A 72,089-nucleotide genomic window follows, 5' to 3' on the forward strand; every position below is an offset into this window, starting at 1 on the left:
AGCAACCTTTTCAACTTTTTGCTTGTTTTGCATTCTTAGCATCTCAATTTGTTCATTTAAATTATCAAGAATGTTTAACAAATTGTTAAGTTCAGTTTGACATACCAATCCTATTGTCAACTTACTTTCCCTTGCCGTAACTAGGTATTGAGGCAATCTTCCATAATTTGATTTTCCTCTTGATATGTTCTTGCATAGTTCACAAATCTCTTGAAATGAAAATCGCTAAACATCTCCTTTTCTGACCAAGTTAAGAAGATCAATCCATTCATCCTTTATAGCATTTAGTAGGAGAGTTTTTAATATGTCTGATCCTAAAATATGCATTTTAGATCTATTGATATTATAAGTAAATATCTCCACTAGGTCTCCTAGATTTTCATCCTCTTTTTGATTCATCTTAAAGAATTAATTTCTAAGGTCATGATGTTTGTAATGATTATTATATTTTTCCAAAAATACTCTTTTCATATCATCCCATGTCCTTATATAACTTGTTCCTAAAGTCGTGAACCATCTAAGATATTTATCCTTCAATGTTGTTTGAAAAAAAATAAATTTTTGAATGTGTAACGAGTAGCCATAATATCTACAAAAGATTTCAAATTTAGAAAGAAGAGTTTCCGGGTCTTCTGATCTCATACCTTTGAAGTTAGGAAGTACAGATGGAGGGATGTTCTTCATTTGAACATTGACATCAATTTCTTGAATGGGAAATCCAAAAGGATCTTCCTCATTATCATCATCTCTATCCATTTCTTCATCCTCCTTTGTCATCTCTTCTACCCACAAAAATAAGAATTCACGATGTGGATGTGTGCCTCTTACTGCACCACGTGATATAGTGGGGGTGGTTGGTGATTGAAGGTTTTATATATATTTATAAAAATGATATGCAACTAAATGATTTATGCATCTACATGTTGTAATCATGCATCTAGAAAAACAACTAAAACATAAAGCTAGACTGAAAGCTAGTTCCTATGCACACTTCCACAACAACGACACCAAAATTTTGAGGCAAATTAATTACCTATCATTTAATTGTCAACCCGCGGTTTTCGTAAAACTTGCGAAGCATGCATGCACTGTATATGCTAGAAATTAACTTTCAATTTAGATCGATTTAACTATGAAACCAAATAACAACAAACCAAATTCACCTATTCTAATTCTACAATCAATTCAAAATAAATTATAGTACAGTGCGCGGAATTGAAATCTTAATCTACCACACTTGCAAGAATTGAAATTACATGAAATGAAATATACTCTAAGGGACCATGTGCGTATTATCGAATCAGGATCCTATATAATGAATAATCAAAACCACATGATATGAAACGAAATAAAAAACACTCATTCTTAACCTCTAGACATGAAAGCAAATAAAAACAGTCACTCTTAACCTCTCACACAGGAAAAGATATGAAACAAATAAATCTTAATCTATTAAATCAATAAATCTTAATCTATGAAAAACAATAAATCTCACACATTATAGGTGGCCAATCCAAAATTATGGGAGATGGAAAGTTGAGAGGCTCCCAAAGAAAACATTACCAGAAATAGGTGAACATCAATGATGAGCATAGTGCTAAATCTAAATTCCATTCACGAATAATCATAGCTCAGACACCTAAGTATCTCCAACTTCTAACATGCTTTTGAAAGGAGGGGCCTCTCCTCTTTATACAAAAACATAAGAAGCTAACTCATTATTGGAGGTCCATTATTCTCTCCCTAGATCCCTAGAAAATCTCATAGAGTTACAACTCAAATAGGTAATGAAGAAACACATATAGAGTTACAACTCAAATAGGTAATGATGAGACACATATCTTTCTTGACCTTTATCCAAATCTTCTTCCATATCTTGAAGGGAATTTGAATTTGGGAATTGGAGGCCAGATAAGGGTGCGTTGGAAAGTGGATGATATTTTGAAGACATTTTGGAGACTCTACAAGTGTGTCAACTCCACTTCCTTAACTATACATGGGGAGTTGAATCATATCATAGTAATTTGTTGGCACATGTGGGAGGAGGGTGTTACACATAACCTGATGAGATCAATAGTGAAATATAAAAAGTGGTTTGACCTGAAGGACTCCCTCCTCAGAAATTTGTAGACTCCAAAATTGTGGATTGGTGATCACCCTAATGATGGTTTACAATGACATGAATTCAATGTTGGGAGTATCGAAAAATCCCTTTTGTAATGTAGACCCACACACTCCCAACATTCCAATTGACATCAATTCCTGATATATCCCAGCCCTTGGCCATCAACTCCTCTAGCTCTACTATTAGTTGTTTTCAAGTAGCGGTGACCCCTACATTCTTCTGGAGGCAACCCGGAGGTTGCACTAGCAATCCTAGCAACATTATTGCATCTTCCTTGGAATCCATATTAGTTTATGCCTTTTTTTCTTATACCCTCCTTGTGGTATTTGTTATTCGTATTTTAATCATCTACCATTTTCCTTTTCATATATATCATCCTCTAGAATTGCTTGGCCAAACTAGTGATTGTTTCCATAGTGGTGGGTTTCAACATAATGATTTTGCTCAAACCAAAGGATCGATCCAATGCAAGAATATTTTAGCTTAACTTTTATCATCTGCTATATAGACTACATGAAGAACTAATGCATAGAATTCAACTTCATAGTCCTCGATTGATCTACCACTCTATTGCACTACATAGAAGGCCCATACTTGTTGGTGATTGTATGCCCTTAATAGTTACTTGGTTATAAAGGCTTCCTAAAACATCTCCCAAGTAACCTACAATGGGGTGATTTTCCTTGTAGTCACTTCGTTTACCACAATAATAACACTTCTCCCTTTAGTATACTGATCACTATGTGGTAATTTTCCCCTGAAGAGTATGCCTTAAATCTAAGTCTTCTCTTAACACGAATAACCCAAGCTTATGCTATTGAACACCCACTTTAATTTATGAACTCTGGTAATTTGGATTTTTTTACTTCTTTCATAATATCGAGGTTTGTATTCTATTTGTGGCATTGAAAGGAAAATTTAAGTCTTGCCCTTGTTTTTTATCCAACTTGCTTCATGAATTTTATCATTTCTTTGATCTTCACCTTGACTAGTGACCCATTACTTATAGATGTTTGTAATTTCTCCTAGGTAATGTAATATTTCTTGGTTAGTTGGGGTTCCAATCTATGTAGTGACTTGAGGTGGGGTTTCCACCCATGGGGTGACTTGCGTTCATATTCACACTTAAGTGCCATGATGTCCCTTATAAAGAGAAGAAATAGTCAATTCCTCTTTTTCAGATTCATCCATGAGAATTCAACATCATTTCAAATCTTACATTTATTAAGTACATCATGACATACAAAATTTTACAAATACACACCAAAAACACAATACCTCTCAAAGATACAATTTTTAAACAATTATTACTGTTCTATACTCCTAACATTATTAGTTTTAAATATTCTTAACATTAATCATATTTCTATAACTAAACTAAAATGTACTAATATATATATATATATATATATATATATATATATATATAAAATAATGAAAAAATAGATATCGATATAATACAACTCACTTATAACACACATTTAGAATAGAACAAAAGAAATTCCCATAATTTTTTTTTTTAAATACCAACTTAATAATCATTAAGCATCCTGTAAATAAATAAATATAACACATGTATAATTTTTTTACAAATAAATACAACACATTTATAGCTTTTTACAAGAGTGATTCACCACCTTACTATATCTATATATTTATCCTCTTAACCATTTAAAAAAATAAATTATATTTCACTATTAAAAAAAAAATCATCCTAAAAAGTATTTGGAAAAAAAAATAATTATTTCTTATTATAATAACAAAGATCATATACTTACACAATCTAAATTTGCATCCTATTTATTTTTTTTATTCACTTCGTGTTTATTTTTCTTAGATTAAAAACCAATTTTTCTTAGCTAAGTGACACTTTTAAACAATAACTTTTAATCTTCATTTTTTTAGAATAATCTCTCTTCTAAATTAAATTAAAAATAAAAAATTTTAGAATATTTAAATATTGGTGGATTGTTTTTGGCATCACTTATATATCCCTGTAACCTGATCTTTTTTTCATTAGAAGTGTGAAGGATTCATCAATCATATACAAGATATTCCAGTGTGAACTAATAAATAAAAATTCTTCGTTTCCACAAAAAAATTTGGAAAGCTTCCTAGTATCAATGTCTGTATTTGACAGATAAACACCCAAGAGAATTCATAGCTATGTATATATTCATCAAAATTAATTATTCTCTATTGTAACTTGAATTTACAACAACAAACATAGATGAACAAAGAAGTAAATCAACACAAAAGAAATTCAAGAGTATCTACTTAATGCTAGGTTCTATAATAATTATCTTAGCCACATTAGCATTAAAAAATAAAAAACTTCCATAGATTCTGGATATAATATACGAACTGACTTTGCTAAAAAAAATATTATATTTGAAAATCTATATATTATTTCAATTAAGTAGGAAATATTCTAATAGTTTTTAATAATTTTGAGTTCCACAGTGTTTGAATCTATCTCTGAAACTATATGTAACAACCCAAAATTAAAATATACAACTAAGTGCCAAAAATATTGCCATTAATAACTTCCACAAAGTATTCAGTTGATTTATCCTTGAATTTTCGAAAACCATGAGTAATGAATACTTACATGTAGAACAAAGATTTGTCTTACTGTCGATTATCAAGCCATGGTGCTACTTGAATCTCGTTGGCCACACCAAATGTTTGGAGAAATATCTTCACCCAATTGTAGGAATAGCTAGACATATTATTTCTACAACTAGCCACCCTCAAGCCCTCATTCAACTACTATTTCCGTGAAATCATTTGCCTCACAACACTCTCCTTCAAAATGTATGAATGGATCCTTCTCATCTCCCTTTTCACCCATTAAGTAGAACAAACTGTTTGAAAAATGGAAGGGGGTTGGAAAGGGATCTACATGTACACAATCCATGTGTCAACATGCCAAATTTTATTTCTTTGTCTTAAGTTTTAATCAACTAAACATGTTTCTTAAGTGAACTCTTTCTTCTTTTATTCCTCTTTGCTTCTATAAAAAAATTCCTTATACTTACTATTTTTTTAGTTTATTTTTATACATATTTATTCAAACCTTTAATGTTTGTTATGTTTTTTATTTCCTATTATTTGATTTATTTTATTATTAATATTATTATTTATTGATTTATTATTACAAGCCATTACACCCAAAAAATTGCAGATGAAGAATACCACCTAAATAAATTGCATGATCTTTGGTTGTACCCATGACCTAGTAAATGGGATGAATTTTCAACAACAAATACCAGTGAAATATCTAAGTGATCACTGGTTTTTATTAGCCAAGGTGGATTTTTTTCACCATCAAAATCAATTCACTCAAGGGTTTCACCATTAGCGCTCCAAGCCATAAGGGCTCTCCAAGTTGATATGACGTAAATGATTATGGATGCTGAAAGAGTGACCTCCAATTTCTCTTTGATCCTCAAAATATGATAGGTCTATACCATGGGTTATTAAAATACCCTCAGTCTCTATTTTATAAGAAAATAAATCTTTTTCTTAAGTAATCATTCAAAGAGGCACATTACGGTGCTCCCTTCCCTAATGCTTTCCCTAGGACAAAAAATTAGGATCGTGAAAAATATATTTTCCTTCCCATGTAGTTTCCTTTACTAGCAAGTGTTCCCACATGATAATATATGCTTTTAACAGTTTTCTCCTCAATCTGTTTCCTTCACTTCCAAAATATCCTTAGGGATAAAGACCAACTAAAGTTCCTCATCAAGTATGGGTAACATTGTTGATGTAATAACTTGTTACTTTTATGTCATCCTGAGGCATGATACATGGGAAGAATTATGAAACTTTCTCTCCTATAGCATCCCAAGCTTGTAAGATACTTCCTCAACTCTTATGATTACTCCATAGGGATCATAAAAGTGTTAATTCAACTTTTGTGTACCACTTTTCTTCATATAATATTGTCTATATGTTTTCATCCTAAAGAAAACCAAGTTTCATATAAACAAATTATGCTTAAACCTATGCTTGTCTGCATACATCTTCTATTGGTTCTAAGAGACTTGAAAGTTTTGCTTAAGGATATTTAGGATATATCAGATTTCCTTTATCTAATTTTTTTCTTTGGGGTTATCCTCTACTACTAAATCCATAAATAAACGAGCATCATAGCCATATAATGCTTAGAATTCTGTCATACCAAGTGGCATGTGGTAAGTGTTGTTGTATTAACTCGATCGTAGATGCAACCACTTAATCCAAGCCATTTGTTGAACTAAAACATAGTTACGTAGATACCCCTCAACCCTCGTATTCGCAATATTTTTATGTCCATTTGTTTGAGGGTGGTAACTGGTACGATAGTCACCTCGATGTCAGCATTTTTGAACAATTCTCGCAAAATTTTCGTTGGAAACCTATTTTCATTATCACTTAAAATGTAATTATGTAGTCAATGGTGTCTAAATTCCTCCCTAAAAAATAACTCTCCCACCTAAACTTCCTTATACTATGATGAAATCTCAAAGACATGTTTGAATTCATACAATTGATCTATGATGAATACAATCACATTCTTGCACCTTAAGCAGCTCTATGATGAAATCCATCCAAAAGAAAACTCCCTTTTCTTTTCGTAAAATAAAGGGCTGTAATAAACCTATATGATGAATATCCTATAACACTAGAAATAACTCAAAATTTGCAGTTGCTAATGAGAGAACACTAAAATCAAAAGAAAAAAATTTCTTCTACTAAATTTTGCGGAAGGGAAAACTAATAATAGAAACACATCCAATCATTCAATCACAAGGAACACAATTTTTACTGGGGAACTCAACAAGAGAAACCCCTCCTCTGCTTGTATTATATCAGAAGAGAAAAGTGATCTATTGCAATGACAACTTCAATCCTTAAAGCTCAATCTGCACTGCAATATTGATCTCCTCCCATGTCTTCTTAAGAAAATATTGAGCCCGCACTTGATCTTCCTACACTCTCTTAGCCTACACTCGTGTTCCTATACTTCCTTTACCTAAACTTTCATTCCTTGCACTCATTCTATTTGCACTCGCTTTCCAGTACTCACTCTACCTATGCTCACACTACCTGCACTCACTCTACCTGCACTCACTCTACCTACACTCACATTCCTGCACTCGCTCTATCTTCACTCACAGTCTTGTGCTCGCTCTACCTACATTCACTCCTATTTCCTTGTGAAATTCTAAAGAAATTAGTTCATCTGCTACATCCAAACTTTTTACACTCACTAGTATGCAGTATTAAATATAATTATTCCTTCTCTCTCCACTACACAAGGCAATTCAAATTACATGCATGACAAGGTATATTTTTAGTAATTTTAGTAGCTAGCTAAGAGATTAGTGAGTTAACAACAATTAAAACTACTCAATTGAATTCACACTGACTCTATTAATGAGGAGAGCTCATATAATTGAGTTTCACTAACTATAACTCCACTAGATTGCTAGATCTTAGCAATCAACTAATGCACAACTCTACTTGTTGACTAGAAACTCGAATTCATTGACTTACCTAAGTAACTTGGCCATGTCACTCTTGCTAAATACTCAAGACGTCCTATTAATGTGGAAATTTAAATTTCTCCATTTTACTAAGGCACAAATCAAATGAAGTTTTTTCCTACGAAAATTTATACTCCCTCTTAGCAAGAAAAGGGTTATGAGAAACCCCAATCCTCCTCCTATATAGGAATGTATTGTAGCAAAGCTAAAGCTACCTCACATTATTAATTTTGTTATTGCAACATATACAACTGAAAAGCATCCAAAATACTAAATCAACTGTGTCTCTCAACTATAACTATCTCCATAGTCTCTGACTGCTACTAGCCCGCAACTCTCACACTGGATTTGATCGCATCAATTGACATTGATCCTTATACTATTGAATATTAGGGGCCCCTATAGCAAGGGTAATGGTCCATGAGAAGAGTGCATTGCAATTATTATTTCTCTCCTATGGAACCTCCCCGGATATTTGCAAATCTAAGACTAAGGCTCTATGTCGCGCTACCTCACTCTTGGAGGTATAGCTACATTATGCTTTCCATGTAAAATCAAAACCACATGGACTTTGAATCCCTTTGAGATAATCCTCCTATATTTTTTCTATCTTTCTTCCACTTAGCCAATTGTTGTGCATTTGATGCTACTAGTTTTGGAACATTAGTTTATGTGTACTCCAATACTATGTTGTCATCCAACGTAGCTCCCATTATGTCTTTCCAAGATATGAAATTCGAGGTGACATGCAATGCATACTGAAGCCTCAATGAATAGAAAGAAATTTACCTTGCACGAAATAAAATATGTGCACCAAATATATGTTATTCGAAACTTCTCTAAGAGTTGATTAGAAAATTGGTTTCTATGTAGTTTCCAATAGATCTAACACCCTGTAGAAATAACTCAAAATTTTCAGCTGCTAATGAAATCACACTGAAATAAAAATACACAAATTCTTTCTACTAAATTCTACAAAATGGAAAAATGACAATACAAAAACATGCAATTATTAAATCATAAAGACCACAATTTTTACTAGGGAACCCACCTAGGAAAAACCCCTCCTATTTTTGTATTATATCGGATGTGAAAAATGATCTATTATAATGACAAATTCAATCCTTAAAGCTTAATTTGCACTGAAATATTGATCTTTTCCTAACTCTCATCTAGAAAATATTGAGCCTATACTTTCTCTATATGCACTCTCTCTTCCTTCACTCGCTTTTCCTCGTGCTACCAGCACTCACACTTCTTGCACTCATGTTTCTACACTCGTTCTACCTACACTCACTCTATTTGCACTCATGTTGCTTGCACTCTCTCTTCTTGCACTCGTTGTCTAGACTCACCTACTTGCACTCACTCTCCTTGAACTTGCTAGATTTACACTCACTCTAAATGCACTTGTGTTCTTGCACTCGCTCTACCTGCACTCGCTTACTTTCACTCATGTTCCCGCACTTTTCTTCCTGCACTGACTCCGAAATTAACTCATTTGCTACATAAAAACTCTATACACTCAATAGTATACAATAATAAATATAGTTATGCATTTTACCTCCACTAAACTAGACAATTTTTATTTTATGCATGACTAGGGTTATTTTTAGTACATTGACTAGTTAACTGAGAGATCATTGAGTTGACAACAATTTCAACTACTCAACTAAACTCACATTGAATATATTCATGAACAAAGGTCAAACAACTAAGTTTCAGTAACTATAACTCTACTAGATTTCTAGATCTTAATAATCAACTCATGCACAATTCTACTTCTTTCTGACCAACATGAATTGATTGACTTAACTAAGTGACTTGGACATTTCATTCCTACTAATTGAAACTCAAGTCATCCTGTTGATGTGGAAATTCAAGTTTTTCCATTTGACTAAGGAAAAACTAAAATGAAGCATTCACTTGCTACAGTTTAACAATAAAACGTTACAATGACAATTCATACACTACCTGAGATGTCACAAGACATCATCCTTGATGCCCTTCCATGAGAACTTCTCTCTAATATGCATGTTTGCTTTGAAGTATCCAAGGTCTCATGCCAAAGGTGTATTATGAGTAACCCTCATAATATTCTCCTTAAATGTGGACATAGGGATTGAATATATTCTACCCTTGTAGAAGATAATGGAATCCACCACTTTGTACATTTGATCTTGAATGTTACCATCAATCAACTCAGAAGTGGCCTTATCCTTAGAATATTCCACTAGTAGGTGTGATTTCCAATCATCTAAAGTATCCATAAGGGAAAATGTTGTTAGTTTCTTGGAAAGGGCATCAGAAACTATATTTTCCTTTTCCTTCATATTTTCAATATAAATATCATAAGATTACATCTTTCTCACCCATTTCTGATGTGTTTCATTTAGGAATTTTTGTTCTAGGAAGAATCAGAAATTGTTGTGGTCAATCGTAACCGCAAATCTAACAGCGACCAAATATTTCTTGAACTTTTCCAAATCACGTATAATGATGAGCATATCCTTATCATAAATGGAGTAGAGTGTCCTTATTTCTTTGAGTTTATGACTCTCAAATTCTATTCGATGTTTATGCTACACAAGGCAACTCCTATAACATCTCTCAAAGAATCACACTCAAGCACAAAGGAATTAGTGAAATTGAGAAATGATAATACTGTATTGGTGCTCATCAACTCCTTTAGCCTGTTGAATATCTACTAATCTCACTCTTTTCACCTATATGGCCCTTTCTTATAAATATTTGTTAAGAGTGCACCCAACTTCAAAAAGCACTTAACAAATTTCCTGCAATAGCTACATAATCCAAAGAGTCCGCACAAATCTATACGGGTCATAGGGAATGGACAATCGTGTATGGCTTGGATCTTCTATTAAAGTTTTACCCACCTATGCAGTGATCACATGACCTAAATATATAATATCTATAAGACCAAATTCACTTTTTTATTCTTTGGCATACAATGACTAATCACCCATAATACCTAATATATCATTTAAATGCCTCAAGTGATCCTCCAATTTATTGTTGTATATAAGGATATCATCAAAGAAGACCAATGGAAAATTTTCCAATCTCTTGTTGAAGATGTCATTCGTGCGGTACTAGAAATTGGCAAGTGCATTTGTCAACCAAGATATCATGACCAAGATTTTGTAGTTCTCAATATGACACCTTAAGGAACTCTTTCTAACATCATTCTCCTTGACCATGATATGGTGATATATTAATTGAATATCAATATTCTAAGAAAATATTTCTCTTTGCAACTGAATGAATAATTCATCAATCTTGGGAATGCGACCAATGCTTTTTATTTTTTTCTTATTCAAAGAATGATAGTCAATACATATCCTCATAGTGTCTTCCTTCTTCTTAACTAATATTATTGGAGAAGTAAATGAACATGAACTGGGTTTGATATGTCCCATCTCTAACAACTCATTGGTTCCCTTCTATATATAATTATTGCACTTATTCAAACGCTTGTATGGAGTAGTTATTGCATCCTTGGCCCATTTGTCTAACTCAATGGTGTGTTGGTAGCCTTTTAAAGGAGGTCTTCTTGGAGGGATCTCCCAAAAAACTCACTCATGTTTCCTTAACAATGATTAAATGTCTACATGACAAGGTTGGCTTCTAATGGGAGGCTTTTCTGTTGTAATAAATAAATCTACTACCCATGATGTATGACCATTCTTGAATATTATTTCCATTTACTTACATGTAATAGTCTTAGGGGAACTTAGAAATGCCATCTTACTATCTATTGCAGTGAATTCCACATCTATTTTTGGAAGTTCTTCAGTTGTTTCCCTATTGAATAAAGTCGTTGAAAATTAAATTCAACGTTAGCGTCTACCAGTTCAATGACATAGAGGCCATTATTAATAGTGCAATAACCCATCATGAACTCCAACTGAAAAAACCATATTTTTTCATATCATAACATACCCATAAACTACCACATCATCTAATCCCTTAAAGTATTCTTTGGGAATGTCTCTCCTAGACACCATAGTTGCTTCAATGAAGTCATGGGTTGCCCCACCATGAATCAAGACAATGACATGTTGTCATTGTATTAATCCAGTTGCCCTGAAAATGTGATATCTAGGGATGTCTAATAGAGTGGTTATAGTTAAACACTTATACTTCTCCACTTGTAGATGCTTATCATTTATACCACTATACTCATTATTTTAATCCTATCCTACCTCCTCTTATCCATTAGTATCTAAGATCACCTCTACCTAATGCCCCTTGGCCACCCACACTCACCTACCACTTGTTTCCCATGGCTCCTTATAGCCAAACAAAAGTTTCTTCCTTCTTAGTTGTTTTTGAGTCTCTTCACCCTACTTGTCTTTTCTAGTCCACTCCTTATGGAAGGACTTATTATGTTTGTTCTTATGAGGCATGAAAGATTTCGAAGAGAATTTATTATTTTGTACTATGTCCTCCATGTATTAGGTTTTTATGACAACATCCTATAGAAATTTTGTTTTGAATGCCTTAATTCAACAATGTCGAGGATTGGATAATTTTTCAACAAATAGCATAATAAGCCTATACTTTGACACTTATGTCACCATGACTGCAAGCCTCCAAGATTCTAAAATATAATCATATATTATATCTATCTATTTTAGCTATTCCAACTCTCTAAAATTGTATCTCTAGGTCCTTATCAAATTAGTCAATCAACCTCTGTTCGAAGTTTGTTAGACGTCATTTTGTCAAATCTACTCAAAAGGCATAGAAAATGGATCAATCAACATCTTTGACACCTTGAAATCATCCCTTTGCAAAGACTTAAGCATTTTATCTCCAAAAATTCCAATAATTCTTGGTTTATCAACTCAAAAACGTATTTTTGGACCCATTTCACCTTCTATTCTATACAACCTACCCTATTCCATGCTACATAACTAAGCATCTGCACTTACCAACGCAAGTTTCAATTGTTGCATGTGCGACGGTTTTAGAATTTTTGGAAAAATAAAAAATAATTATGAACATTCTCTTTACAAAAGATTCTAAGGTGGTGTTAACCATTTACTATTGATTAATATCTAGAATTCCTAACCTACATGTATTATCTCTTATCCCTAGAGCTTATCCTCCCTCATTTATGGATATAAGTCCTAGATTGGTTAATCCTAAACTACCTTATTTACCCTATAAATTCACTGCCTCCCATATAGTATGGGTTGGCTTTTGGAGACTCTTAGCTATGCCCTGATGCTATTTATTTTTACCTAAGCATCAATTACCATCCTTGAGTTGTGATTGAGGGCTTGTTTTGCTTATCCTCTCCTACATTTCATTAATACAAAAAGCATTGCTTTCCTATACTTTCGTTTATTTGATGTATATGCATTTCAATGCATTCTTGACTAATTTATTAGAGATATTATTTTATGCTATATGTATCTTGTAGTTATCATGCTTGTTATAATTGTTTTACAGGGTCCATTTATAGAGTATGGAGCTGAAATTAAATTTCACAAGTAGGGAGAAGAGGAGAACTTGCGTTGGAACCAATGTAAGTCCTTCCTCCATATTTTAATATCTCTAAGGAAAGAAAAAGTGTTTTATTTCTATTTTTTTTAGATCAAACCACCAGATCCATGGGATTCACTTCTGCTGACATAACATAATTTACTTTCAAACAAGGTGAAAGTATGAAGTAAGGCTTGAATGTATGAAAGTGACTAACCCATGGTACCATCATTCATAAGAATGTCCCTCCAAATCCGGTGTAAAAAATTTGATGGTCTCCATCTAACATAATGTTCAGTTGGAAATATGTGTTTAAGTTTTGAACCAATGCTTTAGAAATTCCTTTGTATGAACCATGAAAACAAAGAGTGGAAAAATTACCCAAACTTCTTGGAATATCGAAGGTTTGAGAAACCTAGTTGTAATCTATCAATAAGTTTATGCAAACTTTGTAAGAACTTGCTTGCATGAAATTCAAGGCAAGAACCTGGTACTCCCTAAAATAATTAGATAACCTTTCACCTTGTCCTTGTTGTCCTTGATTTCCTACTAATTTTTCTTCCAAGAACTAAGGTAAGAGGGTTTTAGGAGTCACTTTACTCACCATTGGAGGGATATTCTAAACTATGATATGGATATCGCTCCCTTCATATTGGTTTCCATTATTACCATTTGATGCCTCTTCAATCATTGTTTTTGGTCACATTGTTTTAATTCTGTTGATTATTTACTATAAGGTGGGTGATAAGTTGAACTAATTATTTCTACTCCTTTGCAAGGTCACTTAGAATATTGATAGTGCTTCCCTCGAGTTGTCCATTCCTATCACCCTTGACTTTATCCTCTTTTGATTCTTATTGAAGATTGTTAACACCATTATTATGTCTCTTGTAAGTGATTTAGTCCATTCCCTCCTATGACATGAAGATAACATGCACCCATAATTTTATGGGAAAAACCTCACTCTGATACCACTATAAAATCCCTTATTTTTAAGAAGGAAACTCAACTGATATGCCCAACAAAATATCAAAACATATAAATTTAACCAATATAACATAACAATTTATTAATACTACTATAAAGTACATATTTTCCAAACAAATAACTCAATCACTATTCCACGAGAAAAAATACAACATCAAGCAAATTCAGCCAATATATTTTAATCTATTTCATTAATTTGACTTTGAATTACATGCTTCAACAATTATTTGCATTATAAAAATAGAATTTCTGAAGCTTGTAACAACCATGGCTAGTGACAAAATTTGGAGGGAAAATAGGAAATGACGAATCACAAAAATGTCCCCTTACGACAATGTAAATTACTATAATGGAGCAATTTTCATGGCTGGTTTGACCTTCCATTTAAATTTTGTGATGCAACAAATGATGGTTTAAATTGCTCAGAAAAATATAGCAGTAATTGGGGTAACAACAATATAATATGAAAGTATTCACAATAAAATACCCTCAACTTGTTGATAATAACTAGTGCAACCTCCTCAATTCATCCTATAGCCTAACAATGAGTGAATCAACCTCCTTTATTCCAAGAAAATTACAAATGGAAAATATGACCTCTAGAAATTCCATGATATTTGGTTCTACCCAAGACCTCACGGTGAGATGAATTTTCAACAATAAATATTAGTGAAAGATCTAATTGATATTTCTTTCGCATCAACTAGGGTGGATTTGTTTCACCACCAAAACCAAATTCCTCGAGGGTTTTATCTATAGCACTCAAAATCCACAAACTATCTCCAAATATATATGAGGAAAATGATTATGCATGCTAAAAATTGAGCTCCAAACTCTTTTATGACCAAAATACTAACTCCAAACTCTCTTTTATCACTTGTATACCAACTCCAAACTCTCTTTTATCAAAATACCATAGGTCATTAAAATACCATAATATAACCTTGTTTATTTTTTCCTTATTCAGAAAAAGATGGTACAAAATCCTCGAAAGAGAGTATAAACGATTAACAACTTAACATGTATCTTCCTATAATGAAAATCTAAACATTTTTAATGCTATTTTGGCTGAGAATTGTGCAATTTAGGGAAATCGCTCATTACGGATCTTTTTAAGTGCTCTCTTTTAGCATTTTGGCTTTCTGTGCAATCTCATATTTATGTAATTTAATACCATATAACTGTTAAGTTTGATATCCTCTACAACGGTAGTGAGTAGTAGTTAGAGATTTTTTATGATATTTTGTTTGAAAATTGTGAATTTTAGAGAAATCATGCATTACAGATATTTTTAAGTGTTACCTTTTAGCATTTGGGTTTTCCATGCAGTCTTGATATTTATCTAACCAACCTAGATCCATCTCAACCCCAGATCTATCAAGTGTCAAGAGGGATCAAATCTATCAAGGTGAAAACCTTTTTTTTCAGTGAAAAAAATGAGGAAAGTTTTTCACCTCGAAAGATTTGATCCTTCTCATCACTTGATAGATAGGGGGTTAAGATGGACCTAGGCTTGTTTCAGAGGTGTGCAGTCATACAAAATTTGTAGAAAATCTAATTATTTTCATCATTTCAAATATGCTAAATATGTCTAATATTAATTCGGTCAATTTAATTTTAAGGTTTCTTAGTTAACTCATTTTGTTGAGATGAGAGATTCTATTAGTAATTTTAATGATGAAGAATGATGAAATAATTTTTTTGAGTGTAATGTGACAACGTAACAATGTTGAATAATAGAAAATATGAATAATAAGAATATATTCAATTACAAATAATCTTCATTGTGATCTATTTGAGACTAATTTCTTCTACTATACTTATTGTCACACCTATTAGTTTTTCCATTTTCTCTTATTCAACATATTAAAAGGGTAGTTGAAATCATAGACCATTCAAATATTTAACTCGAGTTATTATAGCAAAAATTATACCTTGTCTTTGTTGCTCTCCAATATTAGTAGTAGCTTTCTGCAAACTCAATCATTGTGTCTTATGGAGTGTTAAACCAAAAATAGTTTTCAATTTTAGTTATTTTCTATTACTATGTTTGAATGCAAAGTGATTAAAAATATTGAATGATAGAAAATGGGAATAATAAGAATGTAGCAAATTACAAATAGTATACAATTTCAAGAAGCAAACATTTCGGTTAAGCGAACATTTTATTTAGGATGAAAATTCAAGTATTGTATTTATGGTTGAATTAAATTGACACAGAAGCTAGTGCATGTCATGAATAATTTTTATGTGCTTACACTGAGAGAGTGTGTGTATGTGTTTTGGGGGTGAGAAGGAGAGGCAAGGGGAGATAAGGATATAGGTGGAGGAGGGGAACAAGGGAATAAGGGAGATGCAAAGACAAGGAGGGAGGAAGAGAGATGGATATGGAGAGATAAGTGTTAGAGAGAGCAAAGAGGAAGAGAGAGAGAGGGAGGAGAAAAGGGAAGGACAAAGAGAGAGATAATAGATATGGATAGAGAGTGTGTATGCTTGGGGGTGACATAGAGAGATAAAGGAGAGATAATGGGATATATATGTGTATATATATATATATATATATATATATATATATATATATATATATATATATATATATATATATATATATATAGATGGGGTAGAGATGTTCTTACACTAAAATCAATGTACAATATTATTCTAATTACTTTGAAATTAATGTACATCATACATCTAGTTGCATCAAATCAGAAATCAACATCTACAGTGAAATCAATGCATCTAGTGCAAACAATCAAATAGGATTAGAAATCAACATCTGTAATGAAATAAATGTATTTAGTGCAAACAATAAAATAGGAATAGAAATCAATATCTAAACTAAAACTAATGCTTCGAGTTCATGCAATTAAATAGGAATAGAAATCAACATCTACACTGAAATCAATGCATCTAATGTAAAGTATTAAATACTCTTAGAAATCGACATCTACACTGAAATCAAGGCATCTAGTTTAAGGTATTAAATAATATGAGAAATCGACATCTAAACTGAAATCAATGCATCTAGTGCAAGTGATCAAGTAGGATTAGAAATCAATATCTACACTGAGACCAATGCATCCAGTGCAAGCAATCAAATAGGATTAGAAATCAACATCTACACTGAAATAAATTCATCTAGTGAAAGTGGTCAAATTGGATTAGAAATAAACAACTATACTGAAATCAATACAACTATTTTAGTGAAAAACCAAAATATTCATGAATTTCTAGATCAAACTTCTATGTCTGAAATTGTATTTGTGTTTCTCTTTATTCTTCCCTCTATCTTCACCTTTCATTCTATGTGTATATCCCTCCCTCTCTCCTTCTCTCTCCCCCGTCTCTCTCTCTCTGCCTCTCCCTCCCTTTCTCTATCTTTTTCATCTTCCCTCTCTTCCCCTGCCATCTATATATGTACCTCCCTCCATATCTCCTTATTTTTCTCTATATCTCAATCCCCTAATATATATATATATATATATATATATATATATATCTTCCTCTCTCCCTCTCTTTGTCTCTCTTTTATTCCCTCTCGCCCCCTCATATATATCTATATCTCTCCTTCTTTATCTCTCTATATCATCCTGAAATTATACACACTCTCTCTCCATATCTATCTCTCTTTTCGTCCCTCTCTTCCCCTTCCATCTATATCTGTATCTACCATTGTCACTCTATCTCAACCCCCAAACATACACACACTCTCTTCAAGCAGATTTCTTTAAGCGCGGTTTCCGTGCTTTGGTTAGCTACTTGACTGATCTCTTCAACCATTTAGTTCGTGAAGGTTTTCCACGGACATGGGCACACCACATCATCCATCCAATCCACAAATCATGTTCCAACTTAAATCCCAATAACTACAGAACGATCATGGTGGGTGACACGTTCTCAAAGTTGTATGCTACTATTCTACATAGGAAGCTCTCTAGTGACCTTTAGTAGAGACAACTCAGACCTAGGGGACAAGTAGGTTTTTGACCCGACCATCAGTCCATTGAGCACATTTTCACCCTTCGTGCCGTGATTGACGAAGCACGACACCGCTCTTCGAAAGTCTACAATTGTTTTGTAGATTTCTAGAAGCTTTTGACTCTGTTCTGAGGGAGACCTTGCTCCAAATACTCAAAGATATTGGCATTTGTGCAACCCTATTGACCATTATTATGCACCTATATGAGTTTGTTCTTGGTCATCTTCACGCAACCCATGGGATGTCTGATTTCATCCGAAGCACTATTGGGGCTATACAGGGTTGTCTACTGTCCCCTACCCTGTTTGGGATCTATATTAATGAGTTGGAAGCATTTCTACATGAACATATCTAGGACACTAATGGATGCCTTCTTCACCAGGTTCTGATATCTATTCTACTCTTTGTTGATGACGTGGTCCTCCTCTCCTCATCCCTAGAAGGATTACAGAGGTAGCTGGATGCCTTAGCTCTGTTCTGTGACCATCGACAATTAACAATCAACCTGGGTAAAACCAATGTTATGATCTTCAATGGGGTGAAGAAAACCTTAGACCTTCACTTTCTATTCAAAAGGGAGAAGATTGAGATCATCAGCACGTATACTTACTTGAGGGTGCAATTTTTAGGTCGTCACTTCAGTTTGCGACCAGCGCTTCAGCGTCGAATCAAAAAAGGATATGGATCCTTAGCCCTTCGAGAGACAGTGGTTTCGACATCACTTCCAGGACATCTCGTCAAAGATGAGCCTCATGGACACCTTGATTCGTCCCACTGTTCTATATGGCTCAGAGATTTGGGGACCATCTTTAGTTCAGTCAAATTAGGCTTCAACTGAGAGAGTCCAGATTCTTCTTCTTTGTCACATCATTAGGTGCAAACTGACAGTTTTGCAGCACATCATCCTAGAAGAGTTTGGAGCTCAGCCCTTTCGGCTTGAGACGATCTTCAGATTAGTTTCATTCTTGCATTGTGTCCAGGGCTTAGTAGACTCAATAAAGAGTAGGGACCATTACCCTTACTTGGCATATTTCTCTTCTGAGACTATTTCCCATTCTACCCCCTCATGCCAAGCCAGATGTTGGTTTATATGAGTTCCAAACCTATTAGAGTCAGTGGAAATTCAGTTGGATTGTCTCCCTCCTTTCTGATATTCCTTAGATGCTCCCAGTCACCTTTTACCTACTAAACAAGAGCTAAACAAGATCATCAGGGAGGACATCTACAGGCAGTTTGTCTAGGTCACCTAGGTCAATTGTCCAGGAGGTTTTCGCCCAAAGATGGCCTTCTATGTTGAGCACTTCTTGGAGTTGACAGACAAGCTCATTGTTCGACCATGGTATACATTTCACTACTGGACGCATGCTCTTCACATTCCTCTAGGCCAGTTCAGAGTAGGTTCTCATAGACTTTGGGTAGAGATATACCACCAGGTGGATGGAATAGACAGACTCTGCCAGGTATGTCATTTACAGGAAGTGGAGACCGAGGTACACTTCATCTTTGGATTCCTTGTCTACTACGAGATTAGAGGAACGTTTCAATGCTTGTTCAGAGATTCTCCGACCCTCACCAACCATTTCAGGTACCCTGATCAAAGATGTTTGGCCCTATATATCCAGGAGGCTCTTAGGTTCCGAGCGCATATTCTTCAGCCTCCTATCAGACCAAACCCCACACAGAGGATCACGACATTTTTTAGGGTACTACCTTCAGGCAGGGGCACCAAGAGATCGATTAATACCAGTACATATCTAGACTCCAGATCAGTGAGGATCCATGGGACCTCACATTGCTGCACAAGATCTCATCAATAGTTCCATCTCAGATCCATTCCTAGGAGATAGACTAGGTCCTCGAGCATTCAACAGTGTGTGAACCCCGCCAGGACATGATTTAGTGGACAGTCTGCACTTGCCATCGACTCTTCATTGGCCCAACAGACATTATTGAGTTTCTTCAGTGTTATTCATTCAGCCTCAGATGTTAGGAGAGATGGGTTTGATCCTCAGGCCTATTAGGTCATGGATCTTCTTCACTAGAGCCAGATGTCGATTTACTTCATACATTGTATCTTTGATTTACTTCATGCATTGTATCTTTTATAGGAGACCGTTTGGTTCTCCCACTTTGTATATACATCAGTGTACTCAACAGTTCCTTTAACCTACTTTTTGGTCATTAGTCGGACATAAATATAGTTATCTTATCTTATCTTCCCCTCCCTCTTCCTCTCCCTCTCCCTCTCTTCCACTTCTCTCTCTTCCTACCCCCCTCTCTTCTTCCCTCTCTCCATGCTCCGTCTATATCTCTATCTCTCCTTGTCACTCCTTCTCACCATCAAAACATACACACTCTCTCTCCATACCTATCTATCTCTCTCTCTCTCCCTCTTCTTCTACCTCTCTCTCTTCCTCTTCTTTCTCTCTCCCTCTTCTTCTACCGCTCTCCTTCCTCTTCTCTCTCTCTCTCTCTCTCTCTCTCTTCTTCTCCCTCTCTCTCTTCCTCTTCTTTCTCTCTCTCTCTCTCTTCCCCTTGTATCCCTCTCTCTCACTCTCTCCTTCTCTCTATCTCTCTTCCCTCTTGTTTTCCTCTCTCCCTCACCATCTCTCCATCCCTCCCTTTTCAGTCCCTCTCCCTCTCTACCTTTCTCTCTCTATGTCTTTCTTGCCCTTCCAACATCATCTCTTGCTCTCGTCTCTCTCAAGTTGATTCACTCTTCCTCCTCCTCTCTCCCTCTCTCTCCCACCTCACTTTGTCTCTCCCCCCCATCACACACACTCTCTCTCTCCACCCTCCAATTTTGTCACTCTCTCCTGCCCTCTCACCTTCTCTCTCTCCCTTCTCCCCCCTCCATATATATGTCTCCCTATCTCTCTCTTCCCCTTATTTCCCTATCTCTATCCTCTCTTTTTATTTCTCTTCCCTCGTCTCCTCTCTCCCTCATTCCATCATTATATCTTCCTTGTCACTCCTTCTCACTCTCCACCTCTATCACTCAATGCCTTTGTTCTTCCCTCCCTCTCTGTCCCTCTCCAAATCCATATCTCTCTCTCTCCTCCTCTCCTCCCCTCTCTTCCCTCCTCTCTCTCTTCCTTCCTCTCTCTCTGTATCTCTCCCACCTCTATGTTTGTCTCCCCCACTCTATTCCCCCTTTCTCTCACTCTCTCTCTTAAATATGACCCCATTGTATTGTATTTAAGAAAGTATCTAAATTAGAAAGAACATAATTAGTTGTAAAATATTAAACCTATATTTTGGATCAATCATGACAATGAAAATACAATAATAAAAAACTTAAAAGAATCATGCACTATCTTTCCTCTATCATCATTAGTCAATTTTCTTTCTCTCTTCCTCTATCATCATTAGTCACTTTGCTTTCTCTCTTCCTCTATCATCATTAGTCACTTTGGGTTTTCTCTTCGCTTGGATCCTTGGTTAGGATGCATCTACCCTGGTCCTTTATAATATTATTTCTATCATATAAATTTCACACACACACACACATATATTCTCATTTTTTATTTATTAAAACCTTGATTTAATCTCTATAAGAATATTTTTTTAGTATTGAGGATGGAGAGTTTAGATATACCTCAGAAGTAATTATAGTCTTTTTCTTTTTTATTTAATTAAAAAAGTTATAAAATTGAATTAAAATAAAGTATTTGTAAAGTGTTTTGATTTTGAAATAAGTTATGGTTTTTGTGCATGTGGTATTGATAAGCCATGGTATTGTAACAAAATAATTAAAAGCCTAGATGCATAACATAATAACCAAAATCCTAAATAGCCCATGGTATTGATAAACCATGGTATTAGCCCATGGTATTATGATTTTCTTCCCTCCAGTCCCTCTCTTCCTCATCTCTCTAGCTTTAGAAGTTAATAATGTCTATTGTAAATATTTATGATAAAATATATTGTTATATTGTAAATATTAACTTTTTTTTCTGCTTGTTAATTAAATTTAAACATGGTTATGAAATCATTATTTTAATTTATATGGTAAAATCGATGTTAATTTACAACTATTATTTATATGTTATATATTTTAATGTGATATGTGTATTATATTTTTTTTATCTAAAAAATTGGTTATAATTTTATTAATAAATTTACAATAAAAAAAAGAATGATTGAATTTAAAAAATATCTCACATCTCACATAGCATGCCTATACATCAACCCTATACACATCTAACCTCTTCAATCTAATTTCTTACATCTAATGCCCACACACTCTATATTGAGTTGTAGAGGGCCTCTCGATGTAATTTAATCCTAAAGAATTGCTAAGCTTGAGGTACTCTACAATGATAGTGAGTAGTAAATAGAAATTTTCAGCCTAGCTGACCATTTGTCACTGTAATATTAGTTTAAATATTAAAATTAATAAAAATATTTTATTTCATTTTTAAAATATGATAAATTTATTTTGACATTTTACTTTTATATTTAAGAACAAATAATATATCTAATATAGAGATATAATTTATTTATTTATTTTTATCTCAAACTGAGCAACCACCCCCCAAGCAACTATTAGTAAGTCGTTGGGGTTTAGGCCCTTTACTCTCCCTAAAAGTAAGGGATTTGAACCTTGGATCTCACAGTTTTCTCAAGGCTCACACTTCCATCAACATTCGAGTTGTCCCTTACCAATTAAAGAGGTATAATATTAAGCAAATATCAAAACATAATTAATAATATATATATATATATATATATATATATATATATATATATATATATATATACTAATAAAAAAGTAATAGTTGTTTTTTATTATTTTTATATATCATTTTTATTTTTATTTTTGTTAGAAAATAGACAGATTTCATAAACTAATAAATTTGAGTTTTGTAATCTACACAATCAAATACTCTATTCATTTATACATTAAAATAATATATATTTTAAACAACAAAAATATATTCGGGCAGAAATATCCTAATTAATTAAAGTACACATAATACTAATATATTCTATAATGTTACAAAATACCAACATTTTATTTGAATTACTAAAAGAGGAAAGCAATATTCTACCATTTCTATTGAAGTGCAAGTGTACCACTATTTAGATGTCCAAATCAGGGAAGCATGTCGAGTTCCGGTTAGTGAATTATTTCTAACCATGACTAGTAACGGGAAATTCTCATCATTGCCATGCATAGTACATCATATTGGCGGGCATATATTTTTTTGTGCCAACTTCTTTTAGTGCTTCCTGTTAGATCAAATTCCAATGCAAACCAATAATATTGAGTTAGAATGCTCATGGAACCTTATATCGTCTAAAGGTTGACTATAATCATAGTGCCCTTAATTTCACAATCCTCGATGGTGAAATTTGTGGAAAATCCTGGTGGAGGTAAGGGTGGAAAGAAGTCTAACGACAGATTGGATGTGTCAAAGTCGTCACTGTCGATGCTCCAGAGGTCTTTAATGAGCTGATCAGACTGGTGGTCTCTAACGGCTGTTGGCTCCATTAGGGAACCAGAGTTCATTTCAGCCCCTTTTTTGTTTGAAACTGTCTCCTTCATGGTACCAATTAAACATATGTTTTTATCATTCACGACTCCATGCTCAAGCACATGCTTTTTGCGGATATGATTATTCCAATAATTCTTGATCTGATGACCAGTACGCCTTGGTAATCGTCCTGCTATTAGTGACCAGCTGCAAACACACAATAAAATTAGTGCTGATATTATCGGCCATGTTTATTACTTATAATTTAATGGTTGCAGCATGAAGTTTACATCGAAGCACTTCGACAGCGATGCAAAGAGAATCCAGTGACATAGATTCATATTCATGTACGATTTAGTGCACCGAGAATCCTGTTCCGTTTCTTTTGGAGGTTGTGGAGGATAAAGTGATAAACCTATCCGCTTTATTGCTGCTAGAGAACGACAGACTTACGTTTGCCTGATATATTCTCCTGACTAATTACCATGTCTTCTGATAGTATATGAGTAAGCTTGCACTTTTTATTAGTTGGGTATACGGATTCTCTGTGTTTACTAATTAGGCAACTAATAAGAAACTGTTTTATGCTAAATTGATCAATGGTTAACCCATTGAAACGAGTTTCTGACATGTTTCAAAAATAGACACACATCTTGCATTCCTATTTTTAGCATATAAAGTGGGGGTGGATTTATCTATTTTAAGATATAGAAAAATAAAATTAATATAAGTTTCGATGTCAAAGAGGAAAGTAAAAGTAGTTTTGTTTGGTTAGGTCTGAAATGTTTAAAAAATAATTAATAAAATGATACTAGAAAAGATATATATATATATATATATATATATATATATATATATATATATATATATATATATATATATTTCTAGTATCATTTTATTAATATTTTTTAAACATTTCAGACATAACCAAACAAAACTACTTTTACATACATATATATAAATTTTAATTTTAATAAATTTTTAAAATAGTTTTTCAAAAAAAATATAAATTGTTTATAATAATAATGATGGCTATTAATTTCCACTCAGATTAAAATGGTCTTACTCAAATTTGTTTAAAGTTTTATTCTTGTACTTAAAAGTATTAAAGCACTTATTCAAAGATCATTGTAGTTTTCTTAAACATTAAAAGAAACATTTCAAGTTAACCATAGTTTTATTTAGCTGAAAGTTTAATAAGGTTGGTGATATAAAATAAAATAAAAATTGAAATTTAGATTTAATGTGAGTAGAAAATGAATAGTTTAAGACAAAGTCTTTTTTTATTTTCAACTCTCTTTGTGCTGATAGACTCTTTGAACCAAGGGTCTTTGGGGAATTGAACAATGCCCAATTTCACTATGGAGCTAATTGAAATTTGTTATTATTTTAACAATGATTATTTTCTTATTTAAAAGATTTGGGTTGATTACCTCATAATAATCATAGTTGATTCTGTCTATCTAACTCTTAGTCACCCGCTAATTTCTCCTTCAATTTTGACGTAAAACTATTTTAAATAGTACCCCTACTGTGCAAATAAGATTGTCCTTTACCATCAAATGGTATAGCCACTATTAGGCATCCGTATGTAATTCCCACCTGAACTAAAGGTTGTGTTTTTCCCTAGAGTTCTAAGCAATTTTATAAACCTATTGTATTACATGTTCTTTAACCTCTTCTTATACATAAGTTACCTATTGATAACCATGCTTTCTGAGAAATACTTACTTAAATGAGAAGGATATGACACGGTGTATTACCTTTAATTTTGAAATTATATTTGATAAATCAAATTTGGATGTGTTCTATCTTCCTCCATGACTCTTTAGAGATTCTCTAGCTTCATACGCCTATTCCATTTACTGAGAGAATCTCAAAACAAGTTTTTTTTTATCCCATATTTAAAGGTTTGTTAACCTATGATTGTTTTCAAATTCATAATATATTTTCCCTCCTCAATCTATAACTCTAATTTAGCTTGTGATTGATGTCATTTCAAAAATACTTGTATGACTAGTATAGATGCATCTTAGCATGCCCCCAAAGGGGTCAAACTTTTCAGGTACAAGATACAAACGTCTTTTATTATGCAAAATTTGAAAAAAAAAAATTGCATCCCTCTCATCCCTTATAGCTGCCCATGAATATAATCTCTCTCTTTCTCTCTCTATATATATCTATATGAAAGCTATATAGAGTACACAACTCCAAAAATTCTTTGTTCCACTTCAAGGAAACATTACAAAAAAAAATTACCTTCAAAGGGACAAAAATGTAAACCATAAAAAGTTATTTTCTTCAGTTGGTATACGAGATATATATATATATATATATATATATATATATATATATATGACATTAACATATTTTATATAACATGTGAATTGAGACATTTTATCTATGGATTACATTGTCAATGTTATTTTTATTATTATTATTAACATGTTTTTAGGTATACATCAATATTATTTAATATGACTTATTAAAATAATTTATTGATGACTCATATTGAATTGTTTTATTATTATGAATATTTTGAAGTGTGACATACTAATTTTATATTAAGAATCTAATGAATTATACATATCCCTTTTATTATTCTTATTAGGAAGCAAATGATATTTTTTATTTTATTTTTTAACTTCCAATTACTTTTTCAAATATGCATTCAATATTTTATTCTATACAACATAAAAATATTTTGATGAAGTCGTGAAGTAATTAAGCTAAGTTAATATGTAGATAAGGCAAGTAAAGCAGAATTTACCACCGCTTTCTTTCTTTATATAGATATATAGAGAATATTTTCTTTTTATTTTAAGATGGAAACATGTCAACTCCACAATTATCAAATGACACATTTCAATAGAATGTTCCTCTCTCTCTCCAATAAACATTTGAAATGAACATTTAGGAAGTTCAAAAATAATAGGTATATAATGGAAGCATGTAATGGATAAGATACTTCAAAGTTTTTATTATTGTTAAGTTGTTGATAGATTAAAAATGCTTGAATTAATAATGGAAATTGAATAATATTGAAATAACAATATCATTATTTATCATAATAGTGCAACTATATTAGCAAATATATTAAGTGTAGTGTAACTTTTCTTGGTTTTAGAGGGTTTCCAAGGCATCTTTTTGTGCTAAATTTGTCATAGGAATTTGTTGGAATTAAAAGTTTGAATTGTGTACTCTACATAATCAAAGTTCCAAACACATTTTTCACGGGTTGAATCCATTTATGGATTCAAAAATATATTTTAAATAATAGAAAAAAACATTATCTAAAAAAAACTCCAAATATTATAATATTAAACAAGGCCAATATATGAAATTTTGAAAATTTTGTTCATTTCTTTTTGTTTGTAAGCAAACAAAAAACTTAATATTACCAAAAATTCTTTACATAGAGTAAAAGTTGTGGTAAGATGAAGAGAGTAGTCTTGAGATGAAGAGATGCCTACAAAGTGCTAAATCTATTCTGAAATGAAATTGAGAAGGAATGGCTACCCGTGGAAGGTAAATCAAATAGTCCCTCAAAGAAATAACAAGATCAATTAAGACAAAAATGAATATAGGCCATACAAAAATGGTATTCTATGGTTTGACTAGAAAAACTAAAACAAATGTGTAAACTAAAGGAAGAAAAAAAACATATGGTACTTAAAGAGAGGCATCGTCATGCTATTTTTTTTGTGTCTTGATCATTTTGAGGTTGGTTTTGCTTAGTTTTAGTTTTTTTCTCCCACTCTAACATGTCGAGTTATTAAAATGGATCATCTTATCCTTCTGGCAACCAAGGAGGACACCCTGATTCTACCATAGCCATAAGAACTTGCACCTTGTTCGGGGGATTCACCATTCTAGACTTAGGTGGTGCTTGTAGAAGGAGCTGGCTAACTATAATCTTTAGTTTCAAGCTTCTTCTTTCATTACTTTCATGCTTGTCAGAAGAGGAGCGACAAAGCACTCCACAAACATGATGAGGAGGAGAACCAAGCTAGTGCGAGGAGTCCATATCTATTGAATTTTCATTGGTACTAGGGGATTCTAAAGTCAAAGAGACGATAACAATTGAACTGGAGAGATTGTGCAATGTGAGATGAGTGTTTTAGAATTGGATGCCAACATCTACAATTTGATGTTTTGTTCCTCCTCTAGCTTCTTCCATGTTCTAGAGTTGGCATGCAAACAAGTTCCTTACTCCAGAGAGTCCATCACCCAAGTTCCCTTCCTCCTTTTCGTACACTGCAGTTACCAAATGATGGATGTGGGCTAGAATATCCTAGTCAAACAATTCCTCATCTTGCCCATGCAAGGGAGGGAGGAGGGTGCACTCTAACCCACTACCTCCACATTTGGCTCTTCCACATTCCCCTACCATTTCTAGATATTTTATGTGATGATGCTTGGAGTGATGGTGTCTCGAAGTGTTGACTGCATAAATGATATCCCTCTATTTGAAGTTTGTCACATGCAAGGAAAATGAAGGTGGGGAGGAAAGTGCAGAATAATAAGTACCAATGAAAGTACTTTAGCAAAGTAGACTTGAATGGAATGTTTCAGACATTCCCAATTAATGACATCAAATACCACGACATCAGAGACCTCCACCCAGACTCATCTTTGATTGCATGTATCATGTATGTCATGCTTTACCTCACAAATTGGAAAATATTTAAATAACTCTTATTAATTAATATTCTTGTAAATATTTTAAAAACTATTAAAGTTAAAATATCATGTTTATGTATACTTATAAATAAGTAATTTATTTTGAAAACATATGTTAAATAAATAAAATAATGAAAAAATTGGTATAACCAATATATAAAGAAGTAAAAATATTGTAATTTTTAATAAATATTTCAGATTACATCAACGTACAATTTGAGTGGGCTTAATGGTTAAGAGCATGAGCATGCGTTTCCTTCTAAAATGTCACAGGGTCAAAACTAGAGATGTAGAATATGTATGCCTTCATAGACTTAGGAGTCAAATCACTGCTAAAAAAAATGATTGTTCTATAAATTTTAATATCTAACTTAACTATAACCTTATAATAATAATAATAATAATAATAATAATAATAATAAAATAAATAACCCAACCAACTAAAAATAAGATTTCTCGGACTCCTCTCGGTTGTTCTAACTTTAACTAGATAGGGTGGGCTATCAACCTCAACGATTTATATTTATATAAATTTGTAAAGGGAAGCTGTCCAATAAATACTGTACGTTTGTTTGTTATGTCTTCATTTATCATGAATGGCACGTAGACCATAGGTATAATAATTAAGAAATCGAATTGGCATAGTACAACTGTTACTCTTCTCGTTGACCGACTTGTATTAAATAAATCACGATATAGGATTAAAATATGTCCGGTGATCCTTAATTATGGGTGGAGTCGAGCTGTTCTTATTTTAGAGAAAGCTGGTGATATATATATATATGATTGTTTTAGGTTTTTTTTATCAATAGAAATTTAGTCGTGCAATTTTCAATGATATCTTTATGTTAGTTAGAGCAACTCTCTTTGAAATTTGGTTTATTTGTTTATAAAGAAGTTGCTTTTAAGATTTGAAATTTGGTTAATTTGTTTATTGTGTTAGTGGTAGTTGTGTTAAGATTTGAAATTAGATTAATTTGCGTATTGTGTTGGGTGGTAGAAAGTCATTGCATTCGTAATCGGTATTGCTCAATAGAAAAATATATATATTATAAAAGAGATTATTTTTGATAGTCTGTATAATGATACCAAAGCAGCAGTTCATGTACAACTATACCAAAGCAGCAGTTCATGTACAACTATACCAAGTTACACTGTAAAGCTATAAAATAAGTTAAGTGTACAGTTACAGGATAGGTGATTATAAGCACTTTTTTTCCTTTTTAATGCATGTACCTTTTTCCATGAATGTTTGTTCACAAACTTCCATAACTTTACCATACAAAATCTTTGTTATCAGCGGAGTGTTTCATTTGTTATTTATTATTTTGTATCACTATTTTTCCTCAAGTATATTGTTATTAGCGGAGTGTTTCATTTATTATTTAGTATCACTATTTTTCCTCAATTATATTTTATTCATATTCTTTTACCCTGTAAATTCCTTGTTCTCAAAGTCTTTTATCTTGTATTATTATTTCCCCAAAATTATATTTCATTAGGGCTCCATTTAATACTTATTACTAACTAGTGTCGCAGAGTGAACGTCAATAAATGCCGAGTTCTTTTCATTGCACATGACAGGAAAAGATAGGCATATCTTTTTTGGTTGTGAATTCACATTCTGCCCATCAAGGAGCAGAGTTTAATTAGAGGAGGCAAATCCCATCGTAAATGATATTTCTTTCTCTCTGGTGTTGGCTGCAAAATCATTCGGCTGATGGACGTGAGATTAGTTTAATCCCACGTGTAGGGAAAAGCCACGTTGACCCAATTTTGTGCATGCACTGAGCTCTGTGTTATTTCAGCCAAAGATACAGGAGGCAGGAAAGAACACCTACGGTATGAGATAACCCCTGATTCGGCCGTTCTGAAAATCAGCAGAGTTACAACGTGAAAATATTGCTACTGCTCTATTCCCAAAAAAAGAGGTGATCACCCCGTGGAGGCTGCATCTTTATCCTCGATTAGGGTTCTGATTTTGCAGAGTTTGTCCGATTTGGTGGACGGCTTTGTGGTGGAGAAATGGACTTCTATTTTAAAATCGAATTTGGTGGGGATAGATTTTTCTATTTTTATTATATTTGACTGCATGTGATTGCATCCCAAGTTTTAAGTTATTTTTTTTCGCGACTGCAGGCTGTGTTGGTGCTGGTAAAGTTAGAGCGACTTCTTATGTTGGGGGCTAGTGAAACCCATTTCTGAATAAAGTCCACATTGAGTAAAAAAAATTGTGCAACGGATTTGAGGCTACTAAGGTAACGGACGATCCTTTTTCAAGGGACCATGGATAAGTCAAGAAGAAAGAGGTATTTTCTTTTGTAAATGTGAGGTACAATTTTTTCAATCCATAATTTAGTAGAGTTAGGAAAAAAGATAATAAACACCAAGTTCTAGTTAGAGAAGTTTAATCAAATAATTAATTTCAAATTATGGAATCCTAAGATATGAGAATTGTTGGTGCAATTAGTACTTAAGGCATTGAATGAAAAGAGGAAGAAACTTACTTGTCTAACACATAAGGAATTGGATGCCTTAGAGGTTAGATCTCTTAACACCAATTGATTTATATTTTGTGTTAGGATTACAGAGCACCAAGAGAAGTGGTTGTATCTAAAGGAATAACATGAAGTTTTTTGGCCTTTAAATAGTGTACATTAAATAAATATACCTGGGAAAGACCATGGGTTTTCATATCACTGGAGCACAAAATCAACGACAATTTGACTGAGTTAAGTTTACTTCAACTACACTAACAGTATCCCCTTAAATTTCACTCAGGGAAATTGACTAAGTCTCAAGCATTCATCAACCATCATCTCATACCTAAGATCTCACATTTCCTCGCTCAAGCTAGATACTTGGACCCGTGCCACTCCAATACCTCTCCAAGTGGACCACTCCCCATCTTAATGATTGCATGTGCCAAAGCATTGTATTCATGTTTGATCAAAGTCTTAATGGCTTACAACAATGCATGCCCCTACACAACATGTATGCCTAAACCTCGGGTCTTGCAACTTCCTAAGGGAATACAACTGCCAATGACAATATTTCACTACTCGAACCAAACCCTTAGGGTGTTCAAGACATCAAACACCGGCTCCTTCACTCTATACTACTCCATCTTCATTCTTTTGATTCCATACCACCACTCTCATGCCGTCTATATCTCACCTAACCAAACCTTAACCTCGATTTTCACACTACTTGACATCTCTCTTTATATCACACCTAGTTCATACCATATCTCCTAAATCCATCCATTATTCACTACGCTCATCAATTTTGAAAACCACCAACATGATACATGAATGTTGACCACCTCACAAGGCCCAAGATTTGCCATCTTGTGCATTTCTTAGACCTTTGACATTTTATTTTTGAGTTATTACATACTTGTTGCTATCCTCTATCATATAGATCGACAACAACTTTCTTTATTTGTTTAACAATCTCATACTCCAAATCCGCATGCAACTTGGTACTGACAAACGTACCATTCCTATGGGATTTCATTGGAACTTGTTGTTGTATCCATATTTTAGTGAATACTTGTGTCTTTTGATTAATAATGACAATGCTATCATTGAGTACATGGGCTCAACGCTATTTTATTCAACCCAATATGTGGCCAGAAAATATAGCATCTATAACGACAAGGGTCTTCTATTTTAGACCTCACCCACTAGAGATATCCATCCAAGATTGTTCCCTAGTTTTGGGCGCCACACTTCTATTTATTTTTGTTTTTTTTTTATTTTCATCACGTGAACCAAATGATCTCAGTTAAACTCCCTTATTGTCCTTCTAATATTATGGTCAAACATGCTTATTGTATACAAATTACCACCATGACCTTCAAGACCACTAGCTCCACCATCAACGGTACAACCCACACTACAACCACTTGGCCTCCATAATCAACATGCTACCGAGAACCAGATTCCACACCATAGGATATTTTGGCTTCATCATCCCTTCCTTACTTGACTCTACTCTTAATAGATCATGATCTTTACTGTTATTACAAGAGAGCTTCAAACTCGAGCTTTGCTAGCGATAAACAAAATGCATCCCTTTTTACATCTTGACAAGTTCGAGTGATACATCCTCCACATTGTACATCGCCTACAATTCCTATAAGTTCTCGATAAATTGAATTCCATCTCTTTGATTTGAGAAATTAGATGCTCTTTCCCACTCAAACTCTACTCCTCATTCTTGTCCTCAATAGAAAAGAATAAACCTTTGTAAAAAAATATAATCATGAACACATTATATATGCAACCACAAATATTGAGAATACAAAGAAATACCTTAGGAAAACCCCCACTCTAGGGAAAAAATCAAACGTGATTCCACTAGTCCTTGGTCAAAGCCTTAGAAAAGCTGACTAGGGAGCCCACACTTGCTCAACCCTTGGCTCCTTACAAGTGCCAAGTAGCCTAGGCTTCATCAAGCCTTGGCACATTTCAATGAATATTCATAAGACTATTTATAGGATTCTTTCCATCCAAATACAACTTTAATACTTCCATGGACAAGAAAACTATGTTCCCAAAACCACTAGCTATAAACAATCATTCCCAAGTCATGGTTAATCCTAACAATCCCTCCCTTACACTAGAATAGGAAATTGTTATGGATCCAACCCCCCTAAAGATTTGGGTACTCAAGATAATCCCACATTCCCCCTATCTCTCTAGACTTTGGGGTACATATGCCTACTAGGTCTTACAACAATATGCCGAATTGTATCATCTCCATTATAATTAATATTTTTATTGGTTACTATTATTAATTCATTTCTTCTTATACTCTTTCCTTTCCTTTCTCCATTCACTGTTGATCTGGATTTGAGAGGCAATTGATCCCAAACTTGATCTGTTTGAAATCCCATTGAATAGGACCAAAATTCTTAACAGTGATCTTCTAACTTCATTGCATTAATATGCTTCAATCCAATTGAATATTAAACTTGGGAATTTTGAATAGTCTCTCAATTCATTACTTCAATTTTTTAATCATCATAACTACACAAACAACCTGAATAAGAAAACATCAAACAAGAGATCACTGAGTTGGTAATTGAGTTCACCCAATGTGGGCTAGGTACCTAGGCTCCACTAAACTTCATAACCAATTCTTTAGTTACTCTTCAATAAGGATTCTCTTCATTTTCAGTACAAAAGGAACTAAATCTCACTTTAAGTGGTAATGTCTCTCCTCCAATGAGACGTTCTCCAAAGAACACTCAGTTGAAGTAGAATTGTCTCTCCTACAAAGAGATGTTCTCATTTAACTGAATTATCACATCAAGTGAAAAAGCAACCCTTTTAGTACTATGCCATCTTGTTTTACGTGTACAATCTCACTACAAGTGTGAAAATGGCCCTTTCAAGACCACACCATCTCAACTTGCATGTACATGCTCAAATAAAGAATCCCTTGCAATAGTTTAGATATTTCTCCCTTGTGGAAGCATGCAAACATCATACAAAATATTCAAGTACATATTCTCACTCTCACATAAAGTGGAAAAATGGCACTTTCATAAACAGACTATCTAAATTTCCATGCACAGGCTCAAAAAAAGAATTCCCTAAAATAATATACATCTTGTTTCCTTGCTGCAGCATATGGAGATGATACAAAATATACAAGTACATGTTCCCCTTTTAATAAATCTTTAAAAGGGAAAATAAAAATAAATGAGACTTACATTATTATTCATGCCGAAACACACAATTAGAAACTCAAAACTTATGAAGCACAACACCAATAGGTATGTCTCATCATTCTACAACTTTTAATTGTAAAAATGACCAACTTCTAAAAAGTGCATCTCTATCTTGAAATTCATGCCAAGCATTGATAACACATGTGAGCTTTAAGCGATGACCCCTCAAATCAACTACTCAAATAACAAGAAACACAATGCTAGTAGGTCTCTGTTGTCATTTTGGAACATCTGACTATAAACCGGAACAACTTTGAAAACTACATCTCTATCTCGAATTTGTGAAAAGGATTAATAGCACATATGGAATTTTAAAACACGATCCTAAGATCCACTGCTCATATCTGAATTATATTTGCACCAATAGACTCATATAAAAAAATCGTGAAGAATGACTATAAGCACCATAGGTTTTTGTCACCTTCCTTTATGGACCTCTCTCAAATCCTTTGTCTTAAAACATGCCACAAACACTGAAGATTCCTTGCATTATATGCATATTCACTTGAAATTCATGCACTAGTACAGGCCTAATAGATCCCCCACAAATTCTGTGTGTGACTCTCCTCAACAGCTAAGTCCTTGGATAGGCACGGATCACTCTCATGTTAGATATAAAATAATGGTTTAAATAAAATACTCCTCGACAATTTTAATGAAATTATCCATATGAAAATTGGTTTTCATGGTAAACATCTTTCATTAGATGTGGGGGAGGTCATCGGGTCAAATCCATAGGCCTCCCATTTTGGATTTAATACAAAGCATTGGTTATATATATGTTGGTTTGATATATATGCTTAAAGATAAGATTGTTAAAACAAAAGTTCTATAGCCTTATTTAACCATGCGTTGGCCCCAACAAGCCAATTGGGCTTGTCATAAGGCAACCTTGGTAAGGCCACATGGTTGGCCAATCACTAACCTCGACACTATGTGAAGATGTCATGTCACATGATTCAACTACCAACCCAATGCCACATGAGTTGCATGGGTGTCACATGTCATCTCCTTGTTGTTCCACATGTTGACTTGCAACATCAGCACTATAGTACCAGACCATTACATAGACAACTATGTAAGGATCCTATAGTTCCCTATGTCACTCTTTGGTGCTACCACATGGTAGCTTCGTTGACTCCATTTTCTTTTCTTATTCAAAACTTCAAACTTCCATATCTTTCTCATATGGGCTCTATTTGAGGTCTCATTTACACCATTTGAAATCTCTCATTGCAGTCTTCAACATGGAATATATTCTATAGAATTTTGAGTACTTTGATTTTTTATGTTTCAACCTCTTTGATCAACTGCACATCTGACATTTATGTCCATATAAAAATAAGCCATCTATCGGATCTAGTTTACCTACAAATTTCTTGTTGTCTCCACCACTAAGAATGACATAATGTGTTGTTGCAGCGTATGCCATGGCTTAATTTTGAACATGGAATACACTAGTATCAAGGATTGGGACTTTGACAATGATAACTTCTTAATACTCTATAACCTCACACTCTACATCTGCTAGTCTTTCCATCTTTCAAATCCTTTTCATTTCCCCTTCTTTGGTTTGGGATATGGGAAGACACAACCTCTTTCATGCCAGTGCTAGCATCTTCGATAGAGTCCAGAGTTTTTCATACCTCGTCCTTGGCTGACTCATACACTTATCAAAATTTATCATACATATGAGATGATTGATCCTTCATGACCTCTCCTACTCTATGTTTCATAGTCCCTGCAACATTGAGGACCAAAGAATATACATCTTTGAAAGTCTCAGAAGTCTTGTCAATGGTGTTTTTGATAGTATCCTCAGTCTTTCCAATGTTGGCTTTGATGTTATCTATGGTCTTGTTAGCACCCAGTTTAATAAGGTGATGTGCCTCCTCCCTCCCCCCAACCTCCTTGATCTTGTTCAAACCTCGAAGATTGCATGTTAGAAAAAAATTTCTAGTGTCATGGGCATATTAATTAGCATTCTCAGCTATTCATTCCAACCACCTCTCTCTTTCATACTCCAACATAATTACTCGATGTCCTTCTCTCATCAAAAACCCCATTGGATTTTCGTCACCTAACTTAGCTATCATTGGCTAGGGATTGCTAGTTTTATTCCATCTATTGTGATAAAACAACTCATAATTTGCTTGTCCACTCACATGTGACCTCACTTTGAATAGTTGGTCCATATCAGATTTGACTGGATTTATGCCAACTTGGTTTCTCCAAATGCAAATTTTTGCACAAGTCACATTCTAATTGTTCGTCCGAGTATTCAACATTTTGAAACAACTTTACATGTAGATTTGTAGCACAATAACCCTCTCTCAGCAAGTCTTTGCGCAATATCTCCACACAACAAGTCTCCACAATAAAACTTTATAGTGGAAACAAAACCATACACACAACAAGAATTATGACACCCAAATACCATTGTTCTAGATTACATAACACCAAGACAAGTGGTGGTGTGTAAGTACACCATTATTGTGTTCCCAATAACCATTGGGACAACATAATATTCAAGTTTTTGTCTTATTAATAGGTTACATTAAATATAAATACCATAGACAAAACCATGGGTTGTTATATACATGGACTCCAAAACCATTGGGCACTTGATTGCATCAAGTTTACTTGTTCCACCGTAATATTTTCTAGCGGAGGTTGTATTCAATATTATTAAATAGGAAACAAATCATGCTTATGTAGTAAAATAAAATGTAATTATATGATGAAATCCTTGACAATCACAATATACTTAAGAGGTAGCTAGTATACATATCAAAAAGGTATTGAAATTGTTGATTACTTATACATATTTAATATTCTTAGATGCCAAATAACTAAAATGAATGCAAAAATTGATGAGAAAGATAATGTAGTTACATTATTCTATTTATTAATTAATAATATTAAATCTTAATAATACTATGCAAAGATCTAGCATATTAAATCATACGATTTAGCATAGATCTATCTTAACTTTAGATATATTAAAGGAAAAGAGGAAACAAATCTCTAGAGTTATAAATATCTCCTCAAGTTTTGCACTTAAAAAGAAATTTACATCTGTAGAAATTTGATCCTTATAAATATTTAGTAGATCGAAAATTAACATGTATCTACATTGATTATATTAATTTTCATTACCTTGTTAAATACTATAAATGGCAAAAACACTTCAAATCATATGGTTTATGAAATTGAGAAAATATTAAGATTTATTTTATATTAATATTTAAATATAGTAATATGTTTCAATATATTAAATAATGTATAAATTTATATGATTAATTATTTTATACAATAATATTTATTATTTTTTAATTTGAATTGAAAATTTATGTGGGGGTAAAACCTGTGAAAACTCAGTTGAGTACATCAATCACATCTAACCTGTTGAGTACATTGATCACCTCTAACCTGCTCATGTACTGAGGTAACAAAGTTTAATTTAGATGTTGTCGACATGTCAAAAAAAATATATTAGTTTGAGATTCTTGGAAGAATTACTTCTCAACATTTCACGAATGTATATATTTTCATGAACAAATTGCATCGCAATAATAAAAATAAATGCATGATGAATTTGGTTTTTCAATGTGATTCCTTGTGACCGTTGGCTGGCATACTGCAAGGCTTTCTTCTCTTTCATTCCTACTTGCTTCTCTTTCATTCCTACTATTGATCATACTTCTCTTGAAGTCTAAGGAGTGCCTGCTAGTGTATTTAGGTCCAGATTTTTTTTTGCTGTACGTTATTCTAGTTCTCAATATTCAGCTATATCAACCTCGTGTACGAGGGCTTGCTTTATCATTAGTCCAATTCTGCATGCAATGGGATTTGAGAAACCTAATTTTCGTTTTTTTCATGCACAACTAGAATTAATTGAAGAGGGGGAGGATCTAGAGGAAAATTTTCAAGACTATTCTCCGTAGAACCTACATACCAAGTGGATTTTCATATGAACAGTTTTATAAGACTATTGGGAAATGAACAACGATACACATTCATAATACAAGTTTATCAAAAAAAAATCTACTCAAAATAATTTTAGGAAATCAAAGGTTAAGTTCCGTTTCCTAATGGATTATGGGACAAGTAGCAATACGGTTCTCCTTTGAGTTTCACTAGAATAATAAAAAAAAACATTCCTAAAATACACCAAATTGTCTAAATAGAGGGAAAATGCCATAGGTGCAATGACATGTTTAGAAGCGTCATCAAGGTAAGATTATAGGTTAGTGTTTATGTCAATGAATCAAGGCTGAATCAAGGGTGGAAGACCAAAGTCTCGTACACAAACAACCATCACTCCAAAGCCATGGCTCGATTTCAAAGATTAGATCCATATGATTAACGATGTCAAAACAGCACAAAAATCTCTTAGCATAAGATTGGACAAAAACTTCTTTCTTGGTCACCATAAGGAAGTTTTCACTGTAGTGGATTGAAAGTCTGCAAGCCATGGAAAAAAACCCGAAAAAATGACCTAATCTATTGTATCTAAGGAAACTTGACTCCTCATCAACCTTTGAACCAATGGGAAAGGAAAGGATGGGATATTCGTGAACCTAAACATAAGAAAGTTGTTGAATCATATCATTCTTGACAATGAGAGACAATGACTTGACCTAAAACTAGCATATTTTAACACCCCTCCATTGTATGTAACACTTTGTTAACATAAGCTAAGAAAAACTAGGTCCAAGGTGTAACAATGAAAGTAAATAGTTTATTTTTAAATAAATAAAGATAATGTAAAACGCTTGGAAAACAAGACACCAAGGGATGAGGTTCTCGCCAAATAAAATCCCATTGGTGAATGGGAATGGATAATTCTTTCATGATAAGACTTCTAGATCAAATTCTAGATAAGCTTAATGGATTTGGAGATAAACATCCATGATGTTACTTAGGTGGAAAAAGATGCTAAGTTAAAAAAACCGTAAAATCCTTACGGGAGATAAGGCATGCTTTAATGAGGAAAAGCCTTGTGGGAGATAAAGACAAGATTTTCTTGGAAAAGCCTAGGAAAATGGATAGAAAAGATCCATAAAAGAGGGACGCTGCTAATGGGAACCATATCATGAATGGGGTTATTAAATACCCATTGAAGAGATCAATAGGAGGTAGTTGATCCATGGCAAGAAATCTTAGCTTGGGGTGAACTGGAGGAAGTCAGTTCCAGGTTGGGTGGTGGTGCTCAATTTTCCAAGGGACTTTCTTCAACTAATCTAGTTTGCTTCAATTTCTTAGAATGTTATGTATGTGGCTCCTTACTCTTTATGTTTTCACATCTTTAAATTTATGAGTAGAATTTCGTTGTGCTATCTCATGGTTCATTACTCTTAATTCTGTCAAATTTTTAAGTGTGTGAGTATAATTACATGTATGATCTTTGTTTATGAGATGATAGAATAATTATTCATGTGATGACTATTGAATATAAATTTAATCGAAGTTGAATTGGTGGATGGGAGCTGGTAGGTAATTGTTAATATTGGGTCGCAAAGGTATGTGACAAATGGTATCGAAGCTCTAAGTTCAAATATTGAGACGTAATGGCCAATCCAATTCTCTAAGATACGAATGAGTGTAAGTGCTTAACTAAGTCTTACACAAATGACAGTTTTGATTACAATATTTTGATAAGAAAAATAATCCAGAATCCATAAAGGTTTAAATTTAACCTTAAAATAGTTGGAGGAGGACTTTGAAGTCATTCCATGAGAATATTATATAGATTACTTACAATCAAACATAAATCTGAGCAAAGGTTTTTTGAAATTATGGATTTGAAAGAGGTAAAATATTGATATTTTAATGAGAAGTGAAGTTTGATATATTGCTTGTCAAGCATTAAACAAATTGTGTTTTCAATTGCATGAAGGGATCAATTAAAAACAACATTATTCCATCAAATAATTAGATAATTAATTAAAAGGGAATAATTAACCCTAGACAATGTGTTGTAAAGGCTACAAGTTAAATGATTTATGTCGCTTTCAATCTTCATGTAGCAGCGCTATGCTGAAATAAAATTTTGTGAGAGCAGAGGATTTATCTGTTATAATTAAGAGTCGTCACCCCGATTCTCTGCTAGTAGATTTTCAAAAAGAATTGGTTGATTCTAAATTATACTCACCAACATGTTATGTAGATTGTTTTTTTTTTAATTCATATAAAGATGTGCAAAAAAAAATATATATATATATATATATATATATATATATATATATTCAACCAACCACTCCTTGCCAGTGAGCACATTCTAATAATTATTTAGGAATGAAATATATATTTGTGTTCTCCGGGCATGCCAAAGACAAAGATTATGTATTTTGATAGAAATAGCGAGGCACGTTTTTTTGTATCACCTGAACCATGGCATTAGCAGGCTTTGTGATTTTATTTATTTTGTGTTTTCCCGTTGTCAATTAGTGGCCAGGAAATGAAATTTTCTCAACCCCCTATGGGTAAGAGTTGCAGTTGTGTTGAAAGTATGGTAGTTAGTTTATTGTAAGAATCAGGTTTTAAATTCAAGTTGAAGTTTTGTTTATTGGGTGATATAAATGGTATTCCATAACATGCAAAAAGCATACAATTCAAAAGTGTATAAACCTAAAGAACTCCATAGAAGTCTTCCGTCAATTTCTTCTTTATAATTTTTATGAATGTAATCCTGCAACATCAATTTAGAAATAGTTAATGAATATATCAACATCAGTAAGCTTTATCATCGAAATTAGGTGGCATGAGTTAGAGAAAATTCACGAAGAAGCTAGGAAGAGTATGAGGGAAGTGACATTTCCTATCCTGAGAGAACATGTTCTGCATTAAGTAACTGGCAAAAGAAGATCTTGAAAATGAAATGTGCCACAGACATTTCTTAGCTTAAAATGTCACTGGTCGAGTTCCAACTAAGTAAATACAACAAAATTAGCGTATAGGGGTTTACCATTCTGGACAGAGGCGATGGATCATAATAGTCCATGCGTGTCTGCCTTATATTGTCAAGCATGTGTAGATCAATCGAAATTTGGAAATCGAGGAATCGGTTTATGGAAGTTACAACAAAAAAAAACCTGTCGAATATGTAACCGCATACTGTAAATAATTATTGCGGGTTCTCATGGTCGTAAATATTCCGCATGGTGAAGGCTTAAAACTTATGCAGATATGTTTTCCTTGTACGACTCTTATGATAGATTGACTTGGAATGGTGTCAAGTAATATCATCTCGTAGGAAGGGAGGCTATGACATGCCAGAATGAAAGAATGGTATTACCAACAGATTTTTGTTTCCATTTTTTTTAATGGAGTTATTGTTTGTGGAATTAGCACAACATTTGAAAGTGTGTGATTTAAAGCAACCACACCTATCCCACTGGATGGACGGAGAAAATGGCAGTAAGGACGATTGTTCCCTTTCGACCTTATCTGCTGATCTAGAAGCGTGTGTGAGTGGGTAGAGTAAGTTGGATAATGTTTATTCCATTGACATCATACTCACAACTCCATCTTTCCACTTCACTGTAGATTTAGAGCACGAGGGCCACGTGTAATTAGATCAGCAAGACTGATGTTTCCTTTTTTATCACACTGCCTATTCGCCTTATCCACTAAGCTGTAGATATTTCAATAAAAATAAAAAATTGGATAATGGTTCTTTGGGTTCTATCTTATCCTTACAGCAAGACCGTTCTAAAAGACCTCCTAAATTAATGCGATCTGTTGACGTTAGGGAAGCATTAGAAATAACATTTTCCAGTGCTTCAGCAGAGTACGTTTACTAGGAGGGAGATACAGATTTGACAAAAAACTAATCTGCGGACCATATCTTAATATCCTCAAAAGCATACGTCCTCCTCTTGGTGGGATGCTAGATTTGTCATCCATTCTTGTGTTTTTTTTAATTTGAACGTTGTTGAATGTGTTGCCTCTACTCTTCCATCTAAGCTGCCCAAAGAAACATAAATCCAAGGTGGGTCAACTTCAATAACTAATCAATGACATGATATACTTTTTTAAAATTGCGCCTCTGTTGAGTATTAGTGCTCCGTATCAGTTTGTTGGATTCCAATTCCTAAGAGTCGTGTTGTAACCAATATTGGCATTCTTTTCAGCCCAAACCAATACTAACTAGATTTTGGTAATCAAAGGAACCTGGTTCATATTACCCTAAATGGGTACACCCGCCATTGGAATATGACACTAATGCACCCTATTCCAATAGAATGGAATGATGCCCTATTGGCAGTACCATTAGAGATTGTTTTGAACCCTCACTGACCACATACTTACTTCATAGATATAAAAATAACAAGCTCTTTCTAATACATCTAGACACTTCCATTATAATTATGCAAATGGCATCCATATCATAATGAAGTTATGATGTTTTGATGCAATGAAATAAGAAAGAGAATGCAAGAAGACAAAAATTAATTATGAATGAGCATAAGTGAAATGTATAATATGAAAGAAGAATGTTTCTTTCCAATTTGTAATTGATAACATCATCGGTGAGAAATTTAGAATTTTTCCAAATCTTTTTATATCATACAAATTTCAGACCTATTCCAAGATTGGCCAATAAAAAAAAGGATGTCTTCCTAAGCATACAAAATATTTATGAATTTGCCTCATTAAAAACTTAATTACTTCCAAATTTTTACAATAATTATAAGTAGTATTAGTAAACTTTTCTACTAATGTTCACCAATTTGAAAAATGTTGGCATAAGTTCTTTCATGTTCTACAATTTGATGGCTACCCTATGGAGTGTATATGATTACTGATATCCAGTTTTACATATATTTTTCCTCATCATTATTTTATGGTGTATAATTTGTCATACTGATTATCTTATCAGTAAAGAATGACCTATCATTTGCTATTTCATTAGTTAGTGTCACTTCTAGTTGGGGAAATGATATGTGCTCAAAGCTAAAGCGACGGAAGTATGAATACGAGAAAACAAGTCAACAAGATACAAAAGAAAAAGTACACAAGTATATTGTGTATTTGGTGCCTATATAACCTATACACACTACATCATATTGTATATATAACATAAAGGTACAATAGGTATTTTTTCTAAATGAAGTTCAACCTTAAAGGGAAAATTTTTATGAGAGGTAAAGCTATCTGTTATCAACTTTAACTTTTAAAGTCTTCATTATGTGCTAGATATACCAATGAATCCCACCAATTTCAATCACCACAGAACGTGACACACAATGTGCAATATCAAGGGAGGAGCCTACAAAGAATCAATATAAGTGCTCAAATCTAAGTAATTTGGATAGATATAGTAGCATTGTGGAGAGGAGAAACCCTAAAAGACGATATTGGAACAAATAATTCTACAATGTTGAATTGTAGTGAAGAGTGATGCAAAGAAATGACAACAAATAACATGTTGATTATTTCAATAAGTAGAAATAGTTAACTATAATAAGGTTACCTTTTATTGCGCCTACTTATTGAATGCTAGGAATTATGTGAGGATTAAATTTTTATTACATTATATGTTGTGGAAGTTTATCTAAAAACTTAAGGTGATAGGGCACAAAGACTCTATACCATGATGTAAAATTGGTTTAAGATACTTACACATGATAGACCTAACTTTAGATGTTCATAGTCAAGCTTGATGAATGAACAAATTTGTAATAATTGCAAAGTATGGTTATTACATCGAAAGTGGGATGATGGGTTTTAGTGATATGGTCATCATATTATTCTACTCATATTAAAATTAAAATTATGAGTGGTATGATTTCTATACAAAGACATAGATTAATAAGATTCCAACTAATGTAGTAAGGATAGTCCATTCAAGGGCATAACTTAATGGAAAAAATGTTTATTCTTATAAGATCCTAAGAAAGGATGATATATGAAGGAGGAAATTGTGAACTCTTATAAGGTAACTCACAAACAAAAATAGATAAAAGGTCAAGTGTTTTTCTCCATAGATCATGGTCAACATGAGAGAAATCAAAACTAAAAGGTTAGTAGATGTAATATATATACATCCCTCGAAATAAATTCATAATGTTCTATAAATAGTAGAAAAAACTGATGGTTCATTAATTGGGTTCCAACCTAGAGAGGATTCTGAAGGATTTTGCTCATGAAATTCCCTAGAGAAGATATAGAAGGAGGATATTTGATTTTGCATGGTTTCCTTTACTGCTGAAACGGATTTGAACAATCTTTCCACCAAAATATTTGACCAAGAAAATACATTGTGAATTGAAACTATTTCTACCACGAAGGGGAACCATTCAATTTTGAAAGGTGATGACTGTTCTAAGATGGCCAAATGGTTCTTTAGATGTTGTGTGGGGTATTTATTCTTTGCTAATTCCTTGAACAAAAAAGTGTCCCACCACCAAGCCTATGCAATCTCGATGAATTTGGGGTGTGTTACGAAGAAATTTTCTTAAGTTTGTTTGCTCCATTTAATTTTAGAGGGCTTGAGATGGTACATTTTTCTTGAAAGCATTAGCCTTTAAAAAGAGTATAATTTCACCATTTTTGTTGATGATTTCCCCTTACTATAGGTTGAACTACACCATGAGCCACCTTGTTTTGTCATGGTATGGCATCATCTATGATCTTGTGCTATTAAAATACATCTTAAAATTCATAATATTACACATATCTTTGTAGTCCTTATTCCTTATGTCCAGCTAGTTATTAGTGTATGTGTGAAATATTCCTTGCAAACACGTTATATGTCTCTCCCATAAAAATACCTAGTATCATTGGGAAAGACTTTGCTCATAAGAGGATCCAACACTATGGCATCAACAATATTAAGCTTTTTTCCCTTTCCCTTGGGCATCTTCCACTCTAGTTCCTTTATATATATATGGTACTCACATGCACTAACAACCAAAATCTTCATAGTATGCAATCTTTGCATGACTAAAAACAAATAAAAATGTAATTTCTTACTATGAGATGAATCAAAACCATATATTGGCAAACCTTTGAGTTGTGGGCTTAAGCTCCAATGGTAAGAACATAGTATGCAGGTAAGGGTTAATATGATCACGCAACACACAGAAAGTGAAGGGTAGGACTTGCAAGTTGCAAGTTAGGTTTATGATGGTGCATGAAAATACAATAGCTAAGGGGAGGCCTTAATGCAATACATAAGAGAGTTAATGCAAATCAAAGATCCTCATTCTATATCAAAGATTCTAAAGGATTTTAAAACTGTCTTCCAATCTAAACATTTTGTGTTAATTGGTGCATATACATGTAATGATGCAGTTGATTTTTGGATGTGGTGTTGCCATTGGTTGAATTGTTTAATAAGCGCTTAGTGAAAAATGCTATAAATATACATTGTTGAAGGAAACTAAACCTTAGCAGTTCATTATTCATACATTCAATAGAAACATGCATACCTTATTACATATTTATAGTTTGGAACCCATAAGTTCTTTTGAGTAAAGAAGTATCTAAATAACTGTCACTAAGATAGAGAAGAGAGATGAATTATTTTCCAACCAAGACCAAACTGGGATCAAAATTGTGAAGCAAATGCACACATGCAATACAACTCATTGTATGCTTAAAGACATCATACAGTAAGAATTTTATGACCTTCATAAGTAGGTCAATGGGACTGACACCCAAAAGTAGAAATGCATAATGGAAGTGTAAAAGCAGCTCCTAATGCTTCTCGATTAATAGCAGAAAGACAATATTAAGATTAAGAGCACATTCTCAACAGTTCACTCAAATTCTAATGTGTAAAATTTTGCAACTTAAACTGTGTAACTTTAAACTCCACAACCTTAATGTACATGTCCATCCAGATATAGATGGGGTTCTGTTAATATCTGACAAATAAGAACCTTTCAAGCAGATGCTTCTAGTAAAATGATTGAATACCTTAAAAATGTACTTATTATGGAAAGTGATAAGTTAAAAATTATCTGTTTGTTTCTACTTTATATGAACAAAATATAATTACAGACTAGATATGGTGGTTCTTGATGCATTAGAGCAATACAGAGAATCCTAATGACTAGTAGGAACTGCACAGTAGATTCAAAACATCACATGTCTGAATTAATAAACCAATCTTGGGTAAACCAAAAAGGTTCTGTATTAATACAACTTATGGTAATCAAAGGATCTTAGGCTCATAGTAAAATAATGCATGCACCAACTAAAATGGAACATATAAAATGTTCTAGACAAATCGTCCAACAACTTGTTGCTAAATTAAGAAGATCATGGCTATGTGGCACTAGTAATCAGGATGGTTGTGCATAAAGGTATTAGGTATCTAGAAATCTATAACCATACAATATGAAATGCATATTTTGTACCATTATTTCCTATCAAACAAGCTTGGAGAAGTCTACATGTCATATGGAATTAATAGTGTTGTCTGGTTCTGAATAGGACAACATAACAAGTATTGCATCAACTAATTTGATAATGGATAAATAGGTTATACTCTCTTGTCTTCTAGGGGTTATTTAATGTTTAAGGTGAGGTGTAAACATGTAAATGACCTAGGTTCACACCTTGGTACACATAATGCCTAAAAAACTTGGAGGGTGTGGAATGGAGAACGTTGTAACCTTCATTTATAAGTCATGTATGGGAGGTGTATGTACCTGCATACTGATTGTTCAATTGGTTTTGGATATACATTGAATTATTCGTGGCCAACAAGGTGTTGGAAGTAGTGTTAAAAAGAGCAACATGAAATCATATGACATAACTAGTTTATTTTTAGAGTATTTTTGAGTACCAAACAATGATTTTCTTAAACACAAGGCTAAAAGTTGTTATTAAAGCTCAGTTATAATATTGAAGGCCATACTTTCTTTATGATTGGAAGTAGGTCATATTCTGCTATTATTAAGACCCAGTCTAGTGACAGATTAAATTCCAAAACTCAAAGTTATTGGTATGATAAAGTTGTAGTATGCATGATTATCTCTATGGTACTATTTTGCTGAAATTATCGTGCAACCACAAGATAAAACAAAAGGATTAGCTAAATAAAAGCACTGGAATACTTTGACATAATTTTTTTTACTGATGCTCTGGTTGTAGAAATTTAACCGGTCCATGAAATTCCTTATTCTCCAGTCGAATAAGCGAACACGGTTTGATCGGACTTTCCTAAAGGTAATATCAATAATTGAAGGAATTTTAATACTAACATTGTTGAAAACATGTCAATGAGGTATATTTCATGGAGGTGATGTTATGGACATTGGTATTGTGTACAATTTGTACAGGTGGTAGTGTGTACAAGCGATATGTATGGTACTGGTATGGATGCATGTAATGCATGATAATATAAGACATATATAGATGTATGTGTGTGCTGCATAGTATGTGTAGGTGGTCATGGTTGAGGAGAAGGCACTGGGTGATTGCCTTGTGTGGAAATCGATCCAGAATGTTGAAGCAAGACAAAGATGAAAACTAAGGATTTCTATTGGAAGCTAAGGATAAGTATCAGCATTTTGCTCCACTTTTACTACACATATGACATATGATTCTGAATTATGATGGGTACATATGGGTTGTGATTTTGATGGTTATTTTGAGCTAACATGATATGATATTTTTATACATGTTGATTGATAAAAAGTGCTAGTTTGACTTTTTGTGACTAACGTAGGAAAACTGTAGGAAGCAAGTGCTCGGCAAGAACCCACATGCATTCAAGGAACACACATCTCTTCCTATTATTTAATAAATTGAAAATGAGGAATCATAGCTAAAGGGAAGGCAACGTTAACCCGTAGTTATTCATGTAGTAGTACTATTACAAACAAAATTGAGTTTCTGCATCTAAAAATCTCTTACAAAGTTGATTGAAACAAATGCATTTTTATCAATGGAAACAGATTGATGGTACAACTCCTTGATAACCAATGTATCAGGAGATCTAATTTAGGTGGCAAGGCCATGGGAACCTGAACATTTAGAAACAACTACGTGTGAACGAGGAAATAAATTGTAATACACAGTAATACACCCAAGACGATGTCAATTTAAGGGCGGAATTATGTAACACCCCTCTGTTGTATGTAACACCTTGTTAACCTAAGCTAAGAAAATCTAGGTCCAAGGTGTAACAATGAAAGTAAATACTTTATTTTTAAATAAATAAAGATAATGTAAAATGCTTGGAAAATGAGACACCAAGAGATGATGTTCTTGCCAAATAAAATCCCATTGGTGAATTGGAATGGATAATTCTTTCATGATAAGATGTCTAGATCTACTTGTAGCTAAGATTAATGGATTTGGAGATAAACATCCATTAAGCTACTTAGCTGGAGAAAGACGATAAGTTAGGAAAAAACATAAAAGACTTGCAGGAGCTAAAGGCAAGCCTTTATGATGAAAGGCCTCGTGGGACATAAAGGCAAGATCTTCTCGGAAAATCATAGCCAAAGGGATAAAAATGATCCATAAAAGCAGGATGCCGCTAATGGAAACCATATCATGAAAGAGGGTATTAAATACCGATTGAAGAGATCAAAAGGAGATTGTTGATCCGTGGCAAGAACTCTTGGCTTGGGGGTGAACTAGAGGAAGTCAGTCCTAGGTTGGGTGGGGGTGCTCGATTTTCCCAATGACTTTCTTCAACTAATATGGTTTGCTTCAATTTATTAGAATGTTATGTATATGGCTCCTTACTCTTTATGTTGTCACATATTTAAACTTATGAGTAGAATTGCGTTGTGCTATCCCATGGTTCAATACTCTTGATTTTGTCGAATTTTAAGTGTATGAGTATAATCGCATGTATAATATTTGTTCATGAGATGATGGAATAATTACACATGTGATGACTATTGAATATAAATTTAATCGAAGTTGAATTGGGGGATGGGAGCCTAGTAGATAATTGTTAATATTGGGTCACAGAGGTATGTGACACATATCATGAAGGGACATTAAATCCAACTTGCCATTAGGAGGAAAAGGCCCACATGTGGCCAAGGACAAAACAAACCAACATGTGGCTACAAAGGCTAGACATGGCAACGAATAAGAAGAAGCTGCACAAGACAACTGAATCGGTGCAGATGCAACAATGGCTAAAGTCGAACCCTAGTTGTTGCAGGAAGGAACTCAGATGTCAATTATGCACGTATAATAATGTTTATATTATATGAAGTAGTTTTATTTATTTCATTATACTAATATTTTAAAATATATTATGTGTTATTTAAATTTTGTATTTTATTATTTTTTTGTAAGTTCTTTGGGTTCTTTTAGCTCAGAACCTCTCAAAGCCACCAAAGGATTCCACTAGGCCTCGGCCACACCAACCCTAAGCTGACTAGATTTTAGCGTGTCTCCTTCCCTAGCACTAGCGCAATAGCCCGTGATATTTGATAATGGGTCACTTTATTTACTAGGCCCATCCTCAACTAGTTGTACAAGTAAGACTTAACTAAATATTTAAATTTATATTAATAAATATTTTAGTTTTTCATTTTATTTATTTGAATGAAATATAAATTTTATAATAGTATTTATTCTATATAAATATTTAAATTTTGGTGATTGATTATTATTTTATCAAAATGGAAAATAAATGTATAAGAAAAAGAACTTTAATTATTATTTTATTTATTTATATATGTATATTTTTATATAAAAGTATCTCATGAAAAATAATCAAATAACATAGTATTTTATATTGTGATATTGATAATAAAATAATAATTTAAAGTAAATAAGATAAAAATAATTATAATACATAGTAAAATAATAATATAATTGTTTGGATAACTTAAAGTGGTTTAAAATAATAATTTTGTGAATTATGAGACTAATATTGAGGAAAATAATTTTGAAAATAATTAAAAAAATTTATAAGTGATATTGTATATTTTTCTTTGTGGGCTTACTCTTTAGGGACTTGAACCTTGAATATCATGCTTTAGATAATACCTCCATGAGTTGAAATGTGATATTATATTGAACAACAACCTCTCAACTTAGTATTTTTGAAGAGGAAAGTATTCTATCAATTAGAGACAAAACTTAAAAAAAATTATGCATCTTATAATTTATAAATTTTCAATTTCACTAAATTTTTAAGAAAGAAATACAAAATATTGTAAATAATATATATATATATATATATATATATATATATATATATATATATATATATATAGAGAGAGAGAGAGAGAGAGAGAGAGAGAGAGAGAGAGAGAGAAACTAGGGGTGGAAGGATGAAGGTGTGCTTTATGGCCCAAAGGAATTTAAAATTGCATGGTATTCATGGGGCTTAGGATTCATAACAAACAACCAAGTTGAAGCTTATGTCCTCCACCATGGGATTGAGTTGGCCTACGATAACCATTTTTGAAAACCCTTTGGTAAAAGTCACTATGAATTGTAATTCGCGTAAAATTTGTAGAATTGTAAACCCAATGGCTAAGATGGGAGTTGTGGACACAAATTCAGAGGTCTAAGTTAGAGTTGTTGAAGACAATAAACTCAAGGTGATTTATTTAATATTCCACCACTTATCAAACTCAATTTAATGGTTTTCACAACCTATAGGGAGGTGGAGTATGGATTCCTTAAGTGAAGGGAAAATACGATACAATGTCTATCCTCATGGGGCATGTTGGTGTGGTCAAGATGTAGTATGAAGATGAGGAGTTGGAAGCAAAAACGTTTGACGGGAAGAAAGCAAGGGGAGGTCAACTAAGCTTGAAATATAGACATGGAATGTGTCTTATCTATGAAGGGTATGCTAGGATATGCATATGGGTGTTGTGATTGCATTCACAGAAGTATAATGCAAGGAAGAATCATAGGTGGAAGGGTGAATTTCACTCATAAGTAGTATGTTGGGATAAGCATATAGGATTTGTGAAGTCAACCCAGAAAAGGAGGGAGTCGTGAGCGCAATGTCAAACATTCAAGCATAGGAGTGAATCAGCTCGCTTGTAGATGTGCACTTTGTAAATGTACTCAGTTTTTGGCTAGGTCCTGGGACATTTATGGGCTTGGGTAATCCAGGAAGTCAAGGACATTTTGAAAATGTTGAGGGGTTAGATAAGGATCAAGTAAGATTTTTTAACCAATCAAAGGATATGGGAAGGGGCCCAATGCTATAAAGTAATGTATGAGAGCCAAATATGTTAGATCATGGAAGTATCGGGATATATGAGAGAAATAGCTTGGAACAAGTCTAGCAAAGCCCAAATGGTGGTCCATCCATAGATATATCTATGAGATGTCATAATTTTGGTGTCACGAGAATTTGTCACAATGAAAAATGTATGCATACCTGAATATTGGCGAAATCTAGATAACAAAGGAAATTGATGAATTGTGCTAAGCGGGTCAGGCACAATGGGTTATGTGACCTAGGATGAAGTGGTAAATGCCACGAAGTTATGCTAAGGCTATGTGGATTCCATGGGTGGATTACAAGGAAAGTGGATCAAATGGTGTGGCAAGATTGATGATATGGCACACTCTTAGTGTGACACACGACATGAAGAAATGGCTAGGTGATCAATTTTTCGATGACACATGGCATTATCAAAGGATGCCTCATTGTAGGGTGATGAAGGGTTTAACCATTGGCTACATAGATGCCACAAGGAACTACCTAATTTGTTAGACTTTGAAGCAACATATCTCTCAACCTAGAGGTCAGATTGAGACAAAAATTATATCACCAAAACACTCTTGATGAGTTGGAAGCAATATTGTTATTCAAAGTTAATTCCGTTGACTTTGGGAAATAAGAAATTTTATAACCCCATTTCTGTATTAAGACTATCGAGGTTGGGTTAGTTAAAAATAACTTCCAATAACCTAGAAAATTCCAAGGCGGTCGGAGGGAGTATTACATGGCTAAAGAAAAAAGGTAACTTCTCTCATTGTTTCAAGAGATTCTCTTATTCTTATTGAATATTTTTTGAAGGCATCCTCTTCAAGCGACAAAACATTATAAAGTCTTAGAGAAAGAATTAGGAAAGTAGCTAAAGGATTCTCTTAAATAGTATATTTTCATGTTCCTCGTGATCTCAATCCTAATGAAGGGTGTAATTTAAGATTGGGATATTTCAAAATCAATGGTGCCTTCCATTCTTATAGATAAATGGATTTGCACACAGTTATGAAAGACTACATTATCAATCAATTATAATATAAAATGTAAAAAAAAATTGTGAATCAATTTAGTAAGTTATATACCTACAAAACCACATTTTTTATTGTCCAATGAAAAAATATATAACTATATATACCTAATATATTTCTTTAGATCTAACCCCATATTTAGATATAAATATAAAATTTTAGTGAGATATATATATATATAGATATATATAACATTAAAAATATTTTAAAACCATTAAAAAAATAAATTTATAATATTTTCAATCATCTTTAAAATAAAGTCTTATTTTTAAGATAACTTTACAAATTTTACACTCACTAACTTACTGTATATCTAATTTTCAAACATTAATATTTTCTATCAAATATTTAATTTCACATGAAAATTTACGTTTTTAAAATAAATTTATTAAATATACCGAGAATGTTTTTGATAAAACCCTAAAAAAATATAACCTTCTACAACTTCAAGAAAATAGCATCAAAGAAATTTAAATATAATTAGGATAATTTGCATATATTAGCTTTTATACTTCCATACGAGCTCATCAATCCTATAACTCTATAAATCGCGGTAAAGAATAATTATTAAATTCATCTGGATAAGCTGTGATAACTTTATCGTAGTTTGAAACCATTTCCTACTTTGATCAAAATTAAAATTGAAACCCTAATTTAAATGAACCTATGGCTCTCTCATCAACATTCAAAATTCAATAATGGCTCTCATATATCAGAGTTTTGCTGAAAACATATTCAAGGATTTTGTACTTACCGATTTCCAAGGAGACGATGCATCCGGATTATAAGCTCCTCTTCTTCGGGCGAAAATTTTCCACGCTTGATGCCTGGACGAAGATAATTCACCCAGCGCAATCTACAGCTCTTCCCAGAGCGCTCCAAACCTGCAATGCATTCAACAGGATACTTTGTATACCAACCAATCATGTATGTTTGACTACTGTAGATTCACTTTTAAACTAAAATATATAGTGATTGAACACTCCTTAGGTTATTTGGGGAAATCTCTCCTTTTGTGAATGTGTAGAACGCGTCGCTTCTGTAAGCACTGTAATTCATTGAATTTAACAGTGGCTCTAGACATTACTTCTTTATCAGTCAGTAACGCTGTATAGACATATACTTGTTTAAATCTAACAACGAGTTAAAAATTAACATATACCACCATTAAGGGGCCTAAATTAACATATACCACGATTAAGGGGCCTATGGCGAGATAAATAGTTGTTGCCCTGGCTGTATTAAACATTAACATCATGTATGGTACGTCAAACCTGGATTTGGACGTCAGAACCCTAGTGAGCTTGAAAAAGTATTGCAACGACAAGCATAGAACGCTATGAATACCCAAGTTTATAAGTATTGCTAATGGAATAATTCTCATTCCGCTACATCAATCCGTTTATAAGCCCAAAATTATGAAGTTGAAAATCAGTTGAATAAGGATTTCATCACCTGATCGCTTCGGAAGAGATGGCCATTGACCTGCACCGTGGGTGTTGATATAGTCCATTAAAGCAGAATCCTCCTCGGTTGTCCAGCCCTCGCGGCGAAGGTATTTTCTACTAGAGTCGGGAGCCCCTCCCATATCATCTCAGCTTCCTATACGAATTTCCACGACTCAACCCAATTATATTCTGTTGCAGCCACCTATAAAAAAATCCATGTATTCTTATAGATTATTGCATGTATAGTTGGTTTACGTGTTTTTGGGTGAGGGCATTTGTGTTTTGACACAGATATTGTTTTTCGCGCGTGAGACGGTACCGTGGGATTCCGTGAATCTGGGTTCGAAAGTGACTTCTCCCTCGAAAGTGACTTTCTTGTGATTGAAAAGAATTGTCGCGGTCTCGACGGCAGCGAGTTTGGCGACTTACAGCTATAATTCTATGAAAACAATACATTTGAGCGTAAGTAACGGACACTTGTCAATCCCGTCTGATAAGAGGGCTTTTATTTCGTTTCTCTTGGCCACTGCATTTCTGACATGAAATTGGAAGGAATCTGTTTGTGAAAATTAATTGGAGTTTTACCCAGAGATGGAATTTGATGGGCAGATTGCATGTTTCGGTATTTTATTTCAAATTGTAAGGGGGTGATTCTATTTTTGAAATTCCTCTAAGCCTACCTTAAATAATTTTAAAATAATAAATTTAAAATTTATTTAAATGATGGAAATTTATATATACCTCAAAATAGCTTTGGTTTGAGTTAGACTTAGTCTTCCTCAAATACGAATACAAAGCCCAAGGTCTAGGAATATCCATGAAAACCTGTCACTTTACAAACTACTAACCCAGTAATTTCTGGATAATGTGGTTTCCTTTGAATAGAAATGATAAGTCAATCGGAATTACAACCAATAATAATTATGTTGATTTGAACATTAATCTATATGTATAACTGAATCATCGTTGAACCGTCTAGGAGTTTTGGAGGCCTCACTCCACCCTCGGAGGAGTTGTGCAATTTTCTGTGTATGAAAATATTTTAATACGGACAAATGGAATCCATGGTAAGGTTTGCATTACTCGTAGTTTTTGCATCAATCTTCCACTCGTCACATTCATGATGGATTCAATCCATTCTAGCGCTTCTTTATTATTAAGTATTTTGCATCAATTGTCCGCCGTTATATATATATATATATATATATATAGATATATATATATAACTAACTGAATCATCCTTGAGCCAACTAGTAGTTTACCCTGGATTGGAGTTGTGTAATTTTCTGTGTATGAAATTTTTTTAAGACGGACAAATGGAATCCATGGTAAGCCTTGCATTACTCGTAGTTTTTGCATCAATCCTCCACTCGTCACATTCATGATGGATTCAATCCATGTCATTGCTTCCTTATTATAAATTATTCTGCATCAACCGTATGCTGATCACATCGATGACGGATTCGTTCTGCTTTCCTTATCATTAATTGCTTTGCATTACGCTGGGCACATCGATGATGTATTCATTATTGAAGCGTCTAGACTCAATTGACAATTTGGAAATTGAAGTGTGTTTGAAGCAATGGCGTAAATTGGAAACTGAAGTGTGTTTGAAGCAATGGCGTAAATAAAATATTAGGCCATCGAATCACCAGTGGACGAAGCACACAATGAAAAATAACAAAAGTGCAACAAATCGAGATAGAGAGAATACCAGTGCACGAAATCCAAAATGTCTTTGTTTACAGCCGATTAAAATAAACATGAACAAAATTTTATATTTATATTCCTTCATTATCAGCTTTAATATAATATGCAAGATAAACTCTTGAGTATATAACTTTGACTTACTATTACAAACCTAGTTCTGCACGAAGATTCCGACGGAGTTGATCGGATAGGAAAGAAAAGCAGTACAAATCCGCTAGTATTTGTAATTTTAATTTATTGTTATAATTCTCGGTATATAATTGGATATATAACTAGGTATATGATTAGCTGCAAAGGCAAGGATTAAGGAAGTAACATAAGGAAGAGCGGTATTGAAGAAGGTTCTGCTATAGTTTGAAAATTACAATGGTGATGTTTTGCGATTAGGAAAATTTTTGCAACATGTATACCTTTTGATGCCAATATTTACAAAATAAAATGTGTCTTCGGTTTCAACGTTTATCAATATCACAATCCACCCAAAGACACTTAAGAAAAAACTACTTTTAAGACTTGTTTGCAAATTGACAAATTGACAGGTTTTCAATGTACTTAACATTTTCCATAAACAAATTGTTACTTTACAAAAAGGACTTCAATTAATCTGAAAAGATTACATAATACCATGCTTTTGCTTGAGAGAAGGTTATCTCAAAGTGGTTGCACACATTAAATGTCCCTACTATGGTAACAATGGAATCTTGCCAAAGTGGTTCCACACATTAAATATCCCTACTATGGCAACAATGGAATCATGCAAGCTAGATGAATGAACTGTAAATGATTGATAGTGACAACATCTAGGTCATATGAGTATATGTTGCCATATCTTTTGCCTACAAACACTATATTTGATTTGCCTCCCAATAATCTTATTGGTGAAATCCCCACAACCATATGTAGCATGACCCATCTGTGGCTGTTGAATTTCTCTTGGAATCAATTGGAAGGTAGAATACTTAAAACTCTTAGTCAAATGTCTACTTTGGAGCAGTTGGATTCGGCCCATAATAATTTGAGTGCACGAATTGCTAAGGAGCTTTCTAAATTACATGAATTGAGCGTTCTATATGTTTCATCAAACATCCTCTATGGACAAATCCCAACTGGGATACAATTCCCTACTTTCAATGTAACTTCATTTCAAAACAACAAGTGCTTATGGGGTTGTCATTTAGATTCATGTAAGGAAAATGAAAGATAAGTAAGGCAATGTGATAATGCTAGTAAGAGGTAATGTAAGAGTGGGATGGTTAAGTCACATAGATGAAAATATGTCATTGATATCACTGGGAAATGGGAACGGGGATCGGTTGTTGTCTTTATGTTATGTAAATGAGCTAAAGACAAGGTAGTTCCCCAAACATGCCTCATCCATTTCTTGTGGTGTATCAATTTTCTACTTAAAAACAACTAGCTAGCTCAAAATTTTAGCCTATGGTATGGAAAAATATAATATATGATTAATTAAGAATTTATATTAATATTGACGTAATTACTTAATTATGCATTATATTCCTATAAAGGAAACTATGAGCTCAATGGAAATGGCCTACTCACCTATCATGACACAACAATTTCCAGAGTTGATTGAATATAATGATTAAAAAAAACTTATCCCAAAGAGAAAAATTATCCATGTTGCTACAACAAGGTACTCATGATTAATTCCCCTCAAAATATTCTACAAGTATGAACTCGCACACTGATCTCCAGATAATATATGTGAGTTCTATTTCAAATTAAAATTATATATTGATAATGTGATTTATCTTTTGCACTTCCATAATTATAGGTTTCCAACTGTCCTATGGAAGGCACCGCTCAAAAGGACAAACCATAGTCAATGCAACAATGGTGATGTTTATGTTTTCAGATGAAGCCACTAAGAGTAATACTAGATAGAGAAACAAGACATTAAAATATTCCCAATAATAATTTTATTACATATTCTGGTATTAAGGTCATCATGGCCACATTGGGAATTATTGTTCGTCATTGCTATAACAATGCAATAGAGTGCAAAATTCTTAGATTCCTTGCAAGGTAGAGGCAGGAACTTATATTTTTTCAAAATTTTCATTTTGTATTTGATGGCAATGTGAATTCAAGCAAAATAGGCATCACTATTGCAGAGATCTTCAATGCCATCACTTTCTTTTTTCTATCTAGAATGTTACAAAGATATTCTAGGTTTTAGATATATTTTCATATTGTTCTCAATCTTCTGTCTTTCTTGCAATGCGACATCATTATGGATCATTCTGCAGTACATATACCAAAAAAATGTCATCTAGATTCACTAAAGGATATTCATATCAAAGGCATCAAAACAATAATATTATATGAAATCCTTCAAAAACCTTCAACGGATATGTGTAAGAAACATGATGAAATGAAAGGGGAATTTGTGTCTTGTAAAAATCCACAGATATTATCACCTACCATTGGCATTCTAAACACCCAAAAATGGCTAAAAATCAAGAAGAGAAAAGTAGTAATTAAAACATCTGCAATTCTAGACAAAAAACTTAAGAAATAAAATTACCCTTGCATTGAGGAACTCCTTGATACGGCCCTCTGGGAATCAACCTAGTAGACGTTTCCCTTTGCCAAGCCATGACATGCACCGGAATCTCCAATTCTCATCTTCCTTGTTAAAGAGAAAATCCACTCCCTCTCCATAGATTTGAACGAGGACCTTAATAAGCTTTTTCCCCTTCCTTGTATTCCAATTACACTGAAAGAACTCATTCCTCATGGTGCCCTTGAGAGGCATGATTTCTATATGATTTACATCCACGATGTCCACCCAATTCAGTGCAAAGGAGTGTAGAACAATCTTGGCTTCTTTATGAAAGTTGCCCTCTATGTACACACATTTTGAACGTCATTATCCCAATTTTCTGAATATAAAAACAATGGTTTGGTACACTATTAAAGCTGTATTTGGTGTCTCATGCAAGAAAAGATCCATGCCAGATAAACTGATACAACTTTGCTAAGTTATTTTGGAACCAAGAAGAGATTAACCATGAAAATTAAGGAGAGATTTGTAATTTGTGAATATTTTTGGTTAGAAAGAGCTCTATTTACAAATGAATGATAGATAAAAGGATAATGTTCCACATGATAGGGATGAAAAATCTAAGTATCATTGAAAATCAATTGTACCTACACATAATATCCATTGTATTTAGTACTAGTGTAGATGCATAACACATTTTTAACACAACAAAGGTCGAAGATAAACAGTCGAAGGTTGAACCGTCGAGATACCTATGATAGCTTGATCTGTATGTATAAGTACGAATGTAATGTGTGTGCTGGTTTGATGAATGAGAATTATCTTATCAAAAGAAAATTAAAGAACCTATTATTTCATTTATTTTTGTGTGGACATATAACATATTCTGACATGGAAGAAGTCGAGGATTAACACAAAGGTTGGACAATTGAGCTACCTATAACAACTTGCTTTATATCTATAAATGATTAAGATTTTAATGTGTGTGCAAGTTAGATGAAGGTGCATGATTTTGATGAGCCACTGATCACGAGATCAGTAGAAATCTATCTCATCATATTTTCCAATGCTGAAATTGGCATCTCATCTGATGTTACCATTTTAGAATAGAAGGTTGGAAAGGGTTTAAAAATCTTTCAAATCTACAATCTTTTGAAAATGAAAGTGTGTCTCTTTTGGGCTTCAGAGGCCTCAGGCTAACTTGATGGTGTTGGTGTGTTGTGTATAAATGATAAAGAGGTCTGATTTATTATAAATCTGTTTCTCCTTCCTTGTACATACCCAATATAGTTGTCCTAAGTGGAAAATTGTTAATTTATTTCTTGGTTCATGCAAAGAGCATTACTATTATGATGTACAAGTTGGTTTTTTTTATCATTATGGATCTAAAAATAATGTTTGAATTCATGCGAGAGTTTCTCAGGGAAGATATCCATGAAACAAAGGCATAGTTGCACCTCCAATTATTTTCTCAGGATACAATAATGAGAGATTGAATTGTGACAACAGCTACTCTATTAACTTCCATTTTGCTTCTTTTCTATGAATGAATTTAGCTATGCAAAATTAGTGCTTCAAACACATATATGTGTTATTTTATGGGTTCTACTAGGTGTTTTGACATATTGATAGTTAAAAATGCAAAGAGCATTATTATTATGATGTATATGTTGGTTATTTTCATAATTATGGGCCTTCCTCATATTTTCCCCCTTCCTTGCTTTCCAATTACAACGAAACACCTCGTTTGTCATGGTTCCCTCGAGAGGCGTGATTTATAGATGCTTTACGTCCACGATGTCCACCCAATTCAGCACCAAGGAGGGTAGAACAATCTTGGCTTCTTTAGGTAGTATGCCCTCTATGTACACTGACGCAGGCAGAAGCAGAACTCAAGAAACCCCAATAATCACCCGGCAGTTTCCCTTTTAATTATATCCTGACCTTTCTCTTTTAAATTGGAATACCTTTGAAAACAAGCCAAAAAACAATGCTTTTTACCTTGGAATTTGGAGCGCTCATCATACACCAAAAGTCAATGTGCCGATCGTTTGTGACTGCCGATATGGATCCATTTGATTTGACGATTGTTAGGATTTCGGGTGAGACACATGCGCGGGGTTTAATCGCTCGATAAATGGTTTTCTCTCTCTCCTCCGCTATTACGTGTCGAATGGTGAGTGGGATTGGGTGACTGCCCTTCGAAACCGCTTACAACCTTTAATGCACCTGAAATACCACTCACTGTAGAGAAACTACTTTCGCGATTCAACGGTTGCGATATATCGCGATCTAATGGCCATGATTTAGTCGCCCGATCACCACTCACAATGTCCACTTAGCAGGCTCCTTCCGCTCCAATGCATCGATCCGATCAGTTTTACAGACCCAATAGGGGTATAGGTTCTCGTCTATAAATTTTCAAGTCCAGATTTCAAATCCGGCTGTGTTTTGTGCCGATTGTTAGTGTAAGTTGGGTTTTTCGCTTGCGTGACCAAAACTATGTAATAAACTCTGTCGATCCGATATGGAAGATCCAACGGCAAGGATTAAACAACGGGATTTATAATAAATCCTCTGGGTTCTATTAATCACATGATTTAGGCATGAACATAGAAAACAAAGGGAATAAACAATCTGCCCGAATACAAAGAATCCAAAAGCATCACAAGGGTTTTCGCAGGCTGATAATCAATCATACGCATAGTGTTATTCATTCACAGTAAAATACTTACAGAGTCTCAGGCTTGGCCTGATTACACAAATGGAAGACCTCTGTTTAAAAATACAATCCACACTATTCTTACTCTCGCTCCACTCAAACCTCTCTCCCTTTCATTACATTTTTCCTTCCTTTTATCAATCGGATATCACTCTAACTATGCCTAACAACTTAATCCCTATTTTTAATCAATCTAATAACAAATCTTCTAATTCCTAGCTCTACCTCACACGTATGCTAACAACTTACCTCTGAACCTAGAATAAGACAATTTCTAACTATTACAATAATAAAATACAACTCATTTCTTGAGGGTTCTAACCCTCTCAGTAGAACTGGCTTTTGACCAATGAGTCAATGAATTTCGACTTGTTTAGCCAAAACATGTGAACAAACTTTCACATTGCTGGCTAAGTTCGGATGCTCCTGCATCAGACTCTCGGGGAAGAAAAGAATCGTCCTTCAAAATTATAGGACTTACTCCATACTTTTGCAGCTCTATTTTTGTCAACCAGCTAGCATCCTCGACTGGCTGTCCTTTCCATTTGACTATATATTGGAAATAAGTCTATCCTCTAGTTCTTTTGGATATTCTTTTCTCCAAAACAACTTCCACTTCTTTCTTAGCTATCTTTGGCATTTGTTCTTCCCAGTTCACAGTTTGGACTTCAACTCCTGTATTTTCCTCTTGTAGCTATGTCTCTGCCTCTTTGTATGGATACAAATCTGCAACATTGAAGATAGGTGATATTCCAATCCCTTCTTGAAACTCAATTTCATATGCATTACTTGAAAACTTTCTTTTAATTCTACATGGTCCTATCTTTTTCATTTTTATTTTATTGTAAGTCGTAGCAGGAAATATTTCTTTTCTCAAATACACCATAACTAAATCTCCCACTTGGAATTCTTTCTCTCTCCTTTTCATATCTACCCTTTGTCTTTATTTGCCACTGCTTTCCTGTAATCTGCCTTTGACATCTTCCTGTAGTCTCTACATCTATTCTGCAAGCTCTTCAGCTTTTGCACTTTTGGTCTCCTGTTTGCCCAAATTATTGAGCTCATACACACCTCTTGGATTCATTCCAAGAACAATCCAAAATGGACTCATTCCAGTACTTCGGTTTGGAGTATCGTTATAAGCAAATTTAGCCTGAGCTAGTGCTAAATCCCACTCCTTAGGATTTTGATACACTAAGATTCTCAATATGTTTCCCAAGCTCATGTTTACTACTTCGATCTGTCCATCTGTTTGAGGATGGTATGCTGAACTAAAACTGAGGTTAGTTCCCAATTTCTTCCAAATATTTCTCCAAAAATGTCCTACAAACTTTGTATCTCTATCAGACACAATACTTATAGGCAATCCATGTAATATTACAGTCTTTGAAACAAATAGATTAGTTATATGTGTTGCATCACTAGTTTTCTTACATGCAATGAAATGTTCCATCTTAGAAAATCTATCTACCAGAACATAAATAGAATCATTCCCTCTTTGAGTTTTAGGTAAGGCCAAAACAAAATCCATGCTAACTGGATCCCATGGTCGGTTTGGTATTAGCAATGGCTGGTACAATCCTATATTCTGGCTTCTCCCTTTAGCATGTTGACATATCCTGCACTTCTCAACAAATTTCTTAACATCAAACTGCATTTTTGGCCAATAATAAAAAGCATTCACCTGAGCAAAGGTTTTATCTTGTTCAAAGTGACCAGATAATCCTCCACTATGTTTCTCCTTTATTATGTTTTCCCTCATAGAACAATTGGGAATGCACAACTTGTTGCTTTTAAACAATAAGCCTCCTTGAATGAGATAGTCCATCCACTGACTTCTGTTATGAACTATTGGATTCTGAACTGTTTTATAGATATCTTGGATATCTACATCATCCTACATCATCCTTGTACATTTCAACCATTTCTTCAAATCCTACAACACCTGCTTTGAATTCTTGCACAATAAAACTTACCCTACTCAATGCATCAACGACTTTATTTGACTTACCAGTCTCGTGTTTTATCACAAAAGTAAAGCTTTGCAAAAGTTCTACCCACTTGGCATGTTTCTGGTTCAACTTCGTTGGTTATTGATGAACTATAAGGCATGATTGTCCGAATACAATATGAATTCCTTTGGCAGCAAATAATGTCTCCATTTTTTCAAGGCTTGTACAACATCATAAAACTCTTTATCATAAGAAGAATACTTCTTCTTAGCCTCATTCAATTTCTCACTAAAGTATGCTATTGGTCTTTGTTCCTGACTCAGAACTGCGCCAACTACAACTCCACTAGCATCTGTTTCAACTTGAAATACTTTTTCAAAATCAGGTAAAGCTAAAACTGGTTTCTCTGTGATTTTCTTCTTCAGAAATTTAAAATTTATGTCTGCTGCTTCTGTCCACTTGAACAGCTGATTGATCTCCTTAATTGTTTCATGAATTGGTGTACAAATCTGACTAAAGCCTTTCATAAACTTTCTGTAAAAACTTGCAAGACCATGGAAGCTCCTTTACTCAAATATATTTATGGGAATAGGCCAGTTCCAAATCGCTTGGACTTTCTCTGGATCCATCTTTAATCCTTCTTTAGAAACTATAAATGCCAAGTAAATCAATTCTTCCTTCGCGAAACTACATTTCTTTAGGTTTATCAGTAGTTTCTCTTTCTGCAAAGTTCTTAGAACCAACTTAAGATGCTTTAGATGTTCTTCTTTACTTTTACTAAAAACTAGAATATCATCAAGATAAACTATAACAAACTTGCCTGTATATTCCTTCAAGACTTCATTCATTAATCTCATCAATGTGCTAGGTGCATTAGTGAGTCCAAAAGGCATCACTAACCACTCATACAACCCACTATTTGTTTTAAATGCAGTCTTCCATTCATCGCCTTCTCGAATTCTTATTTGATGATATCCACTCTTCAAATCTATTTTAGTAAAATATTTGGATCCACTCAAACAATCCATAAAATCATCCATGTGTGGTAAAGGAAATCTATACCTGATAGTGATCCTGTTGATTGCTCTGGAATCTGTACACATTTGCCATTCACCTCCTTTCTTTAGACTGAATATTGTTGGTATAGCACATGGACTAAGACTTTCTCTGATTATCCCCTTATCCATCAGCTCCTGAACTTGTCTTCCAACTTATGCGCTCTCTTGAGGAGTTAATCTGTATTCTGCTTTGTTTAGAAAACTTGCTCCTGGTATTAGATCAATATGATGACTAATACTCCTGATTGGTGGCAATGCATTTGTCAACTCACCCACAACAATATCAGCAAAATCATTCAACAAAGTTTTGATTTCTTCAGGTAAATCATCTAAGTTTGTGGAATTCAAAATTACCTTAGGTCTCCCTATGACAAAAAAATTCATTTCTTCACCTTTTTCAACCTCTTGTAACAGCTCCTTCCCACTCATCATCATAACACTGTTTTGAAGTGCCCCCTTGTTAGCTTCATCCTTCAATTGCAGCAGTGTATGTTTAGTTCCATCCTTCTCCAAATTATAAGTGCTTCTCCTCCCATCATGAATAACTTTTCGATCAAATTGCCACACTATTCCCAGTAATACATGTCATACATCCATGGGCATTACATCACATAATATCACATCTTTATATGTACCAATTTGTATCTCAACCTTGCATTGTTATGTCACAATAATTTGATGTCCCTTCTGTAACCATGATACTCTATAAGGAGTAGGGTGTATTGTCTTTACCAACCCTAGCTTGTCCACTATAGAAACAAGGTTATCAGTGCTTCCACTGTCAATTATCACTTTACAACACTTACCTTTATATTAATGTAGTTCTAAACAAACTCTTCCTCTGAGTTGGTTCTTCAATCTCCTTCTCTATCTTAAGCAAGGTCCTTCTCAATAACAAATATTCTCCTACTTCAAGGGGTTCTTCCTTTTCCATAAGTAGAGGTGGTTCTGGCTTTGCCTTAGCCACATTTGTGTTCCTTTGACTTGCTGATTTATTATGAGGATAGTTCCATGACACATGTCCCCATTCTACACATGTGTAACACCAAACCTCTCTTCCTCAGCCTCTTCCTCTGGGCGCAAATTTTCCTCTGTTAAAATCTCCCCTCTATGGTGGTCTGCTACTTGAGCTGCCTTCTTCATGCTAATGCTGTTGTTCCCTTGGTCTAGTAGTTCCTCTACCTCTTACTGAGCTTCTTCCTCTATTCCTTTGATTCTATTTTCTCAACATCTTCTCTTCTACCTTCAAACCTGCTTGATAGCCATCTTCAATAGTCTTTACACTCAACAAAATGATCTCATCCTGGATGTCATACCTTAAGCAATTGATATATCTAGCTACCTTCTCCATGTCATCTTCTGCATGTCCTGCTCTAATACTCAATCTATAAAACTCTTCTGTATATTCCTTAACAAGCATTCCTTTTTGCCTTAAATTTTGCAATTGTTTAAAAGGATTTAACTGATACTCTTTAGGCATAAATTTGGATTTCATTTTACTTACCATTTTGTCCCATTGCTTGATCTTGGACTTTCCTTTCCTCATTTTGGATGTCTGTAGTTCATCTCACCAAATAGTTACATGACCCTTCAATCTGGTAACTGCAAATATCACCTTCTTTTTGTCATCAATTTCCTCTTCATAGTCAAAATATTTGTCCAATGAATTGATCCAATCCATTAGCTCTTCTGTATTGAGACACCCTTCATACATAAGAATTTCCTTCTTTTCTTTTCCTCCTACTTTCTCCAACATCTTGATGATTTTAGTAGTTTCATTTTCTTCGTCTCCTTCCTTCACAGAAGATTCTTCTGAAGAACTATCATCTCCTTCATTAGGCACTCTTTTCTGAGAATTCTCAATTGTTTCCGTTCTCGTACGCAGACTCCGAATCTCTTCAAGTAGAAATGCATTTGCTTTAGGTCTTCCTTGACCAATGCCAGCTCCTCTCCTTGGCGGCATTTTTGCTACAATCAAACTTAACTTCTGCTCTAATACCATAAATGATGCAGGCGGAAGCAGAACCTAAGAAACCCCAATAATCACCCCGCGGTTTCCCTTTTAGTTATAACCCAACCTTTCTCTTTTAAATTGGAATACCTTTGAAAACAAGCCAAAAAACAATGCTTTTTACCTTGGAATTTGGAGCACTCGTCGTACACCAAAACTCAACACGCCAATCCTTTGTGACTGTCGATCTGGATCCATTTGATCTGACGGCTGTCAGGGATTTCAGGTGAGACACATGCGTGGGGTTTAATCGCCCGATAAATAGTTTTCTCTCTCTCCTCCGCTGCTACGTCTCGAATGGTGAACGGGATCGAGTGACTGCCCTTCGAAACCGCTTACAACCTTTAATGCACCTGAAATACCACTCATTGTAGTGAAACTACTTTCGCGATCCAACGGTTGCGATATATCGCGATCTAACGGCCATGATTTAATCGCCTGATCGCAAGTCGCAATGCCCACTTGAGAGGCTCCTTTCGCTGCAATGCACCGATCTGATCAGTCTTATAGACTCGATAAGGGTATAGGTTCCCATCTATAAATTTTCAAGTCTGGATTTCAAATCCGACTGTGTTTTGCGCTGATTCTTAGTGTAAGTTGGGTTTTTCGTTTGCGTGACGAAATGATGATCTGATATGGAGGATCCAACTAATGGGATTAAACAATGATATTTATAATAAAGCCTTCGGCTTCTATCAATCACATGATTTAGGCATGAACATAGAAAACAAAGGGAATAAACACTTTGCCCGAATACAAAGAATCTGAAAGCATCACAAGGGTTTCCGCAGGCTGATAATCAATCATACACACAATATTATTCATTCACAATAAACTACTTACAGAGTCTCAGCCTTGGCCCGATTGCACAAATGAAAGACCTCTATTTCAAAATACAATCCACACTATTCTTGCTCTCGCCCCACTCAATCCTCTCTCCCTTTCGTTACATTTTTCCTTCCTTTTATTAATCGCATATCACTCCAACTATGCCTAACAACTTAATCCCTATTTTTAATCAACAAATCTTCTAATTCCTAGCTCTACCTCACACCTATGCTAAAAACTTATCTCTGAACCTAAAATAAGATAATTCCTAACTATTACAATAATAAAATACAACTCATTTCTTGAGGGATCCAACCCTCTTAGTAAAACTGGCTTTTGACCAATCAGTCAATGAATTTCAACTTGTTTAGCCACAACATGTGAACAAACTTTCACATTGCTAGCTAAGTCTGGATGCTCCTGCATCATACACAAAATTTGAACGTCATTATCCAAATTTTCTCAATCTTAAAACAATGATTTGGTGAACTGTTGTATTTGTATTTGGTCTCTCAGGCAGATGAGCAGAATGAAAGATAGAATGATATAGGTTTTCTAAGTTATTTTGGTACCAATAAGAGATTGAGAGTGAAAATGATAAATGGATTCAGAATATGTGAATACTTGTGGTTATGAGGAGCTCTATTTACAAATGGTTGGTAGATAATGTGATACTCTTCCACATGAGAAGTATGAAAAATCTAATTGCCATCGAAAATGAGTTGTACATACACATCGTCGCCATTTCATTTAGTACCAGTGTGGATGCATAACATATTTTGGCACAACAAAGGTCAAATATTAACACTCAAAGGTTGAACAATACGGCTACCTATGATAAATTTCTTTGTATCTATAACTGTGATTGTAATGTGTGTGTATGTTTGATGAATGATAACGATTTTATCAGAAGAAAATGAAAACATTAGTAATCTTGGTTTAAAATATCTTCTCTTCAACAGTCTTGAAATTGTATTTATTAGCAGAGGTATTTCCAAGAGGTATTGTTCGAAAATTTGGTGGATGGATCCCATCAAATAGATAGTGATCATCAATAGAACTACTAAAAAAATATTTTCCTAAAGAGATTGTAGTATGACCTACTCACAGCATTAGAATCTTGACAGTTGTTTTAATTCATTCCTAGAAAAGAGTATAATGTCCATTAATTACTTTCAGTTGTTGTAAATTTTCACATCTTGTACAAGAATCAATGTATGCAGGACTGCAAAAGAGTGCTCCCCTGTAATTATCTTTACTATCGTGGCCCTTGGTAGTTCTCAAAGTAGGAGAATTCCATTGGTTATAAGTGATGCTCAATTTAAAGAATGAAGAAGATGGGCCTGCTCATCCAAGGCTAAATATGAAGACAACACTAAATATATAGCTCGCAGGAAGCACCATGGATCTAGAGCACCGAGAAGGCACTGAAGATAAATCCAATAGTCTAGGGGGATAGCCTCTTCATGAAGTAGCACAAACATAAGTCTTGTTAATTGTTGCAGCTATGGGTGGTCTGAAAATGCAATAAGAAGTGAAACAGTGACATTAGGCCTCCAAAATTCAACAATTTTGTAGGCACTAGGGCTCGAACCGTGATGCTTGAAATCATGTCTAGATTCATTTTGGCTGATATAGGAAACAAGATGTTTGTTTTTGTTAGTATCATTTTTTATCATATGCTTAAGCAAATACGACTTATTATATGCTTAAACAAATACGACAGAGAAATATGACCCTCATAAAATCCATAATGTTATAAAGATTGTTTTCTGAAAATGATTCATGAAGAATACACTCGACGCCAAAGAAAAACCTTGTTCACATTATATGGCCATAGTCTGCAAAAAATTAAAAGGAAAATTCATGAACACGAAATTCATAGACATTCATAAATGCACCCTTTACACAATTTATATGTAACAATGACTATGGCCGCATAGGGACTTTAATCAGTTCCTCCTTATGTAAAGGAAAACCAAATTCGTACTTCGATAACCTGGTTCACCATGAAAATTACCTATAAAATGACCTATAAAATCTAAGGATGATGACGGTTACTCAGTCCAAACATATTCAGTTAAAAATTACCTAAGAACCATTTCAAAAAGGAATAAACAAGACTAAGGAAAATTCTTCCATATCTATAAATTTATCTATCAATTCAAAATGGGTATGTTGGGTAGGGTTTCTCCTTTGAATGACATACGATCAAGAGAAGGCCTCGCATGTAGACGTCGAAGTCAAAAGGATAAATGGTAGTATAAATCTCATTATGAATTATAAGTGACTCATATAGGTCAAATCAATCTGATGACCCAAGCTATTTCTATCATCTGACACCCAAATCAACAAAACATGAAGGAAACACCTTACATCATAATTAACTAATATATCTAAATCACATAAAATTTTATACAAATAAATAATTTTGAAATAAAAAAAATATATATATATAATTATGTTGTGCGTATACTTTGGAATGGGAATTCCATAATTTTACTTTAATTGTCAACAATTATTAGGTGAATAGTAAGGATTTAACCTCCCCAAAATATACTAAAATACTTTTAGTAGTAGTCACAAATCAAACTTTGAGATTTATCTCTAAGTAGTTATGTCGTTAAATTAAATTTATTAATTGAAAACAAGATTGAACATGTGTAATATGAATAGGAGTTAGGATATTTTGATCACTTAATATTAGTAGGTCATTGTATTAGTCCATAATAGTGTAACAAAATTGATTTACAAATTACAAAGCTCTATAATAAATTAAAAATAAATCTTCATAATTAATAATCTTATGACATTTTTTTAAATTGTGTATTTGTTTAACTCATATATTAATTAATCTTATAATTAATAATAATAATAATTTAATATAAAATTATAATTTAGTTACTTTATATGATTTTTTCTTTCAGCTAATCTATCTCAACGCACCAAACAAACACTATTTGACCAGATGAGCTAGTAGAGGGGCATATATATATGTTTCTTCTTCTGGAACGAATCCCTATAAATGAGCGATTTCGGGTATAGGAGGGAGAATATTTATTTCACATATGAAATGAGATAGAAAAGGAGCCCTTTCTATAAAATGATTTGATAAGTGCGGATCAATATCAATATCAATGGGATAATGCCTACTTTTCTTCTCATATAGTTGTACCAAATGGAATAGGCGTCTGCACGGAGGAGAGTGTGGTTCAGGAGTTGGCCAAGTGTCCAATTTACAATATTAGGCAAAGAAATAACATTTTTTCAATGTATATAAACATATAACTATGTTAATTCATAAATATGAAACAAATTCAAATTTATCACAATATATATGAATTACGACCACCATTGATAACAACAAAAAAAAACCACCATTAATTATTATTATTGCGCTGCAATAAGAGAATGAAAGGTCGAAAGAAAAAACCCAGTTGGAATTTCTCGTTACCGAAGCTCTTTCACCAATGAACTAGAATTTACAAAAGTACAATATGTAGAATAAATAAAAACAAACTTTCAGGTCCAATTACAGGGCGACCTTTGTTGAGGATTTTTCTGGTAAAATCCCAAAACAAAATAAACTGAGCACATAGACAATTCTTTGTTTTTCTCCAGGATCTTTAACACAGGGAAGCTTAAAACATTTTTGAGCAGAGCATTACATACATCCACAAAGTCTTTGTATTCAATAAAATAAAATTCCTGATACAAGATTCATCCTCTTTCACTTAGAGGGATTCACCAAAACATTTCAACAAAATTACTCTGTCTCCTTAAAAGAAAATTTACACAGTTGTGTGTAAATTTTGTTTTCATTTACTGTTGTAAAAAACTTTTTCATATACTGCTGTAAAAATAAATTTACATGGATTTATTGCTGTAAAGGAAATCCTTCACATTCACCCCTGTGTGAAATTTTTCATAACATTCAAGCGGCTGGTCATTCACATTACATATTCAATTAAAAAAAGACTACATTTGCACTACTGCGCCACACCATACATTTCAATTCAATGCATTTCAATGCATATGCTCCATAAGAATTTTATTCGCACTGCTGTGCATTGGTTTTCCTGTTGTTTTCTTTGTTGTCGCAAGCCCTCTTTTCATCCCCTGTTACAATACTCGATAAAACAAAAAAACAAAAACATATACCAAAACAAAAGGATTTTTAAATGTTCGTTGACTTTCCCATACCTCCAAAGGAATAAAAAAACATTAAAATTAAAAGTTTTACCTAACATCTACCACTAGCATTAACCTTCATTAAATATTTTCTGAAATGCTGGTCAAACAAAATGTTTACTCCACGTAATATTTATTTGATGCAGGCCTGTACGCAGCTTGGGTTAATCGACGACGGACAACCTCCCTTGCGATCGGACGGTCCGGAACGATATCAGATGCCCCTTACTTGCTGAACGTTATGTCCCGATGGAATGGTTGTTTTGGAGAAGGTACATTTTACGCGTGGTAAAATCTTATTGCATCGGATGAGTTTGTACAAAACCCACCTGCAAACCAAAAGCGGTCCGATAAGGTAGTGGTTTTCGGGAATGGTTTTATGGTTGTCGTTTTAATGCTGCTACACGGCAAGTTGAAATTAATATTTCAACACTCCCCTTTAATTTCAACTGTTGGGCATTCAGTCATACCCAAACACTTCCTCAAAAATTCAAAGCTTTTCTGGTCCAATGGCTTTGTCAAAATGTCTGCAACTTGTTCCTGAGTCCTGCAATGTTCTAAGACAATTTCTCCATTGTTCACCAATTCCCTGATGTAATGAAACCTTTTGTCAATTTGTTTCGTTCTCTTATGAAACACTGAATTTTTTGATAATGCAATAGCTGAGCTATTGTCACAAAAAATTACTGTTGCTTTTGCCTGCTCTTGGCCTAATCTCCTCAACATCCTTCTCATCCAAACTGCTTGACATGCTACTGTTGTAGCTGCCACATATTTAGCCTCTGCTGTAGACAGTGCTACAATGGACTGTTTCTTAGAAGCCCATGAAATGGCTCCTGAACCCATGTGAAAAACATAACCAGAAGTGCTTTTTCGATCATTTACACTTCCAGCCCAATCACTATCAGTGTATCCAACTAAATCTGAATGTTCTGAGACAGTATATAAAATGCCAAACCTTTTAGTACCTTTGACATACCTCAGAATCCTTTTTGCTGCCGGCCAATGTGCTTCGCTTGGCCTCTCCATGAATATGGAAATTAAACTAACAACAAACATTATATCTGGCCTAGTTGCAGTTAAATACATAAGGCTACCAACTATGCTCTTGTACAAACTAGGATCAAAATCCTTGTTGTTGTCCTCTTTGCTGAGTTTTAATCCCATTACTGTGGGAGTGATTGATGCCTTGCACTCTTGCATATTAAATCTACCCAACACTTCATTTACATATTTTTCCTGTGAGATAAAAATTCCATTTTCATTTTGATCTACTTCTATTCCTAAGAAGTATCTCAGCAAACCCATGTCAGTCATTTCAAATTCTTCCTTCATGACTGATTTGAAATTCTCAATGAGATAAACATCATTGCCTGTGAAAATAACA

At 33.7% G+C, this 72,089-nt stretch overlaps 1 pseudogene; it reads right to left on the reverse strand.

Moving 5' to 3' along the window:
- Window positions 1-23,447: 23,447 nt before the first annotated feature.
- On the reverse strand, window positions 23,448-53,843 carry LOC149138594 (transcription factor MYB114 pseudogene; annotated as a pseudogene).
- Between the last annotated feature and the right edge of the window lie 18,246 nt (window positions 53,844-72,089).

Source organism: Pinus tabuliformis, chromosome X (genome assembly GCF_031772625.1).
Source record: "Pinus tabuliformis cultivar Carrire ecotype Pingquan chromosome X, CPIR1, whole genome shotgun sequence".
Lineage (NCBI taxonomy): Eukaryota > Viridiplantae > Streptophyta > Pinopsida > Pinales > Pinaceae > Pinus > Pinus tabuliformis.